Genomic DNA, 72,089 nt, shown 5'->3' on the forward strand with positions numbered 1-72,089 from the left:
AACTGAGTTTCTTGTTAGCTCGCTCACGTGTTGCTCCTAAACGGAATTTAACAATACCCAGACTGGAGCTATGCGCAGCCCTACTAGGCGCACGCCTCTGTGAGCTCATACAAACAGAACTCACCTTACCAGTCAGAACTACCACCCTTTGGACTGACTCAACAACTGTACTTCACTGGCTTCAGTCAGATTCCTGCCATTTCAAGGTATTCGTAGGAGCCAGAGTCTCAGAAATTCAAAACCTCACAAACAGTCAAGACTGGAGATACATCAATTCAGCCACAAATCCTGCTGATGATGTTACGAGAGGTAAATCCCTGAAAGAGTTCCTTAGCCCAAACAGGTGGACCGAGGGTCCCTCGTTTCTGCATGAACCTCCGAATAACTGGCCCACAGTTACAGATCTCCATCCTGATGATGATCAGACTGAGTTAAAGAAATCCTACTTTTTTGGTATTGTCAGTATACCCTCCCATACATACACACCCAGCTTCAGAATCTATCAAGAGCTATTGGATTTCACGGCTCGTTCACTCTCCAACCAAAAGGGTAACATTCCTTCTGCAGCTGATTATCTAACAGCAGAACAAGAAATCCTTCGTCAGGCACAACTGGACAGTTTCGGTGAAGATTTAGCCCGTTTACAGTCAGACAAACCCCTCTCATCCGACAGCCGTCTATTGTGTTTGTCACCAGTGTTGTGCAGGAATTCTGGACTTATCCATGTAGGAGGCCGACTACGGCAAAGCCCAGACTTGGAATTGAATGTCATTCACCCAATAGTACTTGATCCTGCTCATCCAGTGACCAAACTGATCATACAAGATTATGATGACAAACTGCATCATGCTGGTTCAGAAAGACTGTTTGCTGAACTACGTCGGAAATTTTGGATTCTCAGAGGAAGGGAAGCCGTACGCAGGCATCAGTATAGCTGCGTTGCATGTCAGAAATGGAGAGCACAGCCCATCATTCCAAAAATGTCAGACTTGCCTGCTGCTCGTCTTAGGTTATTCAAACCACCTTTCTACTCCACAGGAATAGACTGCTTTGGACCATACATGGTCAAGACCGGCCGCAGATCGGAGAAAAGGTGGGGAATAATATTCAAATGTCTCACGACTCAGTGTATACATCTTGACCTCCTAAACAGCATGGATACCGACTCCTTCCTCATGGCCCTCCAACGATTCATTTCTCGACGAGGAACACCCCTGGAAATTATATGTGATCAAGGAACTAACTTCAAAGGAGGAGATAAGGAACTACGGGCTGCTTTTGACAACCTTGCTCCGACTCTACAGCCGGTCCTGATGACTAAAAGAATCCATTTCAAATTCAATCCCCCGCATGCACCCCATTTCGGTGGAGCCTGGGAGAGGGAGATACGTTCTGTGAAGAATGCTCTGAAGAGAACCATTGGTGCACAAATGGTCACTGAAGAGGTCTTAAGAACGGTCCTAATTGAGATTGAAGGCATTCTTAACTCAAAACCCCTAGGCTATGTATCCTCAGACATTGCGGATATTGATCCCATAACCCCAAACCTTCTCATTATGGGCTGACATGATTCGTCACTTCCCTTAGTATCCTATTCTGATTCTGACCTCCTAGGTCGACGACGATGGCGACATGCACAAATATTGGCAGATCACTTCTGGCGGCACTTCATAAAGGACTATCTACCATCCCTCCAAAGAAGACACAAATGGCAGAAGGAGAACCCAGATCTCACACTGAACTCTGTCGTAATGATCATGGATTCACGCCTTCCACGTGCCCTCTGGCCCATAGGCAGAGTGACATGCCTCCTGAAAAGCCCAGATGAACGCATCAGAACCGTGGAAGTCTTAGCACAGGATAAAACCTATATCCGCCCTGTCTCCTGTCTTATCCCCCTGCCCCCGCTTCCTGACGAAGACTGATCCTGATCATATCAACATATTTCTCACTAGAAATATGGGGGCGGCTGTTGTAGAGACCCACCTTTTAGCACATCCCAGCACACCCACTCACTTCACCAGATGCACCTTGTTTAGTTCTCTCACCTTTGATTGGGTGTGGTGCTTGTCCTTAATTGCACTCACCTGTCACACATTATATTAAGGACTGCATTCACTTTAGGCTCACTCCTTCTTCACTCCCACACGGGGCGGCAGCAGAGGTTCTGTTCTGTTCTGGTTTTTCTTATTTTATGTATTGTTTAAGGTAATGAGTAACTTCTCTGTTTTCTTTCAGCATTGGCAGTCCATGTGTGTCTTTCTTTCCTTCCTTCTTTGCTTTATTGATTTGAGAATAAAAGGAGAACCCTGTGAATGATTAGATGACTGCTTATTCTTATCCTAATCGGATGAGCCCATGATGCTGATTACTCAACCCTGAGCCTTCCTTTCCTTCATAACAATCAGTTTATGTTGTAAAAGAGAAGGAATATTGGAAAGAAAGATCAACATTGTGATATTATTTCTTCCAAACTGACCAGAAACATGCTTGTCAGACTCTCACAGCAAAGGATCAGACTCACTGTGCATGACGGCTCAGGCCAATGATGTCTGTTAGATTGTCAGTTGTTTAGTGCTTCTGTACAGTTAGGGTCACCGTCTCTATTTCAGAATAATTAATATGCGGAAAACACTAAAAGTTGATTGTCTTCCAATATTCTAGCATAACTAAAAAACTTTGACTTTGTAAGTACATATTATTAGTCCTAATGCCAATATGATTCTTCATAACTCCTGCTTTGAAATACTGAACTTTAAAATTTACCTGATGAAAGATGATTTACAGTGGCACTCTGTCAGGATCATTCTGATTGTAAGATCACTGTATTAATCTGAATCCTTCTGAAATGTGCTGTGAATGAATGCTGATGCAACTCACTGTGGGAAAGCTGTTAATAAAATGAATCTGTGACACATGCAACACATTCACAGAGGAAGAGGACACAAAGGGAGGACACGCAGAGGCTGTGTTGAAGTCACAAATCCAAATCTTTATTAAAAAACAGGCGGCGGTAACAAACAGGAAGACAAGCAGTCCATCAAACAGTCTACAGGGTCAAACATACAGAGAATTCAAACAGCAGTAAAAAATAACTGGACACTGAAAAACTTAAAGCAATGTGTGACGCAATAAAAGGAAGCAGCGCAGTATATTCACTGAATTAACATAATCTAATTCTACTCTACCGTATGTGCTGAGACACTCATCCTTTTTACCAGAGACCTCGCGCTTCGTTCTCGCCCACGGCCTGAAGTCACTAAGGATCACGAGTGGTGTAAGTGGCGTATCAAACAGCGCCGGGCCGGCCTGACCTCCGTGCTCAGACAGTTTTCCCTTGTCGGCCTGCAAAAAATAAACCAAAAAACATATAGCTGTGATTAAAAACATCATCGACATTAAACCTATGGTATTATTGAACATTGTGATAGCCTTTTGAACTCTTTTCTCGTCGCGAGTATCTGATTGTTGTGATGGCATGGTGTTGTGTGTAAGTTATGTTGTAGCAAAAAGTTCAAAGCCCTTTTTAGATGCTCAGTTTGGTGCCGCTCCCTTTCGCTGGCGCGGCGACTTCCTCCTAGGCTGCTCTTCTTTCTTCGACCTCCCGGGTAGACCACCGGTTGGCCCGTTGCACAGGTGTGAGGGTTTATTCTGCCTCTGAGTTTCACCTGTGTTGGGTGGAGATTGATTTCTCCCCACCAAGTCCTCGTGCGTCCAGTGATACCAGGCGTCGCCTTTCCCTCTCAGTTGAACCGCTGTAGCTGTCCGAGCCGACACCTCGTATGGACCAGTCCAACGGGGTTCCTTCCACTTGCGTTTGATGACCTTCAGCCACACTGCCTTTGCGTCCGGGACCTCTCCTCCTCCTGTGGGCTTTTCACAAGCCACCTGTTTGGTGAAACTGGACACCAGCGCCTTTAACTCGTTCCAATAGTCTGCGTGAGACCTGTTCCCTCTGGTGTCCTGTCCCACCGAGCCCACCGTCCAAGGGGCCGGAAACTGTCTCCCAGTTTGCAGCTCGTACGGTGTGAAGCCCACTTCCGGTTTGACCGCTGGCTTGGGATTGTGTGCGCCACAGATTAAACACATCCTGGCCTTTTCCCTTATCATTTCTTTCAACTCAGGATGCCACCAATGACACAAGTTTCTCTCCATCTGTGCTACCCCCACGTGGGCAAGTCCGTGGGCCTCCTCCACCTTCTGTTTTGCCATTTTGGCTGTCAACACGGGGCGCCCGTCTGGCCCCCTCCACAAGTGTCCATCCTGCCAGGCTCCTTTGTTTTTCCACACCCCCTTTTCCTCTGGGGATGCCTCCTCCTGAGCCTGTTTGACTTCCTCCGTCATGTTAGTGGATACTTCCTCTTCTGCAGTTACCTGTATCATTTGTTTCCGTCCTTTGTAGTCTGCCGCCTCTTTTGCGGCTTCATCTGCTTTCTGGTTTCCTTTTGCCACCATGCTGGTTCCTTGTGAGTGCGCTTTGCATTTTATGATACTCACTTCATCTGGGTCAGCCAAGGCCTTTTCCAGTTCCTCCATTTCACTTTTGTGGCAGATAGGTGCATTGGTTGCTGTTCTGAATCCTGCTCTTTTCCATTGAGCCAGCTCCACATGAGCTGCTCCGAATGCATACGCTGAGTCAGTGTAGATGTTCACTCTCCTATTCTTAGCTAATCTCAAGGCTCGAGCTAGGGCTATCACTTCAGCTCTCTGTGCCGACTGCTGTCCCCCAATTCTTCCTGCTTCTTTGACCTGATACTCCTCTCCTACTCTGCAGACTACCGCATATCCTGCTTTCAGTCCTTCTTCGTCTCTGTGGCAACATCCATCAGTGAACCAGTCCTCAGCTCCAGGTATAGGTTCTGCCTTCAGGTCCTCTCTAATTTTTTCTTCAACCTGTGCTCTTCTGACGCAGTCATGGGGTTCCCCTGCTCCCATTAAATCTGCCATGTTTGCTCCTTCATGTGTGAATGTTAGATTTGGGGCCTCTAAGACTTTGCTCAATCTCTGTTGTGCCCGTGGTGACATACTAAATGCTTGTGAGTTCACGTATGCCACTATGCTGTGTGTAGCTCTACGTCACTTTACCTGGATGATGACTCCTCTCCCCCTCACTCAGAAACACTCCTAATATAACCAAGCAAATAAATAATATTGAAGATTTACTTACATCATTACAAAAACAGCAAAAACATCTCCCTTTGATTCTATTTCTCCATTCCTGCTCAACATCAGGCAACAAATATCTCAATAAATCACAGTAAAATGTAAAGCACATGTTTTCTCTGCTTTGTCTAACCTCTGCAGAGCCTCTGTCAAGAAAAACATAACTGTAAGCATAAAACAAATATACATTTCATAACACGTCACTGGACAAACCTTGGTCAGTTGATTTCCTCTGTGCAGTGCAGACGAACATCAGTCAGCAAGTGACTCTGCTGGTTCTTCTGAGGAAACACCACCGTCTCTCCACACCGTCACCATCTGTGAGCACAAACTGCCGCTCTGCTCTGCCAGCATGTAGGAAATCACATATCACACACAGGGGTGAAGAAACATCAGAGCTCAACTTTGGATACTTTAGATCTTAACAGATCAAAGTAGCTCTTAGTTTCAGCAATCAGTGAGCAGACAAACAATGATACCATACTGATTCTGTATGAATACAATATGGTATTTTCAATACAGGTGTCAAATTAATTTATTAAAACTAATACAGATATATGTATATTTTTTTTGATAAATTAGTTTGCTAAATTATAAGAATATATATATATATTTTTTTTTCATTTAACAATTGCAACTGAAAGAAATTAAATATTGAACAAAAATATATTGTCACATTCTGAGCATGCTCAGCATGCTGACAGACTTGAAGTTGCTACAGATTTTAAGAAGTGATAATTATAGGGAAGAAACTTCTCTTTTTCATCCGTTTAATCAAACATTTGATGCCTCAGCTGTCTCAGTCCTATAGCGTTCTGCAACTACAACTAACCCGAAGCTTGGATTTGGCTGCAGGTGCCCCTGTACATCCTTCTCAGCAGCACACATGTGGGTACCATTTAATCACACTTCTTCCTGAGCTTTGCTTCATCACAAGACCAAAGGTGGCATCCCGTGTCACAGTCTTATCATCATCCAGAAGAAACATTTGAAGAAACATCATGGAGAAGAAACATTTACGCGCCTCCTGGTTTTGTTTTCTGATCCTGCGAAAAGACTGAGGACAACAAAGCCCAGAGAACACGAGATACACAACATCCAACATTCAGACTCAACAGCCTCCATAAATGAAGAGCACCAGGTTGGTTCAGTTATAGTAGATATAAGCATACTTCACATTACTGGGTATGAATAATAATGAGGAGGCAAACTTTGAAGATGCAGAGCATGATGTCCCATCATCAGACTGTAAACAAACATCCACCAGGCTTCTTTGTTGGCAAAATTGATGATTCTCCTATCAGGGATCAGTAGCGTGTATTAACCTGTGGTATAAGCAGCAGTCACTGAAATATTACTCTTTCAGATAAGAAATCTAGCACATAAAAGCCCGGGTGGGAGGGATCTCTGCAAACTGACTTACCTCTGCAAGTGTGAAGCTCAACAAAAATCTGACTCTCCAGTCACACACAAACAAAAACCTCCAGCTGGGAGATAGAAAACGCTGTCTGGGTCTTGCTGGATGTTGCTGGTCAGAGTCCACACATTAGCAGAGTGCTTCTTGGTCCCACTGACCCATGTGGACAGCGACTGTGGAGAACTGTTCTGGAAAACAGAGAAGAGAATTAAAATAACAAAAAGCCAAACAGGATTTCCACAAAGACTCTCTTGGAATCAGCAATCAAAAAAACCACTGGTTCATATTTCAATTAAATATGAACAGGTTCCTCAAATGTAAGCAGTTCAGATCTGATTTAATTTAATTTCCTTCACACAGCACATTCGTCCAGGCTGACAGGTAAACATAGAATTAATCTCAGGTAACATGACTCATAGTAGAGATTCAGTAAGAAAGATTGCAGGCTCAAATATTATTACCACACAATCCAAGGACACACCAACAGCTCAGATTTGTAGAACTATTTAAACAAATGTCTTCTGAATATTCAATTCAGGTTCACAGTGGGAGGGTGGGAGGTGTCGTGGAATTTTTTAAATAAAGTCTGCAACACAGAAAGAGCTGTGATCAAGCTATTTATTACTGCGCCAACACACATCAAACATCACAGTTCAGTCATGTCAGCGCTGCCGCAGAAGTGGTGCTCCTACTCCTTTATGCATTCCAAGGAAGAGGGAGGAAGTTACAAACTGATCCTACCACACTTCACGTGCCTCGCTATGAAACCTAACCGATCAATGGTTAAGCTGTTTTGTGCCCTTGGCCTTATCAGCACCTGTAAAGGGAGTTGTTTTCTCAAACTGCTGACGCTGAAGTAAGTTCATCTAGTTTTAGAAACTTTCACTGAACAGTCTATAACAGTGTCACAACTAAGCATATGCATAAGCACTTAAATACTTTAAATGAGAATAACAGAAAATTTCTATTAAAAAGGCTAGAGCCTGTCCCAGTAGTCATAGGTAGAGCACACCTGGACAGGTCACCAGTCTGTCAGAGGACTAACACAGAGACAGACATCAGAGTAACAAATCTATTTAAAATTAATGTAAGTTTGCTGCAGCTGTATGTATGAACATGTGTTTCTGTGCTCACAGTCCACCTCTCAGGAACCTGCAGTTCACTTTTAGTCTACTTTAAACAGACCTCACAAAAGGCTGATGTGGCTGGATCAGTAGTCTGATTTAAGTACGATACCTTTGGCCAGGGATTAATCTGGTGCATCGCTTCACTGCAGTCTTACGTATTTTCCCCACACCTGAATAAAAAATACTGATATATACAAATAACAGCTTCAGCTGATGCAGCCTGACTCAATCCTAGATGTTCAGCACACAGAGACACAGAGGTACCGTTTAAACTTTAGTGTTAACCTGAGTCACTGATCATTTGCAGTATTACAGAGTCTGGCAGTCTTTGCATGATGTCCACGTCACTGTACGTTTCTAGCTGACTCTCAGGTGTGACAGGTGTGCCAGCAGGAAAGAGTAATAATAACCTGCATCCTGAGGTTTGTCATGCAGGATTAAAGGAGCCAGGCTTTGTTCACACAGCTAGGATTGTATTTTACACTGACCCTGGGTCAGTATAAGTATCATACAGTTTAAACGAAGCACTGAAACTTGCACATATTTATTACAGATGCACTGAAGCTAATCGACATATTTGCTGTCAGTCTGTGGCTGCGATTAAACACTTTACTGGAAACTTTATTAACTAGTAACTTCATCAGTCATGACAGAAGCTAATATTTCTGTGCTAACATCGTTTAACCAGTAACAGCTTTCCTCCAATATAAGCTAACGTTTACACCGTAACTTTAAGCTAGCACCACAAAGACGGTAAAACACGTAATAATATCTACAAATGCATCTTAAAGCTGTTATATTAGCACTCGGTGTATTACTAACATAACCACATTAACATTACTGACACTCGCTGACTTTTAATAGTCATTCTATAAATGCTGTCCGTTTAAATGGTCTTACCTGTACACACTGCATATCCACCGGATTCCAGCCAGAGTGGATTCTGGAGTCTTCCCACGCTCCTGTTAGTGATCCTCCATCTGGATGGATGAGAACAACCTTCTGAACAATCTAGCAGGAGATGGCCCATATCTATGGGACTGATTTGTGCTAATAACGCCCATTGTATGGACTGATAACAGCCGAAGCGGGTGAATAAAGTCACCCAGTAGCTAGCTGTGCCATTACCCAGCATACATCACTCCCTCCATAAATGCAATAAACGATAGAAAAGTATCGTTCTACCTGTTTTTCAGGTAGTTGTTTACATTATATAATTTATTGTGTTCCGTATACGTCACTACAATGTGATTTGGAAAATGTCTAAATATACCGACAACAGGCACTTCCGCGGCAATCTCTTCAATCGGAGGAGCCTTCACGTCAATTCCCGACGCGAGGGGGGTACCCTGCGCGTCCATAAGCGAAGCAGAGGGAGCCTGACCATGCGTCACACGTTTGACGAGTTGGGAGTGAGAACGTGTTGGACGATGACGTACACCTAAAAGAGCTCAAAATCAGAAAACGTTGCTCTAAAACATGTTGACATGGTAAATGAAAATGAACAATAATCAAAATTGATCATGCAAACTGAAAGACTACTTACTATGTTTCTCTTGTTACTTCATTAGCCTCAGTGTTCTCAGATCATTCTTTACATAAAAGCACCCAGTTGTCTTGCAAAGAATGTTTGGGATTAGTGAAATCACACACATTCAAAGATACTGGTAGTTATTGTTTCAAATGCCTATTTCATGACAACCAGGCTAAATTCATCGAAAGAGATGATGAAAGAGATTATCTGGATGCTGAAATGATTGTTAAAATACATTAGGCCAATAATAGTAGACCTGTGCTACATTTGTCCAGCTAGGCAACACATATTTCTGCATAAGAGATACATGAGACACCCTTTAAATAAGCAAATTTCATGTTTAAAACATGGAAATGCAGCCAAAATGGACCATACAATGGCCTCAGTGAACACATCAGCACATAAGTAGAGATGAGGAAACTCAATCACATTAGATATTAATATTACTATGAGTAAATTATATATATTATATATTCTGTTACATGGTTTAAAGAATACAATGTGATAATCAGACATGAGAACGTTGTTTCCAGTTATACAAATTTATTTTATTTCACTATTAAAGAAACCAATTATGTGAATAAAAGCTCACCACAAGAACATCTCCCAACCCAGTCTTACAAAGTTGCAGTTACAATAAAAACTGGGTATGGAACATGAACTGTTGGTGAGCTAAAAAACAATCCTGGTGCTGATGCTTGTCATTGAACGTTTTGGACAGAGCTCTTGATTGAAATGCCTACCGTTGTGTGTAGGCATTTCAGTCCAGATGTTATGGAGTTCAGTTCAGCTAAGATGTATTTCTAAAGCACCGGATCGCAAAAATAGCCGCTTCTCGGCTGTTTATATTGTAAGGTAAAGACCATACAATATAAGAGAGAAAACCCCCCAACAATCAGATGATCCCCTGTGAGCAAACCCTTGATGACAGTGTCTGTGAAGGTTATCAGTCATCAAGGCCATAGTAGTCTAAGGAGCTTGGAAAGAAAAGCGCCTGGACTTCTTTAAGTTAAAGAAGTCCAGGCGCTTTTCTCCAAGCTCCTTAGACTTGGTGACGGTGGGAAAGAAAAACTCCCTTTTAACAGGAAGAAACTTTCGGCAGAACCAGGCTCAGTGAGGGGCGGCCATCTGCCTCGACCGGTTGGGGGGGGGCACAGCTGTTATAACCCCTGACGCAGCATAGCTTCTAATTCTGAAAGATAGGTAAATACCTTAAACCTGCACTCTATGCAGGACACCAAGTGATGACACGACTTGCAGTACTATAGGAGTCTATGCAGAAACAGTTTTCTCTCTTGAATCTCTGTAATTTTTTTGCTACTGAGTGTCTGGGTGCAGTCACTCATTTTGGGCCAATTAAATCAAATGAATTGAACCTGTGTTAACCAGGTTTAATAGGGAGGGCCAAAGTCGTAGTTGTGCTAAATTTCCTCGAATTCTCCTCGGAGATTTTCGAGTAGCTTCCTTTGTTCTTGAAAGTTCTTTTCCATTTGTCTCATCGCTTCCCGTCCATTCCACATCTTTTTGGTAAGGTCACTAACCTTATTTTCTAAGGCCTTATTTTGTTGTTTGAGCATGTCAACTTGGACATCGTAGTTGTTTATCAGATTGTTATGTTCTTCCTGTGAAACTTTGGGAGTCTGAGCTTGGGTTTGCAACGCCATGTCTTCTGTTTTCAAGGCTTCCTGTACATCACACAGATTTTTCTTGACCTCTTCAAGCTCTCTTTTCAGTGCCTCAAATTCATGGCACAACAACTCCTTTTCTCTGTTGGTCACGTTAAAATCATGTTCGGAGTCTTTCTCAGTGGCTTTGAAGATCCGTGATTCTCCTTTCACACCCTCATCGTGTGGTTTCAGTTCTTTTTGAGAATCACCACTCCTTTTGGAAAGCTCCTGGAGGTCCTGTTCAAGAAGTTCGTTATGCCTCGATATGTCAATTTCACGTGCAAAGCATTGGAGTTCCAGGGTCTGTCTGAGCTGTTCACTGTCCATTGTTTTGTTGTCCTCATTCATGATCCTTTTTCTTTCTCCACTCTCTTGTAACTCTTTAAAGGCTGTGTTTGCCTGATGGAGTTTATCTTTAACAGCCCGTATTTCCTGATGCATGTCATCTTTTTCCTTTTCAAAGTCCCTTTTAAGCTCTCTGATTTCTGCCTCCATTTCCTGCATCACCTCTTTCTGTTGCTGGATCTCTTTGGTTTTGGAGCTGTTTAAATCCTTTAGAATTTGGTTCCAATATTCCAGGTCTTGAATTTTGAAGTGAATTTTTTCATTCTCTAGTTGCAGGTCTCTTTTCCTCTTGTTTTTAGAGAACCCACTTCGTTTGAAGAGAACTTCAATGTTTTTTTGGAGAATTTTGTTCTCATTTATGAGCTCTCTTTTTTGCTCCTTAAGGTCGGCGTTCTCGACTTTAAGGTCACGTATGGTAGAGTTTTGTTCTTTGAGAGTTTTATTCTCATTTTTCAGCTCTTTGATTTGCTGGTTAAGTTTTTCGTTCTCGGCTCTCAGGTTGCACACAACAGGATTTGACAGACTCATATTTCAAATTGAAGTTGATGTTAAATCTCTGTACTAACTAAAAGATTTTTTAAAAATACGGTCAACTGTGTCAGAAACTGAAGTTTCGAGTAGTTTAACTGCCTAGTGAATTCTTCCACTATCTTTGAAAGACTGACAAGAATGAGAACCTTTCCCCTCTTTAAGGGTTTTAGTGTGCTGATGTCATAAAGAAGATCAGAGATCAAAGGGATTCTGGTGGAATGTCACTGTGTCTGGTCTGGGCAGTTCTGAATTGAATAATAACAAAATGCAGATTGATGGTAATTGTAACTGATAATGGTTACATGAATTATAAACACCCAATAAATATTATTTAGAAATCCAAACTGTGGTGGAGGTGTGGTCCCTGGCTCAGCCGCAGGGGAGGAGTGATGCAGTGAGCTCAAGGGGGCGGTGCCAGGGAGGCTGCAGGGACAGGTGGTGATGATCTTCCTAACGAGGTTTTCCTTTTTATATAGTCAAGCCGGAGACCAGAGTGAGCAGGAGCATGTGCAGAAGACCAACCGGAGAGTTGGTGAACAGGTTGGCAAACCATGAAAGCCATATGTGTGGTGCTTAAACAAACACTCGTCCAGAGTGATCAACATAACAGTGTGTCGGGTTGACTTTTATACAAACAAACCAAAAAGAACAAAAACATGTCATTGTGAAGCTTTGGCAAATACTAGATTGGTCAACTGATGTGCCGTAAGCATCTGTCAGGCTCTCTGACAGTTAGTTAGTGTTGCCTACAGTTAAAATATGTAATTGTGGTGAAGAGTTAGTATGATTTTACATAAATGGAATCCACATTTAGGAGCCCTTCAGTAAATCCAGGCCAAGCTAAGAAGATGAGCAATGGGAGAAAGACCAAGGACAGAACACATGGAGATGACTGACCAGCGAGCTTTTAATGCTTAAACCTCGTCAAAGTAACTTTTTGTTGTGACTAAATTGTAAAGAGGGATGTGTGTGTATAGAAAGATGGCTGTTAGAGTAGCAGATGTTTAATTTTGTCTAAATTCACTATTAATTTACCTAATCAATTCAAATCAGAGGGAGAGGACAAAGAGATTGTACAAGATCAGGAAGAACAAGGTGAGCCAAAGAGTGAAGGGAGATGGAAAAAACAATAATTATTTTTCACAAAATAATTTTACATACAATTCATGAATACTTTGTGTGCTTTCCAGTAGCTTGCTTAAAAATGGCAGTGGACATTGTAAACATAACATACTAACATGAACTAGAAAATTATTTGCGAGCAAAAATGCAATGTGAATGAGACTAAAAGTGAAGAAGTCACTTGGATGAATGACGTAGCGTTTCTCCCACTGAAAACACAACGTCCAGATGAACACAATCAACCTTATTGCATACTCTGAAGTAGTTAAGTTTCAAAGTAGGGTAGGTTTGAAGAGATTTGAAGATTTTGCCATTCATTTGAATGGGAAGAGAAATTTTAAAAAGTTTAAAAGTTACAACAAAGAAAAGCAATAGCAGCGTAGTCCTGAATGTAAACTGTCAATGTAAAATCAGCCCTCTTACCAGTTTGCTTCTTGTCCAGGTGTATCGAGTTGCAGTGTGATTTTCCTTCTGTCTTTAATGAGTAATGGTACTTTAAGTGCTTGATGATTTGGTGGACTGACTGTGCTGCATGTAGCTATGAGACTGAAGCAATGTTGTGCATGTTTCTCTGCTTGTCTGCATTGCCACAAATTGTTCTATTTGGTGATGTATCATAGAACTGTACTATATAGTGTATGTAAGTTTCTGTGTTTGCTAGTAACTACCATCAACCTAAGGTCTCAGCTAATTTATCTTTGCAGAGATGTTCATTTGATTGTAACAGCAGTAGGAAAGAGCAGTAACAAGAGTAGGACAGCTAAGCTAATTATGGCTAAACATTTGGAATTTAGTGAAAGCAAAAATTGACCTTGCAAAGATGGATAGGTTTATTTAGAAAGTCAGCTATTTACATTTAGTGTTCGTCCCAAGTAGGAGATTTTGAATTGAGTCTAAATTGACCGCAAATTTATTTAACTTGTTAAAATCAACCAGGCTGTTACTGAAGCAGTCGAGGAATTACCTTTGAGGTCTCAGTCATAGGTATTAATGCAAAATCTAACATTACACTAACCTTATATTTTTGTAAAAGGCAAAATTGACTTTTTTCCAGGGTGGGGGAGTGTTTCATGTCTGTAAGTTAAACTTGTTATTTTTGTTGTTTCCTGATTTATAAGAATTGGGAGAACAATTACATGCTAACAAAATGATGCATTTTGGTTGCCCATGTTTGGTGTTGCTTTGGGCTTAGGGTAATCACTGACGATGACGTACACCTAAAAGAGCTCAAAATCAGAAAACGTTGCTCTAAAACATGTTGACATGGTAAATGAAAATGAACAATAATCAAAATTGATCATGCAAACTGAAAGACTACTTACTATGTTTCTCTTGTTACTTCATTAGCCTCAGTGTTCTCAGATCATTCTTTACATAAAAGCACCCAGTTGTCTTGCAAAGAATGTGTAGGATTAGTGAAATCACACACATTCAAAGATACTGGTAGTTATTGTTTCAAATGCCTATTTCATGACAACCAGGCTAAATTCATCGAAAGAGATGATGAAAGAGATTATCTGGATGCTGAAATGATTGTTAAAATACATTAGGCCAATAATAGTAGACCTGTGCTACATTTGTCCAGCTAGGCAACACATATTTCTGCATAAGAGATACATGAGACACCCTTTAAATAAGCAAATTTCATGTTTAAAACATGGAAATGCAGCCAAAATGGACCATACAATGGCCTCAGTGAACACATCAGCACATAAGTAGAGATGAGGAAACTCAATCACATTAGATATTAATATTACTATGAGTAAATTATATATATTATATATTCTGTTACATGGTTTAAAGAATACAATGTGATAATCAGACATGAGAACGTTGTTTCCAGTTATACAAATTTATTTTATTTCACTATTAAAGAAACCAATTATGTGAATAAAAGCTCACCACAAGAACATCTCCCAACCCAGTCTTACAAAGTTGCAGTTACAATAAAATCTGGGTATGGAACATGAACTGTTGGTGAGCTAAAAAACAATCCTGGTGCTGATGCTTGTCATTGAACGTTTTGGACAGAGCTCTTGATTGAAATGCCTACCGTTGTGTGTAGGCATTTCAGTCCAGATGTTATGGAGTTCAGTTCAGCTAAGATGTATTTCTAAAGCACCGGATCGCAAAAATAGCCGCTTCTCGGCTGTTTATATTGTAAGGTAAAGACCATACAATATAAGAGAGAAAACCCCCCAACAATCAGATGATCCCCTGTGAGCAAACCCTTGATGACAGTGTCTGTGAAGGTTATCAGTCATCAAGGCCATAGTAGTCTAAGGAGCTTGGAAAGAAAAGCGCCTGGACTTCTTTAAGTTAAAGAAGTCCAGGCGCTTTTCTCCAAGCTCCTTAGACTTGGTGACGGTGGGAAAGAAAAACTCCCTTTTAACAGGAAGAAACTTTCGGCAGAACCAGGCTCAGTGAGGGGCGGCCATCTGCCTCGACCGGTTGGGGGGGGCACAGCTGTTATAACCCCTGACGCAGCATAGCTTCTAATTCTGAAAGATACGTAAATACCTTAAACCTGCACTCTATGCAGGACACCAAGTGATGACACGACTTGCAGTACTATAGGAGTCTATGCAGAAACAGTTTTCTCTCTTGAATCTCTGTAATTTTTTTGCTACTGAGTGTCTGGGTGCAGTCACTCATTTTGGGCCAATTAAATCAAATGAATTGAACCTGCGTTAACCAGGTTTAATAGGGAGGGCCAAAGTCGTAGTTGTGCTAAATTTCCTCGAATTCTCCTCGGAGATTTTCGAGTAGCTTCCTTTGTTCTTGAAAGTTCTTTTCCATTTGTCTCATCGCTTCCCGTCCATTCCACATCTTTTTGGTAAGGTCATTAACCTTATTTTCTAAGGCCTTATTTTGTTGTTTGAGTATGTCAACTTGGACATCGTAGTTGTTTATCAGATTGTTATGTTCTTCCTGTGAAACTTTGGGAGTCTGAGCTTGGGTTTGCAACGCCATGTCTTCTGTTTTCAAGGCTTCCTGTACATCACACAGATTTTTCTTGACCTCTTCAAGCTCTCTTTTCAGTGCCTCAAATTCATGGCACAACAACTCCTTTTCTCTGTTGGTCACGTTAAAATCATGTTCGGAGTCTTTCTCAGTGGCTTTGAAGATCCGTGATTCTCCTTTCACACCCTCATCGTGTGGTTTCAGTTCTTTTTGAGAATCACCACTCCTTTTGGAAAGCTCCTGGAGGTCCTGTTCAAGAAGTTCGTTATGCCTCAATACGTCAATTTCACGTGCAACGCATTGGAGTTCCAGGGTCTGTCTGAGCTGTTCACTGTCCGTTGTTTTGTTTTCCTCATTCATGATCCTTTTTCTTTCTTCACTCTCTTGTAACTCTTTAAAGGCTGTGTTTGCCTGATGGAGTTTATCTTTAACAGCCCGTATTTCCTGTTGCATGTCATCTTTTTCCTTTTCAAAGTCCCTTTTCAGCTCTCTGATTTCTGCCTCCATTTCCTGCATCACCTCTTTCTGTTGCTGGATCTCTTTGGTTTTGGAGCTGTTTAAATCCTTTAGAATTTGGTTCCAATATTCCAGGTCTTGAATTTTGAAGTGAATTTTTTCATTCTCTAGTTGCAGGTCTCTTTTCCTCTTGTTTTTAGAGAACCCACTTCGTTTGAAGAGAACTTCAATGTTTTTTTGGAGAATTTTGTTCTCATTTATGAGCTCTCTTTTTTGCTCCTTAAGGTCGGCGTTCTCGACTTTAAGGTCACGTATGGTAGAGCTTTGTTGTTTGAGAGTTTTATTCTCATTTTTCAGCTCTTTGATTTGCTGGTTAAGTTTTTCGTTCTCTGCTCTCAGGTTGCACACAACAGGATTTGACAGACTCATATTTCAAATTGAAGTTGATGTTAAATCTCTGTACTAACTAAAAGATTTTTTAAAAATACGGTCAACTGTGTCAGAAACTGAAGTTTCGAGTAGTTTAACTGCCTAGTGAATTCTTCCACTATCTTTGAAAGACTGACAAGAATGAGAACCTTTCCCCTCTTTAAGGGTTTTAGTGTGCTGATGTCATAAAGAAGATCAGAGATCAAAGGGATTCTGGTGGAATGTCACTGTGTCTGGTCTGGGCAGTTCTGAATTGAATAATAACAAAATGCAGATTGATGGTAATTGTAACTGATAATGGTTACATGAATTATAAACACCCAATAAATATTATTTAGAAATCCAAACTGTGGTGGAGGTGTGGTCCCTGGCTCAGCCGCAGGGGAGGAGTGATGCAGTGAGCTCAAGGGGGCGGTGCCAGGGAGGCTGCAGGGACAGGTGGTGATGATCTTCCTAACGAGGTTTTCCTTTTTATATAGTCAAGCCGGAGACCAGAGTGAGCAGGAGCATGTGCAGAAGACCAACCGGAGAGTTGGTGAACAGGTTGGCAAACCATGAAAGCCATATGTGTGGTGCTTAAACAAACACTCGTCCAGAGTGATCAACATAACAGTGTGTCGGGTTGACTTTTATACAAACAAACCAAAAAGAACAAAAACATGTCATTGTGAAGCTTTGGCAAATACTAGATTGGTCAACTGATGTGCCGTAAGCATCTGTCAGGCTCTCTGACAGTTAGTTAGTGTTGCCTACAGTTAAAATATGTAATTGTGGTGAAGAGTTAGTATGATTTTACATAAATGGAATCCACATTTAGGAGCCCTTCAGTAAATCCAGGCCAAGCTAAGAAGATGAGCAATGGGAGAAAGACCAAGGACAGAACACATGGAGATGACTGACCAGCGAGCTTTTAATGCTTAAACCTCGTCAAAGTAACTTTTTGTTGTGACTAAATTGTAAAGAGGGATGTGTGTGTATAGAAAGATGGCTGTTAGAGTAGCAGATGTTTAATTTTGTCTAAATTCACTATTAATTCAACACGTTCTCACTCCCAACTCGTCAAACGTGTGACGCATGGTCAGGCTCCCTCTGCTTCGCTTATGGACGCGCAGGGTACCCCCCTCGCGTCGGGAATTGACGTGAAGGCTCCTCCGATTGAAGAGATTGCTGCGGAAGTGCCTGTTGTCGGTATATTTAGACATTTTCCAAATCACATTGTAGTGACGTATACGGAAAACAATAAATTATATAATGTAAACAACTACCTGAAAAACAGGTAGAACGATACTTTTCTATCGTTTATTGCATTTATGGAGGGAGTGATGTATGCTGGGTAATGGCACAGCTAGCTACTGGGTGACTTTATTCACCCGCTTCGGCTGTTATCAGTCCATACAATGGGCGTTATTAGCACAAATCAGTCCCATAGATATGGGCCATCTCCTGCTAGATTGTTCAGAAGGTTGTTCTCATCCATCCAGATGGAGGATCACTAACAGGAGCGTGGGAAGACTCCAGAATCCACTCTGGCTGGAATCCGGTGGATATGCAGTGTGTACAGGTAAGACCATTTAAACGGACAGCATTTATAGAATGACTATTAAAAGTCAGCGAGTGTCAGTAATGTTAATGTGGTTATCTTAGTAATACACCGAGTGCTAATATAACAGCTTTAAGATGCATTTGTAGATATTATTACGTGTTTTACCGTCTTTGTGGTGCTAGCTTAAAGTTACGGTGTAAACGTTAGCTTATATTGGAGGAAAGCTGTTACTGGTTAAACGATGTTAGCACAGAAATATTAGCTTCTGTCATGACTGATGAAGTTACTAGTTAATAAAGTTTCCAGTAAAGTGTTTAATCGCAGCCACAGACTGACAGCAAATATCTCGATTAGCTTCAGTGCATCTGTAATAAATATGTGCAAGTTTCAGTGCTTCGTTTAAACTGTATGATACTTATACTGACCCAGGGTCAGTGTAAAATACAATCCTAGCTGTGTGAACAAAGCCTGGCTCCTTTAATCCTGCATGACAAACCTCAGGATGCAGGTTATTATTACTCTTTCCTGCTGGCACACCTGTCACACCTGAGAGTCAGCTAGAAACGTACAGTGACGTGGACATCATGCAAAGACTGCCAGACTCTGTAATACTGCAAATGATCAGTGACTCAGGTTAACACTAAACTTTAAACGGCACCTCTGTGTCTCTGTGTGCTGAACATCTAGGATTGAGTCAGGCTGCATTGACTGTGGGACTTTAATGTGTTAAAAGCAGGTTGAAGACGGCTCAGAAACATTTGAAGATTAAAATTTAGCATTGTGGCTGCTGGTGGCTTGTAAAGCCTCTACTCAGCTGTATTTTTGTTACTAATTTATGTTTGTTGTTGTTTAACACAGATTTCAGAAGAGCAAATATGCTTAATAGTTTAACTAGATTTCATTTGTCAGTGTGGGACTGCTGAGTCACCTGAAGAACTCATTTCATTCATTCTCCACATGATGTTCATTTACAGAAATGTTTCACAGGAACTGATTTCTCCCAAAGGTTGAACTAGTGTGTTTCCATAGATTACCTCTGTATGAATGTACTTCTTAAATGAAGGCAAGTGTTTGTCCTTTTTTGTTCCTCAGGTACAGTACGTGATATCAAGGGCAGGCGGTCAACACTGGGGGTAGACAAGAAGCAGACGTACTTCCAAGAGGGAGCTGCAGTGAGGACACAGCCAGGTCACTGAGGTCAGAGGTCAGAATCTGAAACAGCTCAGGTTTATATTTTAGAGATTATAAAAAATCTAAATGTATTTATAAAGAAACCTTTAAATAATAGTCATAATTATGATTATTATAAGAAATATCAAACATTTAAGTGGATTTTCTGTTACACATATTGTGTTAGCCCTGCAATAAACTGGCAGCCTGTCTTTGTCCTGTATCAGCTGGGATAGGCTTCATCCTCCCGCAACCCTGAATTGGATACATTGTATTCCAATTATGTAATCTGATCATTTACAAACTCAAGGTATCTAATCAAAATGTAAGTAATAATTATAAAATGGGAAAGCAGAAATAAGTGTGACATGAATGTAAATGTGTGAGCTGACATAGAGGACAGCTACATGCAGTCTGAAAAACCTTTGTTGTCAAGTTTGCAGGTATATCAGCACGAGACATTCTTACATAGAAGAGACTGTTAAAGTCTCTAACTCAGTGAAGCATTATTGGTCCCGTCTGTTTGGATAAATATAGTAAGTTGATGTATGTCCATTTATTGACACATTTTCTTAAGTGCTTATCCAGTTCAGGATCACAGTGGAGCTGCAGCTGGATATGTTCACTAAATAAACCTTACAAAAGTTAACAATAAACCTGCATCCATGTACGTTGTTGTCCACAGGATGAGAAAATCAAACTGGAAGACTGTGGAACATGTTAATAAATGTTTGTGTGTTTATGCCTGTGTCTTTCACAGGAGGCGCTGGAAGGTTTCCCTAATAGTTCCTGGTGAATCAAAGCAGAACCATAAAGGTTGCTGGACTGCATGATGGCCTTACCCCTGAGCAGTCATCCTGTTAAAGGAGGAACCACTTAGAAGCTGTTTTCAAAGTAGCTGAGCAGATTTCATCTCAAGTAAGCAATTAACTGTTTGTTCGTTTGTTCTGCCACTTAAAGAGCATTTAAGGACGTCTTTTGAGTGTCCAGTTGAATTAATTCTACTGGCTCTCATGGTCATTTGTTATTATAGACATATTTTTCATGTTCATCCAGCTATTTAGTAAATTCTATCTATTTAGTAATATCCGTCAGCTATAAAATGTAATATAAATATAAAAATATCTAAATATCTCCTGTCCTTTATGTTTTAATGATGTAAGACCAGACGTCTGTTATCGTGTTACATTAGCATTCCTCACATATCAATGAGATGCTGCACAGTACAATCCTACTGACACAGCAGAGGGATAACGACGGCTATTCAACATCGTTACACGACACATTCGAGCTGCATGACGCAGACAAAGTGACTAAATCATCTTTTTGTGGTTTATTGTCTTCAAACCAGCAGACAAAGCTGATGGCAGAAGATGTCAGAGAAGAACTTCAGGCCGTGGACTGAAAAGGTATTTTTTTCTTGTTATCAAAAGACATTTGGAGTGGCAGCTTCTACAACTGGTTGTGCTAAAGTAAAGCTTACAGTCTAAGAAATCACAGTGTTGATATTCAGCACAAAGAGAAAAGCTCACTTGTTTGAATTCATTTACAATCATAGTTTTATAAATTCTGACTGTAAACAGCTTTTACAGCTTTGATATTGTTTGACACTCGATATCAGGTGATAGGGTTTAATTTAAAGGTTTCTGTGTCCCAATGAGCCATTTACACTGATCAGTGTCAGTTTAACTGTAACACATTCATTATTTAGATTCAACAAAGAAATAAGTGAATGTAAAAAATGGCAGCCCTCAGGCCAGGTTTATAGAGATATATGCATGCATTATGAAATTTATGTATCCCAGATCATTGTTATTCATCTAGTCATGGCAGACCTACCTCTTCCTCCCAAGTTAACTGCAACCCAAAAGAACTAGTGGGGCTATTTACACACTCACAACCAGTGTGGGGTAAAAAGAGCCACCAAAAAGCTGTCAGCCACAGATGTGCTATAAGAGTTAGAAACTCTACTTATGGAGAAACTTTCTAAGTCTAACAGAGGACAGGTACTCCTGCCCAAATAACATGATATAACCCCACATACAGCCCAGCCATAAAATGAACCAAGTCATTTAGTTAAAGACAGCATGGGACCAAATGCATGTAGCCAGCCTGCATCAACCTGACATTTCTTCCTCCTGAATTAAATGAATGAATGGATGAAAGTTAAATGACTACAAACCTAAAGCCACTAGTTCCCACACTGGAGCTCCCTGACACTGTGTGTTAACCGTATTTAGCTTGTATCAACAGTTGTAACAGGCTAAGCCACCTGAGACACTGCATTGAATGATTGTTCCTGTCTTAATGATTTCAGCTGACTGGTTTCAGCTCAGATGTTCTGCTTTTTCCTTTCAGTAGATCAAAGCAGCTCGTGCTCCTTCTGCTTCCAATTTAGAAGAAGAAGAAGAAGGCGAAGGCTTCAGCGAAGTGGCGTTCATGGTCTCAGTGAACAGTCACGGTCACACACTGCATGTGGTTTTAAAAGCAACATGTCTGTTCACCACAACAATGGAGATGTGTAATATTAGTGCAGCTACGGTTTGTTTTTGAACATCAGTTCTGTTTTCTACTTTGATCACTTAGACCAAAAAAGTGTTGTTTTCAGATTCTTTCTTTTACATCTATAAACCACCTGTTCATTTTTTTATTACAATTAGTTTCACATAAATGTTAGTGTTTCCTTTATGATCTTTTAATGCTTACACTACACTGTACAAGTCTACATTAGAGACATTTCTGTTACCTGTTTCTGTTGACTCAGAGTTGTGAAATGTTCTTTTATTTGATACACAATATGAAGTTCATAATTTTCTTACAAATAAAACTCTAATGACAAACATGAACAGCTGTGCTTATTTCTGAGACATGAGTTTTGAATGTGTTCATATTTAGACAGTGTGCATCTGTATGCTGAAACTGTAATGGTGAACCTGAGGTGATGGTCAACAGAAGGCAAATATATATCAATATAAAACAATATTGAAGTAATGTCTTTACCCTCTGCAGCGTGTGGACGCTGTGCACGCAGTCACCTTATTCACTGTAGTAAACATGCACCGCTAGCTCACGTGACTGACTGTCTCCATGGTTACATCGTATATTATTAGCTATGTAAACAGCTTCCAAAGATACCGCCATAGCTCTCTGCAGCTGTAACACTTAAACACTTTGCAAATCATTTCACGTGTTTGATAGTTACGAAGACAGAATATGTTTTTAAGGTCATGCTAGGCGGTTGCTATGGTGGTTGCTGTGCACTTGGGTGGACCGCGTCCGATTCTTGTTATTAGCTGTCCGCCGTAGGAAGGCTGCGTTCAATTTACAAGTAGTGACAGTCTGCCGCAACTCGAACTCAAACCCCGCTTTGTTCTTTAATTATAGGCCTTTTATAGCCGTTCATGACACGCACACACACACATAAAGCACTTTGCCTCACCATGAGAATGCAAGTTTACCTAACCTAACCTTTAAAGTATCTGATATAGGATAGAAAAATGAAGCAACCAGAGATTTAATGATGAAGACTCTGGGTTCTGTAGTTCACGTTTTACAGTCCTGAATGACTCTTTGCATATGATTTATTGAAGAGGAGTTTAGAATGCACTTTACATTTAGACTGTTGCTGTTTAATTTTTTACATTGTTGCCGTGTTATGTCATGAATAAGGTTCACCTGCTGGGGGTTTGATGGATCAGCTGGACAATACAGTCAAAGACAGACTTCATTCATCATATGCAAGAATCCTAGTTGGATTTTTGTTGTCACTCATGTTTTTGAACCAAATATTGAAAACAATTCTGACAGACTGGATACCTGGTCAGGGTGTACATTACCTTGTACTCAAGCATCCCAGGACAGAGCCCTGCCCCACCATGAGCCTGGGTGGATACGTGGTTATTAATATAAGGACCAATACTGAATATGAATATTTCATGAAAATTGAATTATAATACAAATTAGTAATAAGGGTTTCTCTGCGCCCTTATCTACCCCATACTCAAAGAGCTGCGGGCAGAAAGGGTGACAGGAGAGGATGGCACTGAAGAGAAGATGCTCGGTTTCTGGAGTCTCCTGGTCCTGTCAGTATTAGTAGGATGCATCTGCTGTGTCTTCTCGTGGATGCTCACCTACCTTGACTCGTCCCAGCCTGGTATGGATTTCCCAACACTGCGGACAGTGGCCCACGTCAGAGACGTTTAATATTGATTACATATGTCTGAATTGCTAACCCTAACCCTAACCCTAGCTCAACAGACCACAATGCCCTGGACTGTCAGTATTATTACACGCTGTGAACATAAGTACCTTTGATCACTGTTGTAGAGACCCACCTTTTAGCACATCCCAGCACACCCACTCACTTCACCAGATGCACCTTGTTTAGTTCTCTCACCTTTGATTGGGTGTGGTGCTTGTCCTTAATTGCACTCACCAGTCACACATTATATAAGGACTGCATTCACTTTAGGCTCACTCCTTCTTCACTCCCACACGGGGCGGCAGCAGAGGTGAGGTTCTGTTCTGTTCTGGTTTTTCTTATTTTATGTATTGTTTAAGGTAATGAGTAACTTCTCTGTTTTCTTTCAGCATTGGCAGTCCATGTGTGTCTTTCTTTCCTTCCTTCTTTGCTTTATTGATTTGAGAATAAAAGGAGAACCCTGTGAATGATTAGATGACTGCTTATTCTTATCCTAATCGGATGAGCCCATGATGCTGATTACTCAACCCTGAGCCTTCTTTTCCTTCATAACATGGTCCTCCGAGCCGGAGCAGTGTTAGCGTCATGGATTCAAAGCAGCCATTGACTGAAGGTTTGAGAAGATCCAGTCGTGATAGTCGACCTCCTGCCCACCTGCAGCAGTATGACGTTCAGTATCATGGAAGTAGAAGAGCTACATGTGAGACAGAGAGTCAAACCGAATGCCAGCATAGTGACAAAGACACACATGGGCTGCAGGATCCTGTCGGAGAGTCAGAAAGTCAACCAGAGACCCGCCCTGCTCCTTTACCTACCAACCAAGATGAGGTCATGAGGGAACTCCTGACGACGATGAGGGAGATTAGGCAATTTATGATTCAATCATGTCCTTCCCATTCTCGTAGCTCCAGATCTTCAATTCGCACTGTCTCATCTGATGGAATCAGATCTTCTGTATGCAGTTTACGAGCCAGTCCTCAAACACATCAACAACATGAGCAGCTCCCAGTGATTGATACAGCAACCTGTCAATCACCCTTCCAGCCCCCACAGATTAGCCGTCAGTCTGGCTTAGTTACAGCTGCCAGCCCTCCTTTACCTAATTCAACAATATTAGATGCTGCAATCCCTTCAACTGGTTTACCTAGACCAGTCCTTGCTACAGAAGATGAGACTCCCTTTGATTTCCTGGCCTTATCACAGCAGGATCCCCACCAGGTCTCATGTGTTCAACCTGCTGTTCCTTTAGCTGAAGACCCTGTTCAACCTCTCATTTGCATATCTGACCACAAGTATTGCCCTCCTCTAGAGCAGCAACCAGCTACATCCAATGCCTCACATGAACAGAAACCTTTGATACCTGTTACTGCTAGCTCGGGTCACTCCTCTAGCACGAGAACACATGTATATAAGCTTGAAGGTCCTTCGTTTCCAGACCTTAGTAGAGAAGACGAAATGCAATACAGGATGTTACGGATGGCCCTTACAAACCTTCTTGATCCTCATGAGACAGAGCACTTCAAATATCATGTCCTTCTTGATCACCTCAAAGTAGACCAAGCTAAACGATTAGCTCTTGCCTTTTCCTACGCTCCTGACCCATACACTCAAGCCATCAAAGCCCTTGATGAGCGTTATGGGCAACCAAGACAGCTGGCATTGAAAGAGCTAAAGAATATACTGGAACTGCCTCCTATCAGAGCAGGTGATGGTCAGAGTCTTGATAATTTTGCTCTTCGTGTACAGGCTTTAGTTGGGTTGCTTAGCACTATGGGAGAACAAGGACGTGCAGAACTAGATTGTGGCTCCCATGTTGATCGCTTGTTAGCGAAGTTGCCTGCAGAGCATTTCAGTCGCTTCAAACGGCACGTTTACAGGGAACAGGGAGAAATAACGTATACCTTGCCTTTGTTCTCATCCTGGTTGCAAATGGAATGCAAGTGTCAACCCAGAAAGGCCAGTCCTGTTTCATCCTTCAGCCAGCCACAACCTGCCCGTAAGTACACCTCTCCACTTACAACAATATTACATGGGGCAAATACATCTGATGATCCTGTACAGGCAGCACCACCGATCATAACAACTAAGGCAACATGTGCATATTGCCGCTCACCTGAACACCACATTAGTAAGTGTCCCGAGTTCATTCAGAAGACAAAGGATGAGAAAATAAACTGGATAAAAGCAAACAAACGGTGTTGGCGTTGTGCTAGCACTCATCAGGCCGCAAAGTGTGACCTGAGGAAAGCATGTGCCACCTGTATGGGACGACATCTACAGATCCTATGTGATGTAAATAAGAGATCTACAACTGAATCTAATCCTGTAGTGAGGACACTGTACTTTGATAGACCTAGTGATTGTCCTAGTGTCCTTTTAAAGGTTGTGAAAGTGCTCCTGCGAAATGGCAAAAGAACTCTTGAAACATATGCAGTACTTGATGATGGCTCCCAGCGTACCATTCTTCTACCATCAGCGGCGCAGCATCTCAACCTAACTGGGGAAGCAGAGAGATTATCACTTAGAACTGTCCGTCAAGAAGTTGAAACTATTCAAGGTTCTTCCGTAAGTTTCAAAATCTCACCCATCGCACACCCAGAGAAAACCTACACAATTAATAATGCCTTCACTGCAAGTCACCTAGCACTTTCAGACCACACCTACCCTGTATCATCTCTCCAACGGAGATACAAGCATCTTCAAGGTATCCCATTACCCATTATTAATAAAGCAGCGCCACTCCTGCTCATAGGCTCAGATCATACTCACCTCATCACGCCTACTGCTCCATTGAGACAGGGACCATATGGGTCTCCTGCAGGAGTTAAAACCCAATTAGGATGGACACTTCAAGGTCCGATCACAGATTTTCAGCCCCAGAGCAGTACAGAGCATGTGCAGTGTTTGTTCACATCTCTCAGTTCATCTGCAGACGTACTGCGTTATCATGTTGAGAAGCTATGGCAACTAGACACTTTACCTGAATACAGTGAGAAATCTGTGATCCGATCAAAGCAAGATCAACTGGCACTGGAACTCCTTGAACAGGCCACAAAAAGGGTTGAGATCAATGGTGTTAATCGCTACGCCACTCCTCTTCTTCGGATGGCAAACTTTCCTCCTTTGAATGTCCCTCCAACTGTAGTCATGTCTAGACTCCGCAACACTGAGGCTCGGTTAGCTAAAGATCCTGACAAAGCCATGTCTTACAAGGATCAGATTTTGAAATTGGAGCAAGCAGGCTATGTAGTTAAACTTAGCCCGGAGGAGATGCACAATAGCAAAGAAGCCTGGTATATTCCTCATCATATGACAAGTCACAACAATAAAGATCGCATAGTCTTTGACTGCTCTTTCACATTTCAAGGTCAGTGTCTCAATAAGTACCTATTGCCAGGACCAATCCTTGGGCCAACACTTCTCGGTGTTTTGTTGCGTTTTAGGCAACATTCAGTGGCAATAAGTGGCGACATCAAAGGCATGTTTCACCAAGTCCGTCTTCTGCCTCCTGATAAACCACTCCTCCGATTCCTGTGGCGTGACATGAGCAAAGCAGCTCCCCCTTCAGTGTATGAGTGGCAGGTACTCCCCTTCGGTACGACCTGCAGCCCTTGTTGTGCAATCTATGCACTGCAGAAACATGTGAAGGAATATCAATCTGACAAAGATGTGCAGTCTTCAGTAATGCAGTGTTTCTATGTTGATAACTGCTTGCAGAGTATTCCATCAGCAGAGTTAGCTCGAACACTCCTAGACAAATTAAGAAACCATCTATCAGAAGGAGGCTTCGATCTTCGCCAGTGGGCCAGCAATAATCCTGTTGTGATTAGCCATCTACCATCTGAGGTAAGAATGGCAAGTAATGAACTTTGCCTGACTGAAGACAAGCCATCTGTCCCACATGAACGCACATTAGGATTATTGTGGAATTGTGAGACTGACTTGTTTGCCTATAAATACAGAACTCTAGCCTCACACCCCACCACAATGCGTCGTATCTATGCAGTACTTGCTCGTCTGTATGACCCATTAGGCTACTTACTCCCATTCACAACACGCGCCAAAACCTTGGTGCAAGAGCTATGGAGAAAGGAGAGAGATTGGGATGACCCTTCCCTTCCATACAACCTCTTAGAGGCATGGAAGTCCTGGGAAGAAGAACTTTGTTATCTTCCACAAATTGCCATCCCACGTTGCTATACTTCTAAGGAAATGAATGTTTCTACCACAGTTCGAGACATTCATATCTTCTGTGACGCTTCGGAGCGAGCATATGGTGCTGTCGCATATTTGAGATCAGATGATCTTGAAGGTCATGTGGAACTGAGTTTCTTGTTAGCTCGCTCACGTGTTGCTCCTAAACGGAATTTAACAATACCCAGACTGGAGCTATGCGCAGCCCTACTAGGCGCACGCCTCTGTGAGCTCATACAAACAGAACTCACCTTACCAGTCAGAACTACCACCCTTTGGACTGACTCAACAACTGTACTTCACTGGCTTCAGTCAGATTCCTGCCATTTCAAGGTATTCGTAGGAGCCAGAGTCTCAGAAATTCAAAACCTCACAAACAGTCAAGACTGGAGATACATCAATTCAGCCACAAATCCTGCTGATGATGTTACGAGAGGTAAATCCCTGAAAGAGTTCCTTAGCCCAAACAGGTGGACCGAGGGTCCCTCGTTTCTGCATGAACCTCCGAATAACTGGCCCACAGTTACAGATCTCCATCCTGATGATGATCAGACTGAGTTAAAGAAATCCTACTTTTTTGGTATTGTCAGTATACCCTCCCATACATACACACCCAGCTTCAGAATCTATCAAGAGCTATTGGATTTCACGGCTCGTTCACTCTCCAACCAAAAGGGTAAATTTCCTTCTGCAGCTGATTATCTAACAGCAGAACAAGAAATCCTTCGTCAGGCGCAACTGGACAGTTTCGGTGAAGATTTAGCCCGTTTACAGTCAGACAAACCCCTCTCATCCGACAGCCGTCTATTGTGTTTGTCACCAGTGTTGTGCAGGAATTCTGGACTTATCCATGTAGGAGGCCGACTACGGCAAAGCCCAGACTTGGAATTGAATGTCATTCACCCAATAGTACTTGATCCTGCTCATCCAGTGACCAAACTGATCATACAAGATTATGATGACAAACTGCATCATGCTGGTTCAGAAAGACTTTTTGCTGAACTACGTCGGAAATTTTGGATTCTCAGAGGAAGGGAAGCCGTACGCAGGCATCAGTATAGCTGCGTTGCATGTCAGAAATGGAGAGCACAGCCCATCATTCCAAAAATGTCAGACTTGCCTGCTGCTCGTCTTAGGTTATTCAAACCACCTTTCTACTCCACAGGAATAGACTGCTTTGGACCATACATGGTCAAGACCGGCCGCAGATCGGAGAAAAGGTGGGGAATAATATTCAAATGTCTCACGACTCAGTGTATACATCTTGACCTCCTAAACAGCATGGATACCGACCCCTTCCTCATGGCCCTCCAACGATTCATTTCTCGACGAGGAACACCCCTGGAAATTATATGTGATCAAGGAACTAACTTCAAAGGAGGAGATAAGGAACTACGGGCTGCTTTTGACAACCTTGCTCCGACTCTACAGCCGGTCCTGATGACTAAAAGAATCCATTTCAAATTCAATCCCCCGCATGCACCCCATTTCGGTGGAGCCTGGGAGAGGGAGATACGTTCTGTGAAGAATGCTCTGAAGAGAACCATTGGTGCACAAATGGTCACTGAAGAGGTCTTAAGAACGGTCCTAATTGAGATTGAAGGCATTCTTAACTCAAAACCCCTAGGCTATGTATCCTCAGACATTGCGGATATTGATCCCATAACCCCAAACCTTCTCATTATGGGCCGACATGATTCGTCACTTCCCTTAGTATCCTATTCTGATTCTGACCTCCTAGGTCGACGACGATGGCGACATGCACAAATATTGGCAGATCACTTCTGGCGGCACTTCATAAAGGACTATCTACCATCCCTCCAAAGAAGACACAAATGGCAGAAGGAGAACCCAGATCTCACACTGAACTCTGTCGTAATGATCATGGATTCACGCCTTCCACGTGCCCTCTGGCCCATAGGCAGAGTGACACGCCTCCTGAAAAGCCCAGATGAACGCATCAGAACCGTGGAAGTCTTAGCACAGGATAAAACCTATATCCGCCCTGTCTCCTGTCTTATCCCCCTGCCCCCGCTTCCTGACGAAGACTGATCCTGATCATATCAACATATTTCTCACTAGAAATATGGGGGCGGCTGTTGTAGAGACCCACCTTTTAGCACATCCCAGCACACCCACTCACTTCACCAGATGCACCTTGTTTAGTTCTCTCACCTTTGATTGGGTGTGGTGCTTGTCCTTAATTGCACTCACCTGTCACACATTATATAAGGACTGCATTCACTTTAGGCTCACTCTTTCTTCACTCCCACACGGGGCGGCAGCAGAGGTTCTGTTCTGTTCTGGTTTTTCTTATTTTATGTATTGTTTAAGGTAATGAGTAACTTCTCTGTTTTCTTTCAGCATTGGCAGTCCATGTGTCTTTCTTTCCTTCCTTCTTTGCTTTATTGATTTGAGAATAAAAGGAGAACCCTGTGAATGATTAGATGACTGCTTATTCTTATCCTAATCGGATGAGCCCATGATGCTGATTACTCAACCCTGAGCCTTCCTTTCCTTCTCAACAATCACAGTTTATGTTGTAAAAGAGAAAGAATATTGGAAAGAAAGATCAACATTGTGATATTATTTCTTCCAAACTGACCAGAAACATGCTTGTCAGACTCTCACAGCAAAGGATCAGACTCACTGTGCATGACGGCTCAGGCCAATGATGTCTGTTAGATTGTCAGTTGTTTAGTGCTTCTGTACAGTTAGGGTCACCGTCTCTATTTCAGAATAATTAATATGCGGAAAACACTAAAAGTTGATTGTCTTCCAATATTCTAGCATAACTAAAAAACTTTGACTTTGTAAGTACATATTATTAGTCCTAATGCCAATATGATTCTTCATAACTCCTGCTTTGAAATACTGAACTTTAAAATTTACCTGATGAAAGATGATTTACAGTGGCACTCTGTCAGGATCATTCTGACTGTAAGATCACTGTATTAATCTGAATCCTTCTGAAATGTGCTGTGAATGAATGCTGATGCAACTCACTGTGGGAAAGCTGTTAATAAAATGAATCTGTGACACATGCAACACATTCACAGAGGAAGAGGACACAAAGGGAGGACACGCAGAGGCTGTGTTGAAGTCAGAAATCCAAATCTTTATTAAAAAACAGGCGGCGGTAACAAACAGGAAGACAAGAAGTCCATCAAACAGTCTACAGGGTCAAACATACAGAGAATTCAAACAGCAGTAAAAAATAACTGGACACTGAAAAACTTAAAGCAATGTGTGACGCAATAAAAGGAAGCAGCGCAGTATATTCACTGAATTAACATAATCTAATTCTACTCTACCGTATGTGCTGAGACACTCATCCTTTTTACCAGAGACCTCGCGCTTCGTTCTCGCCCACGGCCTGAAGTCACTAAGGATCACGAGTGGTGTAAGTGGCGTATCAAACAGCGCCGGGCCGGCCTGACCTCCGTGCTCAGACAGTTTTCCCTTGTCGGCCTGCAAAAAATAAACCAAAAAACATATAGCTGTGATTAAAAACATCATCGACATTAAACCTATGGTATTATTGAACATTGTGATAGCCTTTTGAACTCTTTTCTCGTCACGAGTATCTGATTGTTGTGATGGCATGGTGTTGTGTGTAAGTTATGTTGTAGCAAAAAGTTCAAAGCCCTTTTTAGATGCTCAGTTTGGTGCCGCTCCCTTTCGCTGGCGCGGCGACTTCCTCCTAGGCTGCTCTTCTTTCTTCGACCTCCCGGGTAGACCACCGGTTGGCCCGTTGCACAGGTGTGAGGGTTTATTCTGCCTCTGAGTTTCACCTGTGTTGGGTGGAGATTGATTTCTCCCCACCAAGTCCTCGTGCGCCGCTGCGCACTGCGTCCAGTGATACCAGGCGTCGCCTTTCCCTCTCAGTTGAACCGCTGTAGCTGTCCGAGCCGACACCTCGTATGGACCAGTCCAACGGGGTTCCTTCCACTTGCGTTTGATGACCTTCAGCCACACTGCCTTTGCGTCCGGGACCTCTCCTCCTCCTGTGGGCTTTTCACAAGCCACCTGTTTGGTGAAACTGGACACCAGCGCCTTTAACTCGTTCCAATAGTCTGCGTGAGACCTGTTCCCTCTGGTGTCCTGTCCCACCGAGCCCACCGTCCAAGGGGCCGGAAACTGTCTCCCAGTTTGCAGCTCGTACGGTGTGAAGCCCACTTCCGGTTTGACCGCTGGCTTGGGATTGTGTGCGCCACAGATTAAACACATCCTGGCCTTTTCCCTTATCATTTCTTTCAACTCAGGATGCCACCAATGACACAAGTTTCTCTCCATCTGTGCTACCCCCACGTGGGCAAGTCCGTGGGCCTCCTCCACCTTCTGTTTTGCCATTTTGGCTGTCAACACGGGGCGCCCGTCTGGCCCCCTCCACAAGTGTCCATCCTGCCAGGCTCCTTTGTTTTTCCACACCCCCTTTTCCTCTGGGGATGCCTCCTCCTGAGCCTGTTTGACTTCCTCCGTCATGTTAGTGGATACTTCCTCTTCTGCAGTTACCTGTATCATTTGTTTCCGTCCTTTGTAGTCTGCCGCCTCTTTTGCGGCTTCATCTGCTTTCTGGTTTCCTTTTGCCACCATGCTGGTTCCTTGTGAGTGCGCTTTGCATTTTATGATACTCACTTCATCTGGGTCAGCCAAGGCCTTTTGCAGTTCCTCCATTTCACTTTTGTGGCAGATAGGTGCATTGGTTGCTGTTCTGAATCCTGCTCTTTTCCATTGAGCCAGCTCCACATGAGCTGCTCCGAATGCATACGCTGAGTCAGTGTAGATGTTCACTCTCCTATTCTTAGCTAATCTCAAGGCTCGAGCTAGGGCTATCACTTCAGCTCTCTGTGCCGACTGCTGTCCCCCAATTCTTCCTGCTTCTTTGACCTGATACTCCTCTCCTACTCTGCAGACTACCGCATATCCTGCTTTCAGTCCTTCTTCGTCTCTGTGGCAACATCCATCAGTGAACCAGTCCTCAGCTCCAGGTATAGGTTCTGCCTTCAGGTCCTCTCTAATTTTTTCTTCAACCTGTGCTCTTCTGACGCAGTCATGGGGTTCCCCTGCTCCCATTAAATCTGCCATGTTTGCTCCTTCATGTGTGAATGTTAGATTTGGGGCCTCTAAGACTTTGCTCAATCTCTGTTGTGCCCGTGGTGACATACTAAATGCTTGTGAGTTCACGTATGCCACTATGCTGTGTGTAGCTCTACGTCACTTTACCTGGATGATGACTCCTCTCCCCCTCACTCAGAAACACTCCTAATATAACCAAGCAAATAAATAATATTGAAGATTTACTTACATCATTACAAAAACAGCAAAAACATCTCCCTTTGATTCTATTTCTCCATTCCTGCTCAACATCAGGCAACAAATATCTCAATAAATCACAGTAAAATGTAAAGCACATGTTTTCTCTGCTTTGTCTAACCTCTGCAGAGCCTCTGTCAAGAAAAACATAACTGTAAGCATAAAACAAATATACATTTCATAACACGTCACTGGACAAACCTTGGTCAGTTGATTTCCTCTGTGCAGTGCAGACGAACATCAGTCAGCAAGTGACTCTGCTGGTTCTTCTGAGGAAACACCACCGTCTCTCCACACCGTCACCATCTGTGAGCACAAACTGCCGCTCTGCTCTGCCAGCATGTAGGAAATCACATATCACACACAGGGGTGAAGAAACATCAGAGCTCAACTTTGGATACTTTAGATCTTAACAGATCAAAGTAGCTCTTAGTTTCAGCAATCAGTGAGCAGACAAACAATGATACCATACTGATTCTGTATGAATACAATATGGTATTTTCAATACAGGTGTCAAATTAATTTATTAAAACTAATACAGATATATGTATATTTTTTTTTGATAAATTAGTTTGCTAAATTATAAGAATATATATTTTTATTTTTTTTCATTTAACAATTGCAACTGAAAGAAATTAAATATTGAACAAAAATATATTGTCACATTCTGAGCATGCTCAGCATGCTGACAGACTTGAAGTTGCTACAGATTTTAAGAAGTGATAATTATAGGGAAGAAACTTCTCTTTTTCATCCGTTTAATCAAACATTTGATGCCTCAGCTGTCTCAGTCCTATAGCGTTCTGCAACTACAACTAACCTGAAGCTTGGATTTGGCTGCAGGTGCCCCTGTACATCCTTCTCAGCAGCACACATGTGGGTACCATTTAATCACACTTCTTCCTGAGCTTTGCTTCATCACAAGACCAAAGGTGGCATCCCGTGTCACAGTCTTATCATCATCCAGAAGAAACATTTGAAGAAACATCATGGAGAAGAAACATTTACGCGCCTCCTGGTTTTGTTTTCTGATCCTGCGAAAAGACTGAGGACAACAAAGCCCAGAGAACACGAGATACACAACATCCAACATTCAGACTCAACAGCCTCCATAAATGAAGAGCACCAGGTTGGTTCAGTTATAGTAGATATAAGCATACTTCACATTACTGGGTATGAATAATAATGAGGAGGCAAACTTTGAAGATGCAGAGCATGATGTCCCATCATCAGACTGTAAACAAACATCCACCAGGCTTCTTTGTTGGCAAAATTGATGATTCTCCTATCAGGGATCAGTAGCGTGTATTAACCTGTGGTATAAGCAGCAGTCACTGAAATATTACTCTTTCAGATAAGAAATCTAGCACATAAAAGCCAGGGTGGGAGGGATCTCTGCAAACTGACTTACCTCTGCAAGTGTGAAGCTCAACAAAAATCTGACTCTCCAGTCACAGACAAACAAAAACCTCCAGCTGGGAGATAGAAAACGCTGTCTGGGTCTTGCTGGATGTTGCTGGTCAGAGTCCACACATTAGCAGAGTGCTTCTTGGTCCCACTGACCCATGTGGACAGCGACTGTGGAGAACTGTTCTGGAAAACAGAGAAGAGAATTAAAATAACAAAAAGCCAAACAGGATTTCCACAAAGACTCTCTTGGAATCAGCAATCAAAAAAATCACTGGTTCATATTTCAATTAAATATGAACAGGTTCCTCAAATGTAAGCAGTTCAGATCTGATTTAATTTAATTTCCTTCACACAGCACATTCGTCCAGGCTGACAGGTAAACATAGAATTAATCTCAGGTAACATGACTCAGAGTAGAGATTCAGTAAGAAAGATTGCAGGCTCAAATATTATTACCACACAATCCAAGGACACACCAACAGCTCAGATTTGTAGAACTATTTAAACAAATGTCTTCTGAATATTCAATTCAGGTTCACAGTGGGAGGGTGGGAGGTGTCGTGGAATTTTTTAAATAAAGTCTGCAACACAGAAAGAGCTGTGATCAAGCTATTTATTACTGCGCCAACACACATCAAACATCACAGTTCAGTCATGTCAGCGCTGCCGCAGAAGTTGTGCTCCTACTCCTTTATGCATTCCAAGGAAGAGGGAGGAAGTTACAAACTGATCCTACCACACTTCACGTGCCTCGCTATGAAACCTAACCGATCAATGGTTAAGCTGTTTTGTGCCCTTGGCCTTATCAGCACCTGTAAAGGGAGTTGTTTTCTCAAACTGCTGACGCTGAAGTAAGTTCATCTAGTTTTAGAAACTTTCACTGAACAGTCTATAACAGTGTCACAACTAAGCATATGCATAAGCACTTAAATACTTTAAATGAGAATAACAGAAAATTTCTATTAAAAAGGCTAGAGCCTGTCCCAGTAGTCATAGGTAGAGCACACCTGGACAGGTCACCAGTCTGTCAGAGGACTAACACAGAGACAGACATCAGAGTAACAAATCTATTTAAAATTAATGTAAGTTTGCTGCAGCTGTATGTATGAACATGTGTTTCTGTGCTCACAGTCCACCTCTCAGGAAGCTGCAGTTCACTTTTAGTCAACTTTAAACAGACCTCACAAAAGGCTGATGTGGCTGGATCAGTAGTCTGATTTAAGTACGATAGCTTTGGCCAGGGATTAATCTGGTGCATCGCTTCACTGCAGTCTTACGTATTTTCCCCACACCTGAATAAAAAATACTGATATATACAAATAACAGCTTCAGCTGATGCAGCCTGACTCAATCCTAGATGTTCAGCACACAGAGACACAGAGGTGCCGTTTAGAATCAGAATCAGAATCAGAATCAGAATCAGAAAGGGTTTTATTGCCAAATGTTGAGCAGGTTTACAACATTAGGAAATTGCTGCGGTGCTTAGTGCAAACATACTGTCATAAATAACGCTTAAATAGACATGAGAAAAAATAATAAATAAAAAATAAAATAAAAAATAAGAATAAGAATTAAAAGTGCTAAGTAGATAGATATATACATGATATATACATGAGTGCGGGTGGTGATCAGTGCCAAACATGGAATGATGCAGTGAACACAGCGTAGGGTCATGTGTTAGTGGTGGGAACAGTCATATGGTTATTGTTCATGTGTCCAACAGCAGAGGGGAAGAAACTGTTCTTATGGCGAGAGGTTCTGGTGCGAATGGACCGGAGCCTCCTGCCTGAGGGGAGCAGGTCAAACAGACTGTGTCCAGGATGAGAAGGGTCAGCTGAGATCCGAGCTGCACGCCCCAGTGTCCTGGAGGTGTACAGGTCCTGCAGAGATGGGAGTCTGCAGCCAATCACCTTCTCAGCAGAGCGCACAACACGCTGCAGTCTCTGTTTGTCCCTGATAGTGGCTCCAGCGTACCACACGGTGATGGAGGAGGTGAGGATGGACTCGATGATTGCAGTGTAGAATTGCATCATCGTCCGTGTTGGCAGGTTGAATTTCTTCAGCTGCCTCAGGAAGTACATCCTCTGCTGGGCTTTCTTAATGACGGAGGTGATGGTGGGCTCCCACTTCAGGTCCTGGGTGATGGTGGTACCCAGGAAGCGGAATGAGTCCACAGAGGTGATGGGGGTGTCAGTCAGGATGATGGGGGGGAGTGGGGCTGTGTGCTTCCTGAAGTCCACAATAATCTCCACTGTCTTCTGGGCATTCAGCACCAGGTTGTTGTGGCTGCACCAGGACACCAGACGTTCAACCTCCCTCCTGTAGGCAGACTCATCCCCGTCCGAGATGAGTCCAATAACGGTGGTGTCATCTGCAAACTTGATTAGCTTGACAGACTGGTGGGTGGAGGTGCAGCAGTTGGTATACAGGGAGAAGAGCAGAGGAGAAAGAACACAGCCCTGAGGGGAGCCGGTGCTGATGGTCCGGGAGTCCGAGACATTCTTTCCCAGCCTCACGTGCTGCTTCCTGTCCGTCAGGAAGTCAGTGATCCACCGGCAGATGGGATCAGGCACATTCATCTGGGAAAGCTTGCCTTGGAGATGGTCTGGAAGGATGGTGTTGAAGGCAGAGCTGAAGTCCACAAACAGGATCCTGGCGTAGGTTCCTGGGGAGTCCAGATGCTGCAGGATGAAGTGTAGGGCCATGTTGATGGCGTCATCTACAGACCTGTTGGCTCTGTATGCAAACTGCAGGGGGTCCAGGAGGGGGGCCGTGAGGGTCTTGAGATAGGAGAGAACCAGGCGCTCAAATGACTTCATGACCACAGATGTCAGAGCCACAGGTCTGTAGTCATTTAGTCCAGTGATCCTTGGTTTCTTGGGGACAGGGATTATGGTAGAGGACTTGAAGCAGGCAGGCACATGACATGCCTGCAGTGAGGAGTTGAAAATGCCAGAAAACACTGGGGCCAGCTCGTTTGCACAGTGTCTGAGGGTGGCAGGAGACACACCGTCTGGGCCGGGAGCTTTTCGAGCATTCAGATTCTTAAACTGCTTCCTCACACCTGCTTCATGAATATGAAGAGTAGTGGTGGGAGGAGGTGGTGTGAAATCCCCCTTTGTGTGGGGTGAGGAGGGGGGTGTTGTAGGTGAAGTGTTTGATGGTGGTGATGGCTCTATGGAGGGGGGAGAGGTGGGGGAATGAGTGTCTCTATTGTTGGGGCCGTTGGAGGTGTGAAGGCTGCCTGATGGCTCGTCAAAACGGCAGTAAAAGTCGTTAAGGGTGTTGGCCAAGAGCAAGTCATCAGTGGAGTGGGGGGTTTTAGGCTTGTAGTTGGTGATATTCCTAAAACCTTTCCACACAGAGGCCGAGTCATTCTCTGAGATCTGCTGCTGCATCTTCTCAGAGTGCTGATGTTTAGCATGTTTTAGTTTAGTGTTAACCTGAGTCACTGATCATTTGCAGTATTACAGAGTCTGGCAGTCTTTGCATGATGTCCACGTCACTGTACGTTTCTAGCTGACTCTCAGGTGTGACAGGTGTGCCAGCAGGAAAGAGTAATAATAACCTGCATCCTGAGGTTTGTCATGCAGGATTAAAGGAGCCAGGCTTTGTTCACACAGCTAGGATTGTATTTTACACTGACCCTGGGTCAGTATAAGTATCATACAGTTTAAACGAAGCACTGAAACTTGCACATATTTATTACAGATGCACTGAAGCTAATCGAGATATTTGCTGTCAGTCTGTGGCTGCGATTAAACACTTTACTGGAAACTTTATTAACTAGTACCTTCATCAGTCATGACAGAAGCTAATATTTCTGTGCTAACATCGTTTAACCAGTAACAGCTTTCCTCCAATATAAGCTAACGTTTACACCGTAACTTTAAGCTAGCACCATAAAGACGGTAAAACACGTAATAATATCTACAAATGCATCTTAAAGCTGTTATATTAGCACTCGGTGTATTACTAAGATAACCACATTAACATTACTGACACTCGCTGACTTTTAATAGTCATTCTATAAATGCTGTCCGTTTAAATGGTCTTACCTGTACACACTGCATATCCACCGGATTCCAGCCAGAGTGGATTCTGGAGTCTTCCCACGCTCCTGTTAGTGATCCTCCATCTGGATGGATGAGAACAACCTTCTGAACAATCTAGCAGGAGATGGCCCATATCTATGGGACTGATTTGTGCTAATAACGCCCATTGTATGGACTGATAACAGCCGAAGCGGGTGAATAAAGTCACCCAGTAGCTAGCTGTGCCATTACCCAGCATACATCACTCCCTCCATAAATGCAATAAACGATAGAAAAGTATCGTTCTACCTGTTTTTCAGGTAGTTGTTTACATTATATAATTTATTGTGTTCCGTATACGTCACTACAATGTGATTTGGAAAATGTCTAAATATACCGACAACAGGCACTTCCGCGGCAATCTCTTCAATCGGAGGAGCCTTCACGTCAATTCCCGACGCGAGGGGGGTACCCTGCGCGTCCATAAGCGAAGCAGAGGGAGCCTGACCATGCGTCACACGTTTGACGAGTTGGGAGTGAGAACGTGTTGGACGATGACGTACACCTAAAAGAGCTCAAAATCAGAAAACGTTGCTCTAAAACATGTTGACATGGTAAATGAAAATGAACAATAATCAAAATTGATCATGCAAACTGAAAGACTACTTACTATGTTTCTCTTGTTACTTCATTAGCCTCAGTGTTCTCAGATCATTCTTTACATAAAAGCACCCAGTTGTCTTGCAAAGAATGTGTAGGATTAGTGAAATCACACACATTCAAAGATACTGGTAGTTATTGTTTCAAATGCCTATTTCATGACAACCAGGCTAAATTCATCGAAAGAGATGATGAAAGAGATTATCTAGATGCTGAAATGATTGTTAAAATACATTAGGCCAATAATAGTAGACCTGTGCTACATTTGTCCAGCTAGGCAACACATATTTCTGCATAAGAGATACATGAGACACCCTTTAAATAAGCAAATTTCATGTTTAAAACATGGAAATGCAGCCAAAATGGACCATACAATGGCCTCAGTGAACACATCAGCACATAAGTAGAGATGAGGAAACTCAATCACATTAGATATTAATATTACTATGAGTAAATTATATATATTATATATTCTGTTCCATGGTTTAAAGAATACAATGTGATAATCAGACATGAGAACGCTGTTTCCAGTTATACAAATTTATTTTATTTCACTATTAAAGAAACCAATTATGTGAATAAAAGCTCACCACAAGAACATCTCCCAACCCAGTCTTACAAAGTTGCAGTTACAATAAAAACTGGGTATGGAACATGAACTGTTGCTGAGCTAAAAAACAATCCTGGTGCTGATGCTTGTCATTGAACGTTTTGGACAGAGCTCTTGATTGAAATGCCTACCGTTGTGTGTAGGCATTTCAGTCCAGATGTTATGGAGTTCAGTTCAGCTAAGATGTATTTCTAAAGCACCGGATCGCAAAAATAGCCGCTTCTCGGCTGTTTATATTGTAAGGTAAAGACCATACAATATAAGAGAGAAAACCCCCCAACAATCAGATGATCCCCTGTGAGCAAACCCTTGATGACAGTGTCTGTGAAGGTTATCAGTCATCAAGGCCATAGTAGTCTAAGGAGCTTGGAAAGAAAAGCGCCTGGACTTCTTTAAGTTAAAGAAGTCCAGGCGCTTTTCTCCAAGCTCCTTAGACTTGGTGACGGTGGGAAAGAAAAACTCCCTTTTAACAGGAAGAAACTTTCGGCAGAACCAGGCTCAGTGAGGGGCGGCCATCTGCCTCGACCGGTTGGGGGGGGCACAGCTGTTATAACCCCTGACGCAGCATAGCTTCTAATTCTGAAAGATACGTAAATACCTTAAACCTGCACTCTATGCAGGACACCAAGTGATGACACGACTTGCAGTACTATAGGAGTCTATGCAGAAACAGTTTTCTCTCTTGAATCTCTGTAATTTTTTTGCTACTGAGTGTCTGGGTGCAGTCACTCATTTTGGGCCAATTAAATCAAATGAATTGAACCTGCGTTAACCAGGTTTAATAGGGAGGGCCAAAGTCGTAGTTGTGCTAAATTTCCTCGAATTCTCCTCGGAGATTTTCGAGTAGCTTCCTTTGTTCTTGAAAGTTCTTTTCCATTTGTCTCATCGCTTCCCGTCCATTCCACATCTTTTTGGTAAGGTCACTAACCTTATTTTCTAAGGCCTTATTTTGTTGTTTGAGTATGTCAACTTGGACATCGTAGTTGTTTATCAGATTGTTATGTTCTTCCTGTGAAACTTTGGGAGTCTGAGCTTGGGTTTGCAACGCCATGTCTTCTGTTTTCAAGGCTTCCTGTACATCACACAGATTTTTCTTGACCTCTTCAAGCTCTCTTTTCAGTGCCTCAAATTCATGGCACAACAACTCCTTTTCTCTGTTGGTCACGTTAAAATCATGTTCGGAGTCTTTCTCAGTGGCTTTGAAGATCCGTGATTCTCCTTTCACACCCTCATCGTGTGGTTTCAGTTCTTTTTGAGAATCACCACTCCTTTTGGAAAGCTCCTGGAGGTCCTGTTCAAGAAGTTCGTTATGCCTCGATATGTCAATTTCACGTGCAAAGCATTGGAGTTCCAGGGTCTGTCTGAGCTGTTCACTGTCCGTTGTTTTGTTGTCCTCATTCATGATCCTTTTTCTTTCTCCACTCTCTTGTAACTCTTTAAAGGCTGTGTTTGCCTGATGGAGTTTATCTTTAACAGCCCGTATTTCCTGATGCATGTCATCTTTTTCCTTTTCAAAGTCCCTTTTAAGCTCTCTGATTTCTGCCTCCATTTCCTGCATCACCTCTTTCTGTTGCTGGATCTCTTTGGTTTTGGAGCTGTTTAAATCCGTTAGAATTTGGTTCCAATATTCCAGGTCTTGAATTTTGAAGTGAATTTTTTCATTCTCTAGTTGCAGGTCTCTTTTCCTCTTGTTTTTAGAGAACCCACTTCGTTTGAAGAGAACTTCAATGTTTTTTTGGAGAATTTTGTTCTCATTTATGAGCTCTCTTTTTTGCTCCTTAAGGTCGGCGTTCTCGACTTTAAGGTCACGTATGGTAGAGCTTTGTTGTTTGAGAGTTTTATTCTCATTTTTCAGCTCTTTGATTTGCTGGTTAAGTTTTTCGTTCTCGGCTCTCAGGTTGCACACAACAGGATTTGACAGACTCATATTTCAAATTGAAGTTGATGTTAAATCTCTGTACTAACTAAAAGATTTTTTAAAAATACGGTCAACTGTGTCAGAAACTGAAGTTTCGAGTAGTTTAACTGCCTAGTGAATTCTTCCACTATCTTTGAAAGACTGACAAGAATGAGAACCTTTCCCCTCTTTAAGGGTTTTAGTGTGCTGATGTCATAAAGAAGATCAGAGATCAAAGGGATTCTGGTGGAATGTCACTGTGTCTGGTCTGGGCAGTTCTGAATTGAATAATAACAAAATGCAGATTGATGGTAATTGTAACTGATAATGGTTACATGAATTATAAACACCCAATAAATATTATTTAGAAATCCAAACTGTGGTGGAGGTGTGGTCCCTGGCTCAGCCGCAGGGGAGGAGTGATGCAGTGAGCTCAAGGGGGCGGTGCCAGGGAGGCTGCAGGGACAGGTGGTGATGATCTTCCTAACGAGGTTTTCCTTTTTATATAGTCAAGCCGGAGACCAGAGTGAGCAGGAGCATGTGCAGAAGACCAACCGGAGAGTTGGGGAACAGGTTGGCAAACCATGAAAGCCATATGTGTGGTGCTTAAACAAACACTCGTCCAGAGTGATCAACATAACAGTGTGTCGGGTTGACTTTTATGCAAACAAACCAAAAAAAACAAAAACATGTCATTGTGAAGCTTTGGCAAATACTAGATTGGTCAACTGATGTGCCGTAAGCATCTGTCAGGCTCTCTGACAGTTAGTTAGTGTTGCCTACAGTTAAAATATGTAATTGTGGTGAAGAGTTAGTATGATTTTACATAAATGGAATCCACATTTAGGAGCCCTTCAGTAAATCCAGGCCAAGCTAAGAAGATGAGCAATGGGAGAAAGACCAAGGACAGAACACATGGAGATGACTGACCAGCGAGCTTTTAATGCTTAAACCTCGTCAAAGTAACTTTTTGTTGTGACTAAATTGTAAAGAGGGATGTGTGTGTATAGAAAGATGGCTGTTAGAGTAGCAGATGTTTAATTTTGTCTAAATTCACTATTAATTCAACACGTTCTCACTCCCAACTCGTCAAACGTGTGACGCATGGTCAGGCTCCCTCTGCTTCGCTTATGGACGCGCAGGGTACCCCCCTCGCGTCGGGAATTGACGTGAAGGCTCCTCCGATTGAAGAGATTGCTGCGGAAGTGCCTGTTGTCGGTATATTTAGACATTTTCCAAATCACATTGTAGTGACGTATACAGAACACAATAAATTATATAATGTAAACAACTACCTGAAAAACAGGTAGAACGATACTTTTCTATCGTTTATTGCATTTATGGAGGGAGTGATGTATGCTGGGTAATGGCACAGCTAGCTACTGGGTGACTTTATTCACCCGCTTCGGCTGTTATCAGTCCATACAATGGGCGTTATTAGCACAAATCAGTCCCATAGATATGGGCCATCTCCTGCTAGATTGTTCAGAAGGTTGTTCTCATCCATCCAGATGGAGGATCACTAACAGGAGCGTGGGAAGACTCCAGAATCCACTCTGGCTGGAATCCGGTGGATATGCAGTGTGTACAGGTAAGACCATTTAAACGGACAGCATTTATAGAATGACTATTAAAAGTCAGCGAGTGTCAGTAATGTTAATGTGGTTATCTTAGTAATACACCGAGTGCTAATATAACAGCTTTAAGATGCATTTGTAGATATTATTACGTGTTTTACCGTCTTTGTGGTGCTAGCTTAAAGTTACGGTGTAAACGTTAGCTTATATTGGAGGAAAGCTGTTACTGGTTAAACGATGTTAGCACAGAAATATTAGCTTCTGTCATGACTGATGAAGGTACTAGTTAATAAAGTTTCCAGTAAAGTGTTTAATCGCAGCCACAGACTGACAGCAAATATGTCGATTAGCTTCAGTGCATCTGTAATAAATATGTGCAAGTTTCAGTGCTTCGTTTAAACTGTATGATACTTATACTGACCCAGGGTCAGTGTAAAATACAATCCTAGCTGTGTGAACAAAGCCTGGCTCCTTTAATCCTGCATGACAAACCTCAGGATGCAGGTTATTATTACTCTTTCCTGCTGGCACACCTGTCACACCTGAGAGTCAGCTAGAAACTTACAGTGACGTGGACATCATGCAAAGACTGCCAGACTCTGTAATACTGCAAATGATCAGTGACTCAGGTTAACACTAAAGTTTAAACGGTACCTCTGTGTCTCTGTGTGCTGAACATCTAGGATTGAGTCAGGCTGCATTGACTGTGGGACTTTAATGTGTTAAAAGCAGGTTGAAGACGGCTCAGAAACATTTGAAGATTAAAATTTAGCATTGTGGCTGCTGGTGGCTTGTAAAGCCTCTACTCAGCTGTATTTTTGTTACTAATTTATGTTTGTTGTTGTTTAACACAGATTTCAGAAGAGCAAATATGCTTAATAGTTTAACTAGATTTCATTTGTCAGTGTGGGACTGCTGAGTCACCTGAAGAACTCATTTCATTCATTCTCCACATGATGTTCATTTACAGAAATGTTTCACAGGAACTGATTTCTCCCAAAGGTTGAACTAGTGTGTTTCCATAGATTACCTCTGTATGAATGTACTTCTTAAATGAAGGCAAGTGTTTGTCCTTTTTTGTTCCTCAGGTACAGTACGTGATATCAAGGGCAGGCGGTCAACACTGGGGGTAGACAAGAAGCAGACGTACTTCCAAGAGGGAGCTGCAGTGAGGTCAGAGGTCAGAATCTGAAACAGCTCAGGTTTATATTTTAGAGGTTATAAAAAATCTAAATGTATTTATAAAGAAACCTTTAAATAATAGTCATAATTATGATTATTATAAGAAATATCAAACATTTAAGTGGATTTTCTGTTACACATATTGTGTTAGCCCTGCAATAAACTGGCAGCCTGTCTTTGTCCTGTATCAGCTGGGATAGGCTTCATCCTCCCGCAACCCTGAATTGGATACATTGTATTCCAATTATGTAATCTGATCATTTACAAACTCAAGGTATCTAATCAAAATGTAAGTAATAATTATAAAATGGGAAAGCAGAAATAAGTGTGACATGAATGTAAATGTGTGAGCTGACATAGAGGACAGCTACATGCAGTCAGAAAAACCTTTGTTGTCAAGTTTGCAGGTATATCAGCACGAGACATTCTTACATAGAAGAGACTGTTAAAGTCTCTAACTCAGTGAAGCATTATTGGTCCCGTCTGTTTGGATAAATATAGTAAGTTGATGTATGTCCATTTATTGACACATTTTCTTAAGTGCTTATCCAGTTCAGGATCACAGTGGAGCTGCAGCTGGATATGTTCACTAAATAAACCTTACAAAAGTTAACAATAAACCTGCATCCATGTACGTTGTTGTCCACAGGATGAGAAAATCAAACTGGAAGACTGTGGAACATGTTAATAAATGTTTGTGTGTTTATGCCTGTGTCTTTCACAGGAGGCGCTGGAAGGTTTCCCTAATAGTTCCTGGTGAATCAAAGCAGAACCATAAAGGTTGCTGGACTGCATGATGGCCTTACCCCTGAGCAGTCATCCTGTTAAAGGAGGAACCACTTAGAAGCTGTTTTCAAAGTAGCTGAGCAGATTTCATCTCAAGTAAGCAATTAACTGTTTGTTCGTTTGTTCTGCCACTTAAAGAGCATTTAAGGACGTCTTTTGAGTGTCCAGTTGAATTAATTCTACTGGCTCTCATGGTCATTTGTTATTATAGACATATTTTTCATGTTCATCCAGCTATTTAGTAAATTCTATCTATTTAGTAATATCCGTCAGCTATAAAATGTAATATAAATATAAAAATATCTAAATATCTCCTGTCCTTTATGTTTTAATGATGTAAGACCAGACGTCTGTTATCGTGTTACATTAGCATTCCTCACATATCAATGAGATGCTGCACAGTACAATCCTACTGACACAGCAGAGGGATAACGACGGCTATTCAACATCGTTACACGACACATTCGAGCTGCATGACGCAGACAAAGTGACTAAATCATCTTTTTGTGGTTTATTGTCTTCAAACCAGCAGACAAAGCTGATGGCAGAAGATGTCAGAGAAGAACTTCAGGCCGTGGACTGAAAAGGTATTTTTTTCTTGTTATCAAAAGACATTTGGAGTGGCAGCTTCTACAACTGGTTGTGCTAAAGTAAAGCTTACAGTCTAAGAAATCACAGTGTTGATATTCAGCACAAAGAGAAAAGCTCACTTGTTTGAATTCATTTACAATCATAGTTTTATAAATTCTGACTGTAAACAGCTTTTACAGCTTTGATATTGTTTGACACTCGATATCAGGTGATAGGGTTTAATTTAAAGGTTTCTGTGTCCCAATGAGCCATTTACACTGATCAGTGTCAGTTTAACTGTAACACATTCATTATTTAGATTCAACAAAGAAATAACTGAATGTAAAAAATGGCAGCCCTCAGGCCAGGTTTATAGAGATATATGCATGCATTATGAAATTTATGTATCCCAGATCATTGTTATTCATCTAGTCATGGCAGACCTACCTCTTCCTCCCAAGTTAACTGCAACCCAAAAGAACTAGTGAGGCTATTTACACACTCACAACCAGTGTGGGGTAAAAAGAGCCACCAAAAAGCTGTCAGCCACAGATGTGCTATAAGAGTTAGAAACTCTACTTATGGAGAAACTTTCTAAGTCTAACAGAGGACAGGTACTCCTGCCCAAATAACATGATATAACCCCACATACAGCCCAGCCATAAAATGAACCAAGTCATTTAGTTAAAGACAGCATGGGACCAAATGCATGTAACCAGCCTGCATCAACCTGACATTTCTTCCTCCTGAATTAAATGAATGAATGGATGAAAGTTAAATGACTACAAACCTAAAGCCACTAGTTCCCACACTGGAGCTCCCTGACACTGTGTGTTAACCGTATTTAGCTTGTATCAACAGTTGTAACAGGCTAAGCCACCTGAGACACTGCATTGAATGATTGTTCCTGTCTTAATGATTTCAGCTGACTGGTTTCAGCTCAGATGTTCTGCTTTTTCCTTTCAGTAGATCAAAGCAGCTCGTGCTCCTTCTGCTTCCAATTTAGAAGAAGAAGAAGAAGGCGAAGGCTTCAGCGAAGTGGCGTTCATGGTCTCAGTGAACAGTCACGGTCACACACTGCATGTGGTTTTAAAAGCAACATGTCTGTTCACCACAACAATGGAGATGTGTAATATTAGTGCAGCTACGGTTTGTTTTTGAACATCAGTTCTGTTTTCTACTTTGATCACTGATAAGAGATTTTTTAGTTTTGTGATTATTGTTTAGTTGTAGCTTTATTTAAGATAGGAGAGCTTGTGAGTTGGAACCACCACAGGAAAGGAAAGTGGAACCAGATGTGTAGAGGAATGCGGTGACATACATACTACATCCTGAGTTAACGGTCACCCCCCTCTCTCACTCTCCTTTTAAGGAAATGTTTAAGTTTCTATACATACCAAGCTATCTCCTATTTCAACAGACAAGCTAAAGGTTTCTCCTATTATGGAAACGTTTTTGTATACTGAACATACCACTCCCACTTCCTTGAAAGCTCACTTGGAGTATAAATAAAGAATGCGCTGAGAGCCCTGCGCGGTTTTTCTGTCACATCTGTTGTGCGCACTTTGACAGCAGAGCAGATCGGACTGACCGCCCATGCGCATGTAAAAATTAGATATCTGAGTGTGACTTCATTTGCCTTTCTAATAACTTTTCTCTTCACATTTTCTTGGTCCTCCGAGCCGGAGAGGAAGCATCGGCCGCTGTGTCCTGCCGTCGTGGAAAGCTGCACTGAAATCTGTCCTCTAGGTAGGAGTGAAAAAGTCCAGGGACGCTAAAATTCGATTCCTGGCCAGTGTTTTATCAAGTGGTCCACGACGCTGGGATCCAGTGGCTGACTTTCAACATAGCCAGAGAATCTTGGGAAGGTAAAGGAAGTCACTCATTTACACTCGCGTAAAACGAACTTTGGTCTCACCCGCCGAAAGGGTGTAATTAGTCTAATCCACTGCACGGATTTGTAAAAGCGCTGGGGTGATCCACCGAACGGATTTGTAAAAGCGCTGGGGTGATCCACCGAACGGATTTTCAAAATAAACGCGTTGGGGTAATCCACCGAACGGATTTTCAAAATAAAAGCGTTGGACTGATCCGCCGAAAGGATTTTCAAAATAAAAGCTTTAGGACTGGCCTTCCGAAAAGGTCTGCGCGATTGTGTGAAATGTCTGTTTAAATGTTTGTGTTTTCTGTGTGTTGAGAGTGAATTGATTTAAACAGCACAAATACGCTGCTGAATCACTCTCATTGTTGTTGTCATTTTATTTCCTGTCAGTAGCTGAAGTACTGGTGACAAAAGAGAACGGTTGAGTTCCGCCTCATAAAACTGACACCGCTCCACTAATTAGAGTGGAGTAGAAGGGCGTAGTCAGTAACCACTCTTTCAGTCTAATACCAGAGAAGGCTCTGCAGTTCTGTTTTAATGGGTAATCAGCCCACTAAGTTTACTGTTGACGAACAGTGGCTAGAGAAACAATGTCCAGGCGCCGGACAAATTAGTGTGCAAAGATGGAGAAATCCTAAAAAAAACCAAATATCCCACGTGGGAAGGAAAATGTAGCCCATCTGCATTGTTACAACTTAAACAAGCATTACTGAAAGAAATAGGAGAGACAAAATAAAGAAAGAAAGAAGGAAAACGCACGTAAGAATTAGAATATTTCCAAGTATGGAAGAGAGAGGCAGATAGACGATGTGAGAATAAACAAAAGAAACAAGAAAAGAAGAAAGAAAAGGCAGAGGTATTAGACCCCCCACCATATGCTCCACTCGCTGCTGCGAGGCCGACCCCCACTTTTGCTGCTGTGAAACCAGCCCCCACTTCCGCTGCTGCGACCCCCCTTAAACAATCCTGTGATCCGTTCAGACCTCAACCTGGTCCTTATGCAGAGGCACAAAACATGTTAGATAAAATAGCACTAGGTGAAAATCCACAGGAAAAAAAAAAAAAAAAAAAAAAAATAGGAAAAGATCGCTACGGAGGAGATATGGGAGGTGATGTTGATCCACCTGGTCCTCCCGGCATTTTTCCCATGATAGCAGTACTAAACCCCAGATACGGCCATCCCGCAGGGGAAGGTGGAGAAGGTGGAGAGGTAACAGACAGGGACAGAGGAGGATTTAGAGGAAAGGGCCAGAGATATGTAGGACAGACAGACTTACGCGAAAGAAGTGAAGAAAGAGATAATACGTGCTGGAATTGTGGCAAGGAAGGGCATTTCGCCAGAGATTGCAGACATAAAACAGACAAACGGCAATATTCAAATGAATGACTAAATGAGAAAAAGCCAAATGAAAATGATAAAAGTGACGCAGAAGTATTTACTGTCTATCAATTAGTGTCTGAAGTAAAAGGCAAACCTACACTGACAGTATATGTTAATAGCAAACCAGTGCAGATGTTATGTGATACAGGAGTATGTAAAACCGTTTTGAACAGAAGACCACAGGAAGTACAATTCTCAGAAGATACTCTAATAGTAAAATCAGCATCAGGTCACACTACAGTGCAGTGACTAATAAAACCCTTATTAAGTGAAAACTAGAGATCAAAATAGTTTAAAGTAGTTTAAAAAGGTTGGAAACAGACCCCACCGAATAGATATAAATATAAGAAGTACAAAAATAAAATAAATAAAGACAAAATTATATTAGAACTTATTTTTACCGTATTGAAACTAATAATAGGAAGGATAACAACCTGTAAGCTGATATTAACAATGAAACATAGTTGGCATGACAATCATGCCCAGAATGTATAAAATCAATAAAAGGAAATAATTCACACGAAAACCTTTTAAATAAAATAGAGAGGTGCATAAGGTACATTAGGGCTGTGTCATTGTTCAGCCAAGGAAAGTGTGTGAAAAGGTAAATGTCTCCAGCTTGGGAAAGGGTGAAACTGCAGATCACCCGAAGCCCTTGATGGATACAAAATAAAATATAAAATATATAATAATTAATTGCTTGGTTCGCCACGCAACAGAGAGAATGAATGTGACTGAAGGTTGGATCTGAGATGAGACAAACAGAAGACCAGTCTAAAAAGTAGGTGCAAACCTGTTTAGAGAAAAAGCTAATTTGTACAGACTGGATGAATTCTAAATTATCTGTTTGCTGAGTAAGATGATCCTAACTATTAAATGGGCTCAGTAGTAGTATAATGGTATACACTAATAAAATATTGTAGTATACTATTGTCATAATATAGAAAGACAAAGATGATAATATTAATAATGACATAATATTAATAATGAGAAGCAACCTAGTCAGTTTTGATGTGAGGTGGATGATTGTTATGAAGTAATCTGCATCAAGCTTAAGGTTTGCTCAAACTCAGTATAATGACATATGAGATGAAGAAAATAAAGAAACTATCTAAACTAATTACGTGCATAGAGGCACTTAACCTGCTTAAACATCTGTCATTTATCCTAAATAAAACATTACTGAGATATAGAGCACACCTATAATAACAACTAATAAGCCAAACCCTGTAGACAACAGCTAAAGCTACAGGATTGAGAAGTTGAATTAAATATGTGGACACCGCTAAGTTGATGAGCATGTTACACATTTTCTTTTATTTTTATTTATTTGTTTTTAGAGCAGAAGCTGCATTAAAAGCCAACACACGCAGCTGTCTGTGAGCTCAGTTTTTCCCTCACACTTCTGCTCTGTTTCAGTAGCAGCATTTTTCTTTTTGTGTCCTGACTCATGTATGTTTTTTGTTTGATTATTTTATTTTGTTGATTTGGAAGCGAATTTGTGACCATACTTGTGGATCACAGTGACACATAGTGATTAGGCATATGATTTACAAATGCCTAGTTTTAGAACTGTGAGCAATTCAAAGTTTAAAAAATATATATATAAAAACCCTAACTTCAAAGTTTGAAATGTGTGAGATGGGTGGATTCTTTGAAAAACTAGAAATTATCTAAAAATGCATTAAGTGAAAATGTAATGTTGCATCTATAGAGAAGAAAGAAGAAGCATTCAGTTATTTAAAAATAAGCAATACAGACAGATACAGTTTTAGCACTGCCTGACTATGATAAGCCTTTCTACTTACGTGTAGATAGAGGAGCAGGTTATATGGAAGCTGTGATAACACAGGCATTTGGAGAAAAACAACGCTCGTTAACATTCCTGGTGAAATTTAGACTCGTGTAAATTAGACTCTGTAGCGTCAGGCCTGCCTGCATATGTAAGCCTATGCAGCCGCAGCAGAGGCAGTAAAAGAGTCGGCTGCACATATGCAGTCATATGTGCATATGAATTGCACGCAGGCCAAAATATAAATATATACACTGACAGCCAGTTTGTTTTTTTCAGCAGTGCACCACTTTGCAAAAATTTGGCATAACAGAGGTATGGTCACCTCTACGGATAACCCCGTGCAACACGGCAGCTTATTAAAAATCTTATTGGAAGTGATTAGCTTGCCAAAACAATTGGCACTTTGTAAATGTGCAGCACATCAAAAAGACAATTTTATTGTCACAAAAGGAAATAATTTTGCAGATCAAACAGCAAAGCAGGCTGCACAACAAACGATAACGCTTCTAACATCCGAACATTGTACACAATTACCACTTGATGTACTAAAAACCGAACAAAAAGCTGCAACAATCACTGAACAGAACAAGTGGCTGAAATGTGGAGCACAACTGAAAGATGACTTAATGGTCTGTGATGGAAAACCAATATTACCAGAGTCGTTACACAGGACAGCGGCTGTAGTGACACATGAAGTAATACATGTGTCAACAGGAGGGAAATATAGTATAGATAAATAATACTTTTACACTATAAATTTTGAAACTTCAGCGAAAAATTTGTAAGAACATGCCTATTCTGTCAAAAACACAACTCACAAGGAAACTTAAGACCTAAGAGAGGCCAGTTCTCCACACCATCCACATGGATTTTATTGAATTGAATGAATGTCAAGGATTAAAATATGCCTTAGTGTTCATAGATGTGTTTTCAAACTGACCAGAGATATATCCAGTGAAAGCAGAGGCAATCTTCATTGCAAAATGTTTATGTAATCATTTTATTCCAACATATGGTATCCCTTCTCTGATAAGATCAGACAATGGGACACATTTTGTCAATGATGTGATCAGTAAGGTCTCTGAAGCACTAGGATTCAGCATAAGAAATCATTGTGCTTATCATCTATGGAGTGCAGGGTTAGTAGAGAGAACTAACGGCACCATAAAACAGAGACTCAGAAAATGCCTGAAATAGATAAAAATGCAAAGAGTTTAGTTTATTTAAAAGGCAGTGTGTGTGAGAGGATTATGAAATTATTGTGTGAATGACGTTACATTTTAGATTAGAAGTTAGTAGAATTACAGAGGGTTTGTAGACTGTAAATACAAAATGAGTTTGATTAGCCTGTAGAAACACAAAAGAGAGTAACAGGAAGTGTGTGTGTGACAGGAACTTTGCATGCCCATATAAGGAGTGAGCACCCAGAGAGAAAAACAGAAGAGACAGACTCTAGCCAGATGAAGCAAATGGAGGCTTTAAGAAAAGAAATGAAAATGATATTAATGGTATGGTTTAGTGTGTCAATATAGGTCACAAATAAATAAAGGTGGACTTTTCTCAACCTAGAATTTTGAGCATAGCAGCAAAACCATAGATTAACATAATTGGGAGAAAACAAGCCAAAGTTTGGCTTAAAATTTTATAGCTTGACCTCCCACTTGTCCCGATCCTGAAAAGAAGCTCAAAGGACAGTCAATCTCCTGATGAAGACCAACAGAATATCGTGGAAATGAAGAATTAACAGCAGGCTGGTAAGAACAGTGTGACATGACTGTTTAAAGGCACTGAATGTGATATTTTGCCTGGCTGGGACTTAATCTAAAAGGAAGAAACAGAGAAGAAACAGATTGTGTTTGCTGGAGATTTAAAACAACAAAGGACACTTTGAGAAGGGTACAGGGGCCAGTGGGAAGGTGAAGCCCAGAGGAGTATAATTGGGTTGAAATTGAAGTCTGAACTTATGATGGTGTTTAGAGATGTCCACCAGATCACAATAAAGAGGTAAACAAAAATAGAAAACACACATATATAAATTGTTACATGTGAAATTATTTTTGGAAAGAATCAGAAGTAAGATAGTTTGAATCAGACCTCAGTGAAAAGATGCATGAATTGATGAAAATGAACCAATAGATAAATCTGTTAGAAAGACAACTTTAGTAGAAAGAATGGCAAAACTAGTAGAAAATAGGGATATTGTTTTGAACTGCCGTGCGACGCTTCTCAAGTCTCTTGCAGATTAAAACCAGGCGATTGGGTCCTTATATGAGTACTCCAGAGAAAGAATTGGAACCCATCCCGGTGGGAAGGTCCATACCAAGTACTCCTAACGACGCCAACAGCTTGCAAAATCGCTGAGGCCCTCTTGGATCCACCAGAGCCATTGCAAAAATGGAAGTGAGTGACAGCACAACCTAAAGACACCACCACCCCGACTCTTTGGTGATCTACAGGTGAAGGGAGGGCTGATTGGGTATATCCCGCCTTCTACTTCTCGCCTGTAGTCTACTCACCAGAGTAAATCGGTGTGTCTGGTCATCATGAAGATTATTCTGCTTACCACCTTGGCCCTGCTGCTTACAGCATGGACCCTGATGCACTTAAAGGATCAAGAAGCCAACTTGCATAGAAGGGCATGGACATATGACAACTCACACCTGGCTGAAGTGACACAGGACCACATCCATCCCTGGATGAACAACGCCTGGTATAGATACATATATAATCGCAAAGAAGACAAAGATTGTTATATATGCTCACGCATGCCTGCTACAACACAGCATGCTACATTATAAGGCAGACTTATGAACATGATTCAAGCGACATGCGCAGCAAGCTTTGCCAGTCTAGGTTATCAATATTTAGGAATTGTCCTAAACCACAGCGACCTCCTGACTATTGGACTATAGTTTTGGACTGTTTTTAAATGCATCGACCAGCATCAACAAAGAGCAAAATCAGGAAATTGATGCCATAAGAATAACTGTTATGCAACACCGAGTTGCCCTGGACATGACCATGGCAGAAAAACGCGGACTGTGTTTTGTTTAATATAACTTGTTGTACATATATTCCAGACAATGTGCATTCTGATAATATGACAAATGCTCTACAATTACTTAGAAACGTTCAACAGGCACAGGTAACCGATTGGGCAAATTCACAAAGTAATTGGTGGAATTGGTTTATGAGCGGCTCATGGAGAACACTGATGTTTAAGGTTTTAATGTTTATTGGCCTAATACTTATCATGTTTTGTATCTTTACTACATGCATTATCCCCTGTGTAAGAGGAATGGTATCAAGAATGATATCTCAATCTCTTGTTGCATATGTTACTGTGCCAGACGAGGAAGAAGGAGAAGACGATGAGTATGAAACAAATGTGATGAATGATTATGTTTGAATGATACACATTTTATGACGACCAGACCGAAAGCACTCACAATGTAGGGTCTGTGTCTGAAACACATTGATGTATTTGCTTAAAATCGCTACAAACAGGAGGGAATGATAAGAGATTTTTTAGTTTTGTGATTATTGTTTAGTTGTAGCTTTATTTAAGATAGGAGAGCTTGTGAGTTGGAACCACCACAGGAAAGGAAAGTGGAACCAGATGTGTAGAGGAATGCGGTGACATACATACTACATCCTGAGTTAACGGTCACCCCCCTCTCTCACTCTCCTTTTAAGGAAATGTTTAAGTTTCTATACATACCAAGCTATCTCCTATTTCAACAGACAAGCTAAAGGTTTCTCCTATTATGGAAACGTTTTTGTATACTGAACATACCACTCCCACTTCCTTGAAAGCTCACTTGGAGTATAAATAAAGAATGCGCTGAGAGCCCTGCGCGGTTTTTCTGTCACATCTGTTGTGCGCACTTTGACAGCAGAGCAGATCGGACTGACCGCCCATGCGCATGTAAAAATTAGATATCTGAGTGTGACTTCATTTGCCTTTCTAATAACTTTTCTCTTCACAATCACTTAGACCAAAAAAGTGTTGTTTTCAGATTCTTTCTTTTACATCTATAAACCACCTGTTCATTTTTTTATTACAATTAGTTTCACATAAATGTTAGTGTTTCCTTTATGATCTTTTAATGCTTACACTACACTGTACAAGTCTACATTAGAGACATTTCTGTTACCTGTTTCTGTTGACTCAGAGTTGTGAAATGTTCTTTTATTTGATACACAATATGAAGTTCATAATTTTCTTACAAATAAAACTCTAATGACAAACATGAACAGCTGTGCTTATTTCTGAGACATGAGTTTTGAATGTGTTCATATTTAGACAGTGTGCATCTGTATGCTGAAACTGTAATGGTGAACCTGAGGTGATGGTCAACAGAAGGCAAATATATATCAATATAAAACAATATTGAAGTAATGTCTTTACCCTCTGCAGCGTGTGGACGCTGTGCACGCAGTCACCTTATTCACTGTAGTAAACATGCACCGCTAGCTCACGTGACTGACTGTCTCCATGGTTACATCGTATATTATTAGCTATGTAAACAGCTTCCAAAGATACCGCCATAGCTCTCTGCAGCTGTAACACTTAAACACTTTGCAAATCATTTCACGTGTTTGATAGTTATGAAGACAGAATATGTTTTTAAGGTCATGCTAGGCGGTTGCTATGGTGGTTGCTGTGGACTTGGGTGGACCGCGTCCGATTCCTGTTATTAGCTGTCCGCCTTAGGAAGGCTGCGTTCCATTTACAAGTAGTGACAGTCTGCCGCAACTCGAACTCAAACCCCGCTTTGTTCTTTAATTATAGGCCTTTTATAGCCGTTCATGACACGCACACACACACATAAAGCACTTTGCCTCACCATGAGAATGCAAGTTTACCTAACCTAACCTTAAAGTATCTGATATAGGATAGAAAAATGAAGCAACCAGAGATTTAATGATGAAGACTCTGGGTTCTGTAGTTCACGTTTTACAGTCCTGAATGACTCTTTGCATATGATTTATTGAAGAGGAGTTTAGAATGCACTTTACATTTAGACTGTTGCTGTTTCATTTTTTTACATTGTTGCCGTGTTATGTCATAAATAAGGTTCACCTGCTGGGGGTTTGATGGATCAGCTGGACAATACAGTCAAAGACAGACTTCATTCATCATATGCAAGAATCCTAGTTGGATTTTTGTTGTCACTCATGTTTTTGAACCAAATATTGAAAACAATTCTGACAGACTGGATACCTGGTCAGGGTGTACATTACCTTGTACTCAAGCATCCCAGGACAGAGCCCTGCCCCACCATGAGCCTGGGTGGATACGTGGTTATTAATATAAGGACCAATACTGAATATGAATATTTCATGAAAATTGAATTATAATACAAATTAGTAATAAGGGTTTCTCTGCGCCCTTATCTACCCCATACTCAAAGAGCTGCGGGCAGAGAGGGTGACAGGAGAGGATGGCACTGAAGAGAAGATGCTCGGTTTCTGGAGTTTCCTGGTCCTGTCAGTACAGGGAGTGGATGCATCTGCTGTGTCTTCTCGTGGATGCTCACCTACCTTGACTCGTCCCAGCCTGGTATGGATTTCCCAACACTGCGGACAGTGGCCCACGTCAGAGACGTTTAATATTGATTACATATGTCTGAATTGCTAACCCTAACCCTAACCCTAGCTCAACAGACCACAATGCCCTGGACTGTCAGTATTATTACACGCTGTGAACATAAGTACCTTTGATCACTGTTGTAGAGACCCACCTTTTAGCACATCCCAGCACACCCACTCACTTCACCAGATGCACCTTGTTTAGTTCTCTCACCTTTGATTGGGTGTGGTGCTTGTCCTTAATTGCACTCACCTGTCACACATTATATAAGGACTGCATTCACTTTAGGCTCACTCTTTCTTCACTCCCACACGGGGCGGCAGCAGAGGTGAGGTTCTGTTCTGTTCTGGTTTTTCTTATTTTATGTATTGTTTAAGGTAATGAGTAACTTCTCTGTTTTCTTTCAGCATTGGCAGTCCATCTGTGTCTTTCTTTCCTTCCTTCTTTGCTTTATTGATTTGAGAATAAAAGGAGAACCCTGTGAATGATTAGATGACTGCTTATTCTTATCCTAATCGGATGAGCCCATGATGCTGATTACTCAACCCTGAGCCTTCCTTTCCTTCATAACATGGTCCTCCGAGCCGGAGCAGTGTTAGCGTCATGGATTCAAAGCAGCCATTGACTGAAGGTTTGAGAAGATCCAGTCGTGATAGTCGACCTCCTGCCCACCTGCAGCAGTATGACGTTCAGTATCATGGAAGTAGAAGAGCTACATGTGAGACAGAGAGTCAAATCGAATGCCAGCATAGTGACAAAGACACACATGGGCTGCAGGATCCTGTCGGAGAGTCAGAAAGTCAACCAGAGACCCGCCCTGCTCCTTTACCTACCAACCAAGATGAGGTCATGAGGGAACTCCTGACGACGATGAGGGAGATCAGGCAATTTATGATTCAATCATGTCCTTCCCATTCTTGTAGCTCCAGATCTTCAATTCGCACTGTCTCATCTGATGGAATCAGATCTTCTGTATGCAGTTTACGAGCCAGTCCTCAAACACATCAACAACATGAGCAGCTCCCAGTGATTGATACAGCAACCTGTCAATCACCCTTCCAGCCCCCACAGATTAGCCGTCAGTCTGGCTTAGTTACAGCTGCCAGCCCTCCTTTACCTAATTCAACAATATTAGATGCTGCAATCCCTTCAACTGGTTTACCTAGACCAGTCCTTGCTACAGAAGATGAGACTCCCTTTGATTTCCTGGCCTTATCACGGCAGGATCCCCACCAGGTCTCATGTGTTCAACCTGCTGTTCCTTTAGCTGAAGACCCTGTTCAACCTCTCATTTGCATATCTGACCACAAGTATTGCCCTCCTCTAGAGCAGCAACCAGCTACATCCAATGCCTCACATGAACAGAAACCTTTGATACCTGTTACTGCTAGCTCGGGTCACTCCTCTAGCACGAGAACACATGTATATAAGCTTGAAGGTCCTTCGTTTCCAGACCTTAGTAGAGAAGACGAAATGCAATACAGGATGTTACGGATGGCCCTTACAAACCTTCTTGATCCTCATGAGACAGAGCACTTCAAATATCATGTCCTTCTTGATCACCTCAAAGTAGACCAAGCTAAACGATTAGCTCTTGCCTTTTCCTACGCTCCTGACCCATACACTCAAGCCATCAAAGCCCTTGATGAGCGTTATGGGCAACCAAGACAGCTGGCATTGAAAGAGCTAAAGAATATACTGGAACTGCCTCCTATCAGAGCAGGTGATGGTCAGAGTCTTGATAATTTTGCTCTTCGTGTACAGGCTTTAGTTGGGTTGCTTAGCACTATGGGAGAACAAGGACGTGCAGAACTAGATTGTGGCTCCCATGTTGATCGCTTGTTAGCGAAGTTGCCTGCAGAGCATTTCAGTCGCTTCAAACGGCACGTTTACAGGGAACAGGGAGAAATAACGTATACCTTGCCTTTGTTCTCATCCTGGTTGCAAATGGAATGCAAGTGTCAACCCAGAAAGGCCAGTCCTGTTTCATCCTTCAACCAGCCACAACCTGCCCGTAAGTACACCTCTCCACTTACAACAATATTACATGGGGCAAATACATCTGATGATCCTGTACAGGCAGCACAACCGATCATAACAACTAAGGCAACATGTGCATATTGCCGCTCACCTGAACACCACATTAGTAAGTGTCCCGAGTTCATTCAGAAGACAAAGGATGAGAAAATAAACTGGATAAAAGCAAACAAACGGTGTTGGCGTTGTGCTAGCACTCATCAGGCCGCAAAGTGTGACCTGAGGAAAGCATGTGCCACCTGTATGGGACGACATCTACAGATCCTATGTGATGTAAATAAGAGATCTACAACTGAATCTAATCCTGTAGTGAGGACACTGTACTTTGATAGACCTAGTGATTGTCCTAGTGTCCTTTTAAAGGTTGTGAAAGTGCTCCTGCGAAATGGCAAAAGAACTCTTGAAACATATGCAGTACTTGATGATGGCTCCCAGCGTACCATTCTTCTACCATCAGCGGCACAGCATCTCAACCTAACTGGGGAAGCAGAGAGATTATCACTTAGAACTGTCCGTCAAGAAGTTGAAACTATTCAAGGTTCTTCCGTAAGTTTCAAAATCTCACCCATCGCACACCCAGAGAAAACCTACACAATTAATAATGCCTTCACTGCAAGTCACCTAGCACTTTCAGACCACACCTACCCTGTATCATCTCTCCAACGGAGATACAAGCATCTTCAAGGTATCCCATTACCCATTATTAATAAAGCAGCGCCACTCCTGCTCATAGGCTCAGATCATACTCACCTCATCACGCCTACTGCTCCATTGAGACAGGGACCATATGGGTCTCCTGCAGGAGTTAAAACCCAATTAGGATGGACACTTCAAGGTCCGATCACAGATTTTCAGCCCCAGAGCAGTACAGAGCATGTGCAGTGTTTGTTCACATCTCTCAGTTCATCTGCAGACGTACTGCGTTATCATGTTGAGAAGCTATGGCAACTAGACACTTTACCTGAATACAGTGAGAAATCTGTGATCCGATCAAAGCAAGATCAACTGGCACTGGAACTCCTTGAACAGGCCACAAAAAGGGTTGAGATCAATGGTGTTAATCGCTACGCCACTCCTCTTCTTCGGATGGCAAACTTTCCTCCTTTGAATGTCCCTCCAACTGTAGTCATGTCTAGACTCCGCAACACTGAGGCTCGGTTAGCTAAAGATCCTGACAAAGCCATGTCTTACAAGGATCAGATTTTGAAATTGGAGCAAGCAGGCTATGTAGTTAAACTTAGCCCGGAGGAGATGCACAATAGCAAAGAAGCCTGGTATATTCCTCATCATATGACAAGTCACAACAATAAAGATCGCATAGTCTTTGACTGCTCTTTCACATTTCAAGGTCAGTGTCTCAATAAGTACCTATTGCCAGGACCAATCCTTGGGCCAACACTTCTCGGTGTTTTGTTGCGTTTTAGGCAACATTCAGTGGCAATAAGTGGCAACATCAAAGGCATGTTTCACCAAGTCCGTCTTCTGCCTCCTGATAAACCACTCCTCCGATTCCTGTGGCGTGACATGAACAAAGCAGCTCCCCCTTCAGTGTATGAGTGGCAGGTACTCCCCTTCGGTACGACCTGCAGCCCTTGTTGTGCAATCTATGCACTGCAGAAACATGTGAAGGAATATCAATCTGACAAAGATGTGCAGTCTTCAGTAATGCAGTGTTTCTATGTTGATAACTGCTTGCAGAGTATTCCATCAGCAGAGTTAGCTCGAACACTCCTAGACAAATTAAGAAACCATCTATCAGAAGGAGGCTTCGATCTTCGCCAGTGGGCCAGCAATAATCCTGTTGTGATTAGCCATCTACCATCTGAGGTAAGAATGGCAAGTAATGAACTTTGCCTGACTGAAGACAAGCCATCTGGCCCACATGAACGCACATTAGGATTATTGTGGAATTGTGAGACTGACTTGTTTGCCTATAAATACAGAACTCTAGCCTCACACCCCACCACAATGCGTCGTATCTATGCAGTACTTGCTCGTCTGTATGACCCATTAGGCTACTTACTCCCATTCACAACACGCGCCAAAACCTTGGTGCAAGAGCTATGGAGAAAGGAGAGAGATTGGGATGACCCTTCCCTTCCATACAACCTCTTAGAGGCATGGAAGTCCTGGGAAGAAGAACTTTGTTATCTTCCACAAATTGCCATCCCACGTTGCTATACTTCTAAGGAAATGAATGTTTCTACCACAGTTCGAGACATTCATATCTTCTGTGACGCTTCGGAGCGAGCATATGGTGCTGTCGCATATTTGAGATCAGATGATCTTGAAGGTCATGTGGAACTGAGTTTCTTGTTAGCTCGCTCACGTGTTGCTCCTAAACGGAATTTAACAATACCCAGACTGGAGCTATGCGCAGCCCTACTAGGCGCACGCCTCTGTGAGCTCATACAAACAGAACTCACCTTACCAGTCAGAACTACCACCCTTTGGACTGACTCAACAACTGTACTTCACTGGCTTCAGTCAGATTCCTGCCATTTCAAGGTATTCGTAGGAGCCAGAGTCTCAGAAATTCAAAACCTCACAAACAGTCAAGACTGGAGATACATCAATTCAGCCACAAATCCTGCTGATGATGTTACGAGAGGTAAATCCCTGAAAGAGTTCCTTAGCCCAAACAGGTGGACCGAGGGTCCCTCGTTTCTGCATGAACCTCCGAATAACTGGCCCACAGTTACAGATCTCCATCCTGATGATGATCAGACTGAGTTAAAGAAATCCTACTTTTTTGGTATTGTCAGTATACCCTCCCATACATACACACCCAGCTTCAGAATCTATCAAGAGCTATTGGATTTCACGGCTCGTTCACTCTCCAACCAAAAGGGTAAATTTCCTTCTGCAGCTGATTATCTAACAGCAGAACAAGAAATCCTTCGTCAGGCACAACTGGACAGTTTCGGTGAAGATTTAGCCCGTTTACAGTCAGACAAACCCCTCTCATCCGACAGCCGTCTATTGTGTTTGTCACCAGTGTTGTGCAGGAATTCTGGACTTATCCATGTAGGAGGCCGACTACGGCAAAGCCCAGACTTGGAATTGAATGTCATTCACCCAATAGTACTTGATCCTGCTCATCCAGTGACCAAACTGATCATACAAGATTATGATGACAAACTGCATCATGCTGGTTCAGAAAGACTGTTTGCTGAACTACGTCGGAAATTTTGGATTCTCAGAGGAAGGGAAGCCGTACGCAGGCATCAGTATAGCTGCGTTGCATGTCAGAAATGGAGAGCACAGCCCATCATTCCAAAAATGTCAGACTTGCCTGCTGCTCGTCTTAGGTTATTCAAACCACCTTTCTACTCCACAGGAATAGACTGCTTTGGACCATACATGGTCAAGACCGGCCGCAGATCGGAGAAAAGGTGGGGAATAATATTCAAATGTCTCACGACTCAGTGTATACATCTTGACCTCCTAAACAGCATGGATACCGACCCCTTCCTCATGGCCCTCCAACGATTCATTTCTCGACGAGGAACACCCCTGGAAATTATATGTGATCAAGGAACTAACTTCAAAGGAGGAGATAAGGAACTACGGGCTGCTTTTGACAACCTTGCTCCGACTCTACAGCCGGTCCTGATGACTAAAAGAATCCATTTCAAATTCAATCCCCCGCATGCACCCCATTTCGGTGGAGCCTGGGAGAGGGAGATACGTTCTGTGAAGAATGCTCTGAAGAGAACCATTGGTGCACAAATGGTCACTGAAGAGGTCTTAAGAACGGTCCTAATTGAGATTGAAGGCATTCTTAACTCAAAACCCCTAGGCTATGTATCCTCAGACATTGCGGATATTGATCCCATAACCCCAAACCTTCTCATTATGGGCCGACATGATTCGTCACTTCCCTTAGTATCCTATTCTGATTCTGACCTCCTAGGTCGACGACGATGGCGACATGCACAAATATTGGCAGATCACTTCTGGCGGCACTTCATAAAGGACTATCTACCATCCCTCCAAAGAAGACACAAATGGCAGAAGGAGAACCCAGATCTCACACTGAACTCTGTCGTAATGATCATGGATTCACGCCTTCCACGTGCCCTCTGGCCCATAGGCAGAGTGACACGCCTCCTGAAAAGCCCAGATGAACGCATCAGAACCGTGGAAGTCTTAGCACAGGATAAAACCTATATCCGCCCTGTCTCCTGTCTTATCCCCCTGCCCCCGCTTCCTGACGAAGACTGATCCTGATCATATCAACATATTTCTCACTAGAAATATGGGGGCGGCTGTTGTAGAGACCCACCTTTTAGCACATCCCAGCACACCCACTCACTTCACCAGATGCACCTTGTTTAGTTCTCTCACCTTTGATTGGGTGTGGTGCTTGTCCTTAATTGCACTCACCTGTCACACATTATATAAGGACTGCATTCACTTTAGGCTCACTCTTTCTTCACTCCCACACGGGGCGGCAGCAGAGGTGAGGTTCTGTTCTGGTTTTTCTTATTTTATGTATTGTTTAAGGTAATGAGTAACTTCTCTGTTTTCTTTCAGCATTGGCAGTCCATGTGTGTCTTTCTTTCCTTCCTTCTTTGCTTTATTGATTTGAGAATAAAAGGAGAACCCTGTGAATGATTAGATGACTGCTTATTCTTATCCTAATCGGATGAGCCCATGATGCTGATTACTCAACCCTGAGCCTTCCTTTCCTTCTCAACAATCACAGTTTATGTTGTAAAAGAGAAAGAATATTGGAAAGAAAGATCAACATTGTGATATTATTTCTTCCAAACTGACCAGAAACATGCTTGTCAGACTCTCACAGCAAAGGATCAGACTCACTGTGCATGACGGCTCAGGCCAATGATGTCTGTTAGATTGTCAGTTGTTTAGTGCTTCTGTACAGTTAGGGTCACCGTCTCTATTTCAGAATAATTAATATGCGGAAAACACTAAAAGTTGATTGTCTTCCAATATTCTAGCATAACTAAAAAACTTTGACTTTGTAAGTACATATTATTAGTCCTAATGCCAATATGATTCTTCATAACTCCTGCTTTGAAATACTGAACTTTAAAATTTACCTGATGAAAGATGATTTACAGTGGCACTCTGTCAGGATCATTCTGACTGTAAGATCACTGTATTAATCTGAATCCTTCTGAAATGTGCTGTGAATGAATGCTGATGCAACTCACTGTGGGAAAGCTGTTAATAAAATGAATCTGTGACACATGCAACACATTCACAGAGGAAGAGGACACAAAGGGAGGACACGCAGAGGCTGTGTTGAAGTCAGAAATCCAAATCTTTATTAAAAAACAGGCGGCGGTAACAAACAGGAAGACAAGCAGTCCATCAAACAGTCTACAGGGTCAAACATACAGAGAATTCAAACAGCAGTAAAAAATAACTGGACACTGAAAAACTTAAAGCAATGTGTGACGCAATAAAAGGAAGCAGCGCAGTATATTCACTGAATTAACATAATCTAATTCTACTCTACCGTATGTGCTGAGACACTCATCCTTTTTACCAGAGACCTCGCGCTTCGTTCTCGCCCACGGCCTGAAGTCACTAAGGATCACGAGTGGTGTAAGTGGCGTATCAAACAGCGCCGGGCCGGCCTGACCTCCGTGCTCAGACAGTTTTCCCTTGTCGGCCTGCAAAAAATAAACCAAAAAACATATAGCTGTGATTAAAAACATCATCGACATTAAACCTATGGTATTATTGAACATTGTGATAGCCTTTTGAACTCTTTTCTCGTCACGAGTATCTGATTGTTGTGATGGCATGGTGTTGTGTGTAAGTTATGTTGTAGCAAAAAGTTCAAAGCCCTTTTTAGATGCTCAGTTTGGTGCCGCTCCCTTTCGCTGGCGCGGCGACTTCCTCCTAGGCTGCTCTTCTTTCTTCGACCTCCCGGGTAGACCACCGGTTGGCCCGTTGCACAGGTGTGAGGGTTTATTCTGCCTCTGAGTTTCACCTGTGTTGGGTGGAGATTGATTTCTCCCCACCAAGTCCTCGTGCGTCCAGTGATACCAGGCGTCGCCTTTCCCTCTCAGTTGAACCGCTGTAGCTATCCGAGCCGACACCTCGTATGGACCAGTCCAACGGGGTTCCTTCCACTTGCGTTTGATGACCTTCAGCCACACTGCCTTTGCGTCCGGGACCTCTCCTCCTCCTGTGGGCTTTTCACAAGCCACCTGTTTGGTGAAACTGGACACCAGCGCCTTTAACTCGTTCCAATAGTCTGCGTGAGACCTGTTCCCTCTGGTGTCCTGTCCCACCGAGCCCACCGTCCAAGGGGCCGGAAACTGTCTCCCAGTTTGCAGCTCGTACGGTGTGAAGCCCACTTCCGGTTTGACTGCTGGCTTGGGATTGTGTGCGCCACAGATTAAACACATCCTGGCCTTTTCCCTTATCATTTCTTTCAACTCAGGATGCCACCAATGACACAAGTTTCTCTCCATCTGTGCTACCCCCACGTGGGCAAGTCCGTGGGCCTCCTCCACCTTCTGTTTTGCCATTTTGGCTGTCAACACGGGGCGCCCGTCTGGCCCCCTCCACAAGTGTCCATCCTGCCAGGCTCCTTTGTTTTTCCACACCCCCTTTTCCTCTGGGGATGCCTCCTCCTGAGCCTGTTTGACTTCCTCCGTCATGTTAGTGGATACTTCCTCTTCTGCAGTTACCTGTATCATTTGTTTCTGTCCTTTGTAGTCTGCCGCCTCTTTTGCGGCTTCATCTGCTTTCTGGTTTCCTTTTGCCACCATGCTGGTTCCTTGTGAGTGCGCTTTGCATTTTATGATACTCACTTCATCTGGGTCAGCCAAGGCCTTTTGCAGTTCCTCCATTTCACTTTTGTGGCAGATAGGTGCATTGGTTGCTGTTCTGAATCCTGCTCTTTTCCATTGAGCCAGCTCCACATGAGCTGCTCCGAATGCATACGCTGAGTCAGTGTAGATGTTCACTCTCCTATTCTTAGCTAATCTCAAGGCTCGAGCTAGGGCTATCACTTCAGCTCTCTGTGCCGACTGCTGTCCCCCAATTCTTCCTGCTTCTTTGACCTGATACTCCTCTCCTACTCTGCAGACTACCGCATATCCTGCTTTCAGTCCTTCTTCGTCTCTGTGGCAACATCCATCAGTGAACCAGTCCTCAGCTCCAGGTATAGGTTCTGCCTTCAGGTCCTCTCTAATTTTTTCTTCAACCTGTGCTCTTCTGACGCAGTCATGGGGTTCCCCTGCTCCCATTAAATCTGCCATGTTTGCTCCTTCATGTGTGAATGTTAGATTTGGGGCCTCTAAGACTTTGCTCAATCTCTGTTGTGCCCGTGGTGACATACTAAATGCTTGTGAGTTCACGTATGCCACTATGCTGTGTGTAGCTCTACGTCACTTTACCTGGATGATGACTCCTCTCCCCCTCACTCAGAAACACTCCTAATATAACCAAGCAAATAAATAATATTGAAGATTTACTTACATCATTACAAAAACAGCAAAAACATCTCCCTTTGATTCTATTTCTCCATTCCTGCTGAACATCAGGCAACAAATATCTCAATAAATCACAGTAAAATGTAAAGCACATATTTTCTCTGCTTTGTCTAACCTCTGCAGAGCCTCTGTCAAGAAAAACATAACTGTAAGCATAAAACAAATATACATTTCATAACACGTCACTGGACAAACCTTGGTCAGTTGATTTCCTCTGTGCAGTGCAGACGAACATCAGTCAGCAAGTGACTCTGCTGGTTCTTCTGAGGAAACACCACCGTCTCTCCACACCGTCACCATCTGTGAGCACAAACTGCCGCTCTGCTCTGCCAGCATGTAGGAAATCACATATCACACACAGGGGTGAAGAAACATCAGAGCTCAACTTTGGATACTTTAGATCTTAACAGATCAAAGTAGCTCTTAGTTTCAGCAATCAGTGAGCAGACAAACAATGATACCATACTGATTCTGTATGAATACAATATGGTATTTTCAATACAGGTGTCAAATTAATTTATTAAAACTAATACAGATATATGTATATTTTTTTTTGATAAATTAGTTTGCTAAATTATAAGAATATATATTTTTATTTTTTTTTCATTTAACAATTGCAACTGAAAGAAATTAAATATTGAACAAAAATATATTGTCACATTCTGAGCATGCTCAGCATGCTGACAGACTTGAAGTTGCTACAGATTTTAAGAAGTGATAATTATAGGGAAGAAACTTCTCTTTTTCATCCGTTTAATCAAACATTTGATGCCTCAGCTGTCTCAGTCCTATAGCGTTCTGCAACTACAACTAACCTGAAGCTTGGATTTGGCTGCAGGTGCCCCTGTACATCCTTCTCAGCAGCACACATGTGGGTACCATTTAATCACACTTCTTCCTGAGCTTTGCTTCATCACAAGACCAAAGGTGGCATCCCGTGTCACAGTCTTATCATCATCCAGAAGAAACATTTGAAGAAACATCATGGAGAAGAAACATTTACGCGCCTCCTGGTTTTGTTTTCTGATCCTGCGAAAAGACTGAGGACAACAAAGCCCAGAGAACACGAGATACACAACATCCAACATTCAGACTCAACAGCCTCCATAAATGAAGAGCACCAGGTTGGTTCAGTTATAGTAGATATAAGCATACTTCACATTACTGGGTATGAATAATAATGAGGAGGCAAACTTTGAAGATGCAGAGCATGATGTCCCATCATCAGACTGTAAACAAACATCCACCAGGCTTCTTTGTTGGCAAAATTGATGATTCTCCTATCAGGGATCAGTAGCGTGTATTAACCTGTGGTATAAGCAGCAGTCACTGAAATATTACTCTTTCAGATAAGAAATCTAGCACATAAAAGCCAGGGTGGGAGGGATCTCTGCAAACTGACTTACCTCTGCAAGTGTGAAGCTCAACAAAAATCTGACTCTCCAGTCACACACAAACAAAAACCTCCAGCTGGGAGATAGAAAACGCTGTCTGGGTCTTGCTGGATGTTGCTGGTCAGAGTCCACACATTAGCAGAGTGCTTCTTGGTCCCACTGACCCATGTGGACAGCGACTGTGGAGAACTGTTCTGGAAAACAGAGAAGAGAATTAAAATAACAAAAAGCCAAACAGGATTTCCACAAAGACTCTCTTGGAATCAGCAATCAAAAAAATCACTGGTTCATATTTCAATTAAATATGAACAGGTTCCTCAAATGTAAGCAGTTCAGATCTGATTTAATTTAATTTCCTTCACACAGCACATTCGTCCAGGCTGACAGGTAAACATAGAATTAATCTCAGGTAACATGACTCATAGTAGAGATTCAGTAAGAAAGATTGCAGGCTCTAATAGTATTACCACACAATCCAAGGACACACCAACAGCTCAGATTTGTAGAACTATTTAAACAAATGTCTTCTGAATATTCAATTCAGGTTCACAGTGGGAGGGTGGGAGGTGTCGTGGAATTTTTTAAATAAAGTCTGCAACACAGAAAGAGCTGTGATCAAGCTATTTATTACTGCGCCAACACACATCAAACATCACAGTTCAGTCATGTCAGCGCTGCCGCAGAAGTTGTGCTCCTACTCCTTTATGCATTCCAAGGAAGAGGGAGGAAGTTACAAACTGATCCTACCACACTTCACGTGCCTCGCTATGAAACCTAACCGATCAATGGTTAAGCTGTTTTGTGCCCTTGGCCTTATCAGCACCTGTAAAGGGAGTTGTTTTCTCAAACTGCTGACGCTGAAGTAAGTTCATCTAGTTTTAGAAACTTTCACTGAACAGTCTATAACAGTGTCACAACTAAGCATATGCATAAGCACTTAAATACTTTAAATGAGAATAACAGAAAATTTCTATTAAAAAGGCTAGAGCCTGTCCCAGTAGTCATAGGTAGAGCACACCTGGACAGGTCACCAGTCTGTCAGAGGACTAACACAGAGACAGACATCAGAGTAACAAATCTATTTAAAATTAATGTAAGTTTGCTGCAGCTGTATGTATGAACATGTGTTTCTGTGCTCACAGTCCACCTCTCAGGAACCTGCAGTTCACTTTTAGTCAACTTTAAACAGACCTCACAAAAGGCTGATGTGGCTGGATCAGTAGTCTGATTTAAGTACGATAGCTTTGGCCAGGGATTAATCTGGTGCATCGCTTCACTGCAGTCTTACGTATTTTCCCCACACCTGAATAAAAAATACTGATATATACAAATAACAGCTTCAGCTGATGCAGCCTGACTCAATCCTAGATGTTCAGCACACAGAGACACAGAGGTGCCGTTTAAAGTTTAGTGTTAACCTGAGTCACTGATCATTTGCAGTATTACAGAGTCTGGCAGTCTTTGCATGATGTCCACGTCACTGTAAGTTTCTAGCTGACTCTCAGGTGTGACAGGTGTGCCAGCAGGAAAGAGTAATAATAACCTGCATCCTGAGGTTTGTCATGCAGGATTAAAGGAGCCAGGCTTTGTTCACACAGCTAGGATTGTATTTTACACTGACCCTGGGTCAGTATAAGTATCATACAGTTTAAACGAAGCACTGAAACTTGCACATATTTATTACAGATGCACTGAAGCTAATCGAGATATTTGCTGTCAGTCTGTGGCTGCGATTAAACACTTTACTGGAAACTTTATTAACTAGTAACTTCATCAGTCATGACAGAAGCTAATATTTCTGTGCTAACATCGTTTAACCAGTAACAGCTTTCCTCCAATATAAGCTAACGTTTACACCGTAACTTTAAGCTAGCACCACAAAGACGGTAAAACACGTAATAATATCTACAAATGCATCTTAAAGCTGTTATATTAGCACTCGGTGTATTACTAAGATAACCACATTAACATTACTGACACTCGCTGACTTTTAATAGTCATTCTATAAATGCTGTCCGTTTAAATGGTCTTACCTGTACACACTGCATATCCACCGGATTCCAGCCAGAGTGGATTCTGGAGTCTTCCCACGCTCCTGTTAGTGATCCTCCATCTGGATGGATGAGAACAACCTTCTGAACAATCTAGCAGGAGATGGCCCATATCTATGGGACTGATTTGTGCTAATAACGCCCATTGTATGGACTGATAACAGCCGAAGCGGGTGAATAAAGTCACCCAGTAGCTAGCTGTGCCATTACCCAGCATACATCACTCCCTCCATAAATGCAATAAACGATAGAAAAGTATCGTTCTACCTGTTTTTCAGGTAGTTGTTTACATTATATAATTTATTGTGTTCCGTATACGTCACTACAATGTGATTTGGAAAATGTCTAAATATACCGACAACAGGCACTTCCGCAGCAATCTCTTCAATCGGAGGAGCCTTCACGTCAATTCCCGACGCGAGGGGGGTACCCTGCGCGTCCATAAGCGAAGCAGAGGGAGCCTGACCATGCGTCACACGTTTGATGAGTTGGGAGTGAGAACGTGTTGGACGATGACGTACACCTAAAAGAGCTCAAAATCAGAAAACGTTGCTCTAAAACATGTTGACATGGTAAATGAAAATGAACAATAATCAAAATTGATCATGCAAACTGAAAGACTACTTACTATGTTTCTCTTGTTACTTCATTAGCCTCAGTGTTCTCAGATCATTCTTTACATAAAAGCACCCAGTTGTCTTGCAAAGAATGTTTGGGATTAGTGAAATCACACACATTCAAAGATACTGGTAGTTATTGTTTCAAATGCCTATTTCATGACAACCAGGCTAAATTCATCGAAAGAGATGATGAAAGAGATTATCTGGATGCTGAAATGATTGTTAAAATACATTAGGCCAATAATAGTAGACCTGTGCTACATTTGTCCAGCTAGGCAACACATATTTCTGCATAAGAGATACATGAGACACCCTTTAAATAAGCAAATTTCATGTTTAAAACATGGAAATGCAGCCAAAATGGACCATACAATGGCCTCAGTGAACACATCAGCACATAAGTAGAGATGAGGAAACTCAATCACATTAGATATTAATATTACTATGAGTAAATTATATATATTATATATTCTGTTACATGGTTTAAAGAATACAATGTGATAATCACACATGAGAACGCTGTTTCCAGTTATACAAATTTATTTTATTTCACTATTAAAGAAGCCAATTATGTGAATAAAAGCTCACCACAAGAACATCTCCCAACCCAGTCTTACAAAGTTGCAGTTACAATAAAAACTGGGTATGGAACATGAACTGTTGGTGAGCTAAAAAACAATCCTGGTGCTGATGCTTGTCATTGAACGTTTTGGACAGAGCTCTTGATTGAAATGCCTACCGTTGTGTGTAGGCATTTCAGTCCAGATGTTATGGAGTTCAGTTCAGCTAAGATGTATTTCTAAAGCACCGGATCGCAAAAATAGCCGCTTCTCGGCTGTTTATATTGTAAGGTAAAGACCATACAATATAAGAGAGAAAACCCCCCAACAATCAGATGATCCCCTGTGAGCAAACCCTTGATGACAGTGTCTGTGAAGGTTATCAGTCATCAAGGCCATAGTAGTCTAAGGAGCTTGGAAAGAAAAGCGCCTGGACTTCTTTAAGTTAAAGAAGTCCAGGCGCTTTTCTCCAAGCTCCTTAGACTTGGTGACGGTGGGAAAGAAAAACTCCCTTTTAACAGGAAGAAACTTTCGGCAGAACCAGGCTCAGTGAGGGGCGGCCATCTGCCTCGACCGGTTGGGGGGGGGCACAGCTGTTATAACCCCTGACGCAGCATAGCTTCTAATTCTGAAAGATAGGTAAATACCTTAAACCTGCACTCTATGCAGGACACCAAGTGATGACACGACTTTCAGTACTATAGGAGTCTATGCAGAAACAGTTTTCTCTCTTGAATCTCTGTAATTTTTTTGCTACTGAGTGTCTGGGTGCAGTCACTCATTTTGGGCCAATTAAATCAAATGAATTGAACCTGCGTTAACCAGGTTTAATAGGGAGGGCCAAAGTCGTAGTTGTGCTAAATTTCCTCGAATTCTCCTCGGAGATTTTCGAGTAGCTTCCTTTGTTCTTGAAAGTTCTTTTCCATTTGTCTCATCGCTTCCCGTCCATTCCACATCTTTTTGGTAAGGTCACTAACCTTATTTTCTAAGGCCTTATTTTCTTGTTTGAGTATGTCAACTTGGACATCGTAGTTGTTTATCAGATTGTTATGTTCTTCCTGTGAAACTCTGGGAGTCTGAGCTTGGGTTTGCAACGCCATGTCTTCTGTTTTCAAGGCTTCCTGTACATCACACAGATTTTTCTTGACCTCTTCAAGCTCTCTTTTCAGTGCCTCAAATTCATGGCACAACAACTCCTTTTCTCTGTTGGTCACGTTAAAATCATGTTCGGAGTCTTTCTCAGTGGCTTTGAAGATCCGTGATTCTCCTTTCACACCCTCATCGTGTGGTTTCAGTTCTTTTTGAGAATCACCACTCCTTTTGGAAAGCTCCTGGAGGTCCTGTTCAAGAAGTTCGTTATGCCTCGATACGTCAATTTCACGTG

General features: G+C 42.0%; 3 protein-coding genes and 1 long non-coding RNA gene across 12 annotated transcripts; 1 reads left to right on the forward strand and 3 right to left on the reverse strand.

Moving 5' to 3' along the window:
• Window positions 1-2,971: 2,971 nt before the first annotated feature.
• LOC146375349 (uncharacterized) lies at window positions 2,972-6,798 on the reverse strand. 3 transcript variants are annotated; one of them, XM_084949194.1, is made up of 3 exons: window positions 6,587-6,798; window positions 5,996-6,488; window positions 2,972-5,507 (listed from the first exon to the last, which is right to left on the reverse strand). In XM_084949194.1, exon 3 carries the CDS (start codon window positions 5,023-5,025, stop codon window positions 3,535-3,537), a length of 1,491 nt encoding a protein of 496 aa, XP_084805320.1. In that variant the 5' UTR covers window positions 5,026-5,507; window positions 5,996-6,488; window positions 6,587-6,798; the 3' UTR covers window positions 2,972-3,534. The 3 variants fall into 3 exon arrangements, with proteins under 3 accessions (XP_084805320.1, XP_084805321.1, XP_084805319.1); XM_084949195.1 differs by having other exon boundaries at window positions 2,972-5,124; window positions 5,377-5,507; window positions 5,996-6,798; XM_084949193.1 differs by having other exon boundaries at window positions 2,972-5,502; window positions 5,996-6,798.
• A 24,162-nt stretch (window positions 6,799-30,960) lies between these two features.
• LOC146375350 (uncharacterized) lies at window positions 30,961-34,806 on the reverse strand. Of its 4 annotated transcripts, none has more exons than XM_084949038.1 (2): window positions 34,591-34,806; window positions 30,961-34,492 (listed from the first exon to the last, which is right to left on the reverse strand). In XM_084949038.1, exon 2 carries the CDS (start codon window positions 33,027-33,029, stop codon window positions 31,524-31,526), a length of 1,506 nt encoding a protein of 501 aa, XP_084805164.1. In that variant the 5' UTR covers window positions 33,030-34,492; window positions 34,591-34,806; the 3' UTR covers window positions 30,961-31,523. The 4 variants fall into 4 exon arrangements, with proteins under 4 accessions (XP_084805164.1, XP_084805165.1, XP_084805163.1 ...); XM_084949039.1 differs by having other exon boundaries at window positions 30,961-33,128; window positions 33,381-34,806; XM_084949037.1 differs by having other exon boundaries at window positions 30,961-33,506; window positions 34,000-34,805.
• An 8,724-nt stretch (window positions 34,807-43,530) lies between these two features.
• On the forward strand, window positions 43,531-47,090 carry LOC146375351 (uncharacterized). Its single transcript, XR_014802041.1, has 3 exons — window positions 43,531-44,547; window positions 45,274-45,431; window positions 45,865-47,090. It is a non-coding gene; the product is annotated as an uncharacterized LOC146375351 (long non-coding RNA).
• A 16,780-nt stretch (window positions 47,091-63,870) lies between these two features.
• Window positions 63,871-69,062, reverse strand: LOC146375352 (uncharacterized). Of its 4 annotated transcripts, none has more exons than XM_084949230.1 (2): window positions 67,487-69,062; window positions 63,871-67,388 (listed from the first exon to the last, which is right to left on the reverse strand). In XM_084949230.1, the coding sequence occupies exon 2, from the start codon at window positions 65,922-65,924 to the stop codon at window positions 64,434-64,436; it is 1,491 nt and encodes a 496-aa protein (XP_084805356.1). In that variant the 5' UTR covers window positions 65,925-67,388; window positions 67,487-69,062; the 3' UTR covers window positions 63,871-64,433. The 4 variants fall into 4 exon arrangements, with proteins under 4 accessions (XP_084805356.1, XP_084805358.1, XP_084805355.1 ...); XM_084949232.1 differs by lacking the exon at window positions 67,487-69,062 and having other exon boundaries at window positions 63,871-66,401; window positions 66,896-67,480; XM_084949229.1 differs by lacking the exon at window positions 67,487-69,062 and having other exon boundaries at window positions 63,871-66,406; window positions 66,896-67,480.
• Window positions 69,063-72,089: the final 3,027 nt, after the last annotated feature.

Source organism: Perissodus microlepis, chromosome 13, assembly GCF_051167445.1.
Source record: "Perissodus microlepis isolate ML-2025 ecotype Zambia chromosome 13, ASM5116744v1, whole genome shotgun sequence".
Classification (NCBI taxonomy): domain Eukaryota; kingdom Metazoa; phylum Chordata; class Actinopteri; order Cichliformes; family Cichlidae; genus Perissodus; species Perissodus microlepis.

Bases quoted from the DNA above. Each gene is read 5' to 3' on its own strand.
- LOC146375349 (XM_084949194.1), bottom strand. From the start codon at position 5,025: ATGTCACCACGGGCACAACAGAGATTGAGCAAAGTCTTAGAGGCCCCA.
- LOC146375350 (XM_084949038.1), bottom strand. From the start codon at position 33,029: ATGTCACCACGGGCACAACAGAGATTGAGCAAAGTCTTAGAGGCCCCA.
- LOC146375352 (XM_084949230.1), bottom strand. From the start codon at position 65,924: ATGTCACCACGGGCACAACAGAGATTGAGCAAAGTCTTAGAGGCCCCA.